At 32.6% G+C, this 71,635-nt stretch overlaps 1 protein-coding gene across 3 annotated transcripts; it reads left to right on the forward strand.

Annotated features, from left to right (window-relative positions):
• The first annotated feature begins 42,062 nt into the window (after positions 1-42,062).
• Positions 42,063-57,738, forward strand: LOC139518995 (EP300-interacting inhibitor of differentiation 3-like). Of its 3 annotated transcripts, none has more exons than XR_011663498.1 (11): positions 42,063-42,286; positions 45,679-45,759; positions 47,485-47,615; positions 48,057-48,184; positions 49,009-49,114; positions 50,471-50,570; positions 51,215-51,306; positions 52,992-53,040; positions 53,200-53,294; positions 55,006-55,502; positions 55,765-57,738. XR_011663498.1 is itself a non-coding variant. In XM_071310705.1 (10 exons), the coding sequence occupies exons 1-10, from the start codon at positions 42,136-42,138 to the stop codon at positions 55,138-55,140; spliced, it is 1,068 nt and encodes a 355-aa protein (XP_071166806.1). In that variant the 5' UTR covers positions 42,063-42,135; the 3' UTR covers positions 55,141-57,738. The 3 variants fall into 3 exon arrangements, 1 of the variants encoding a protein (XP_071166806.1); XR_011663499.1 differs by having other exon boundaries at positions 55,006-55,490; positions 55,755-57,738; XM_071310705.1 differs by having other exon boundaries at positions 55,006-57,738.
• Positions 57,739-71,635: the final 13,897 nt, after the last annotated feature.

A 71,635-nucleotide genomic window follows, 5' to 3' on the forward strand; every position in this document is an offset into this window, starting at 1 on the left:
TCTAAATATACTACCGAAATTTACCAACAGGAACTTAATTATCAAAAGTATCAGGCTTATAATTTGATACGCCAGACGCGCGTATAAAGTATAAAGTAAAACAGCATTGAGGAACAAAAATTCCAAAATGTTTTGCCAAATACGGTTAAGTTAATTTATGCCTAGGATAAGAATTTTACTTCTCACACTAAAATATGTTTCATTCCCTATTGTTCCTTGGCTCCATCATACTGTGTGTATTTGACCCAACTCGCATTTTTGCGCTGTGTGTATCAATGCATCCATATCAAGTCAGGAATATGACAGTTGTTATCTATTAGTTTGATGTGTTTGAGCTTTAGATTTATCATTTCAACGACTGTCAGTACTCTCAAATGTGCTTACATGTTGATTTGACCTGTTGACACAATTCGTAATGCATTTCTGTATTTCAATGTTTACTTATTTTGTTCTGTGTCTCGTTTAGATGTTTCTGTACCACATTTTATGGGTATTTAGAATGACCAAAATACGTGTAATTCATTTGATGTGAAGTGTTTTATTATGGTTTGTGAATTGGTAATGCAATCAGCACCATTTTTGTCTAGCTGTTTGCATTTTTATGATAATAGCGAGTACGTTTTTAACACATTTACATTTCGTAGAGTATCTTTGTTAACTATGACCCGACAATAAATCGGCTACAATAAGGTAATGTCAAGTCCCTTCAATATATATGTTCCTGGGTTAATCCTACATGTTTACCTCAAAAGTCAGCAATATGGCAGTTGTTATCAAATAGATCGTTTCTATGTATGTTGGCTTTTGCTTTTGTTGCAATTCAGTGTTCCTTTTTCCCTTTATTTCCCTCTTATAGTTGATGTGTTTCCCTTGGTTTTAGTTTGTTACTCAGATTTGTTTTCACCCAATCGATTTATGACTTTTGAAGTCCGATATACTACTATTACATTTATTAATCTCCACATTCTTGCTCTTTTCTCCTTTAGAACACATAATTATAATGCTGTTGACATACTAGTTGTTTACATTTGCTTGTAGCAAGCGTATTTCAATCCACAACCATCAAAGAATTTTCAAACACGACCATCTTAATATATCTCGAAAAACAATAGAAGATTTGTTGTTGGGTGAAGCTCGAACTATACTGAAAGAAACAAAAATAAATCTATTTATCGGTATCAACATGAATGTGTTTTACATTGGAAATCTTTTTCTATATCAGAAAATGCATGTACCAAGTCAGCAATATGACATCTGTTTTTCAATTTTGTTTGATGTGTTTCATCTTTTGATTTTGCCATTTGATTTTGGACTTTCGGGTTTAAATTTTCGTCGGAGTTCTGTATCTTTTTTATTTACATTTTTGCATGTTAGGAGGCTGAACCTATATTCTGTAGGGCGCCTTACACATCACTGGTTTAGTTCATTTTGATTGATATTCAAATAAATGTCATGTTGATCTCATACATTTATAGATCAAGATAATTGAATTTTGCTTTTCATGCTCAGTTGAATATTTCTCAAAACAATTTATATTTGGTTGTTTATTGGTCATTATTACTAAAGAAAAACATCTTTAACCGTTAAATGTAAATTTCATTGTTTGTGTAAGACTACTAGACTTTATATGTTTTTAAACAATAATTATACCGCATATAGTGATGACCTTGGGTACAATATCATACTAGATGTCATGGAAAGTAAGATCTTACATTTACGTGCTTCAGTTTCAAATGTCATTGAATCAAGTCGGTCATTGTGTAAACAAAGTACAGTGGGGGATGGTAATGTTCTGTATCTTATAAAAGGTTCTCATTCTGTGTCAGTAAAGCACACAAAATAAAAGTCTTAGTTATGAACTTTTTGTTAACTTTGTAAGTAAACAAATTTTAAATGTATTCGGTGAATATATTCCTTTTGTGATTTCCTTTGAAATCATCGTTAAATTAATCTCGTCCACCAAAAATGTTGCGTGTATTAATTAACCAATTGGTACAAAACATTAAAGACAACTTTTGAAACTTTGGGATCAGGTTGTACGAAATACATCGGAACTTCAATAGTGTGTCTTTTATGAAACAGAATGGTTTTGTACCCAAATAAAAAAAAATTAAAAAAAGTACCGAACTCAGAGTAAAATTACAAACGAAAAGTCGCTAAACTATTAGCAACATCAAAAGCTACAGCCTTTTCTTATGTACAAAAAGGTGGATTAAAAGAGAAAGAAAGCGTTGATTTCATTCGTCGTGCCTCACAAATATTGCGAATGTCTATATGTCTGACAGAGCATGTATATCAAAATTCACTTTGTATCTACAGTATTCTAGAATAAGTCAATGACTATTGTGCAATCAAAGATCCTTACAGATTACTGGATTTAAACTGAAATCAGAAAAAGAGCTTATTTCTGTTTAAAAAATCAACTTGTGTATAACATGTATTTTGGTTGAAATTATTTTGCATGTGTTATATACTCTTTTTTCTTAAATTGTATACAGATGTTTTAGTATGTGTGTCAAAAATGGGGAAAAAAAGTTAACACCAAACACATAAAAGATATTAAAGTTAGAATTTATATAATTCCTTAAGTCTCACAACTAAAACGAATGTCTATATATCGGACAGCGTGTGTAACAAAATTCATTTCCTTATTTACAGGATTCTACGAATTAGTCAATGACTTTTGTGCAAAAGAGACATTTTATACATGCAAAGAAAACTACTTCAATCAATGGAATCCTCAGGTTGAATCGTGTCGCTAAAGATACTGAAATCATAATACGTACATCAAATACAAATGTAATTATACTTACAGATAACATTTAGAGTCCTTTGGATTTTAAGTCGGTCAATTTGTAAGAATACAAATAACCACAACAGTAAACTTAAACCTTGGCGGGATATGCCTTGTGTTCCACTAGGGTTCTACATAAAAGTTAAATATTATGTCTGTGTACACAATATTTTGTAATGTAACTTGCAAAACCCAGAATGTTGTATACATTCTTCAGTGTCGATGTGACATGCAGTATGTTGGCGAGACAGAACAGCCATTCAACAAACGCATGAATGGTCATCGTAGTGACTACACCTGCAAGCCCGACCTCCCCGTAAGTCGTCATTTAAGATCACATGGGCACGCCCGCAGACTTGCTCGGGAAAGTTTTTGGATAAGAAAGCTCAGGACAGTTTCCCCAGAGGCCATTAACGAAAAAACATAGAAGAGTCACTCATTTTCCCTACCATCACTAATTTCCTGCCATCACTTGTGTCCAGTAACTCCGGCTTCCGTACTGGACTCTTACACTTTTCAGGAATTTTTGAATTATACTAGTTTTAATTACAGTTGGCAGGGATGTGTAAATACGCAGCCACGTTCTATTACTTAACCTTAGTAAAAATTGATTACTCATTTTTCTTATCATCTAATTACTATATTTTTGGGATGTTTAAAAACGCAGTCTCTGTTGCAATTGCTCTACCGTTGTCATATTTTAAATATTATACCAGCTTAGATCTGTCAGGACTCTTTATTGGGACTGTATTTCCACTCAGTTGTTTAACATCTCAACTGTCACCACCTTTGGGAATTAAGAGTTGTGCCAGGTCACATCGTAAATAACTATTTTTATTTTGGCATATCTTTGTAGTCTTTGCGCCGTGTTTGGAAATTTTAAAAATTGTTCCAGCGTTCGCTCAAATTTTATAAATTCAAGATTTTGATAGAGTCTTAATTTGAATTGACATGATTCATTTGTCATCGTGCAATTACCGAGGAAGGATATCTGTTATTCGAAATATCCAACATATTGTTCGTTTTATTGTGTTTTTGGTGATGTTGTACCCTTTTAGACTTGTTATATATTATATTTTGTAGTGTACTGGATCGTTTTTATGATCCATCGCCCCGTAATATTTATCGTTGACTATTTATTCAGTCATTTACATATATACAACTCGTCTAAACATCAACCCAACAATGTTAGATCTGTAAATTTGCTTTCGCAAATTTTAGGTTCTTCCCTCGCCGGGATTCGAAACCATGTTACTGTGATATCGTGAAACCAAATCGCCTGCACTGCAGCCGTCCCGCTAGACCATATATAAGTCTGTGTCAGTTAAAGGCATAAAATAAAAGCCTTAGGTATGACCTAATTTATTGACTTTGTAAGAAAACGACCATACAATATCCTTTGAAAACGTCATTGTATGAATCTTGTTCACCAGAATTGATGCGTGTATTAATTAACAAAACAATGAATACAATTTTGAAATTTTGAAATAGTTAATCGTAGAAAATACATCAAGACTTCAGAAGTGAGTCGTTTATGAATCAGTATTGTTTTGTACAAAAAAGGTAACATAACAAAATACCGAACTCCGAGGAAAATCATATAAAGTCGCTTAGCAAACGGTAAAATCAAAAGCTTCAGGCATTTTCGTATGTAGAAAATGGTGGAATAAAAGAGAAATTTAGCATTGAAATGGATAATTGTGCATTACAACTTAAATGAATGTCTGTATACCTGACAGCGTGTATTGCAAAATTCATTTCCTTATTTACAGGATTTTACGAATTAGTCAATGACTTTTGTGCAAAAGAGACATCAATTTATTCATGCAAAGAAAACTACTTCAATCGATGGAATCATCAGGCTGAAACGTGTGGCTTAAGGTATTGAAATCCTACATACGTACACCAATTCATCATACTTAAAGATAATAATTAAAATAATAAATATAAAGTTCAATATACTAAATTCGGTCAAGTTGTATAAATATGAATTTATATAATGTGCTAGTTAAAGCAAATTGTGCTTTTTATCTTAAGCTTGCTTGCTTTGATTTGTGCATATTGCTTGTCTATTATATTATTCATGTGTTTTATACATATGTGTATTCTGTAAAATGTGCTTAATAATATTTTATTTGTTGTTTTTTTTTAAATTACAAGAGCTCTTCAGAACTCATATTTACTACATGCGTTAATTCGAACATATCATGCCTACTCTAAATAAAATGTACTAACTGACAGACTTACTTAATATTTTTTTTAACAATTTTCATATAATTAGCCTAGTAATATTTATTGTCAATGCGTTAGTATATGGCTGCAATTGTGCAACATTTCATAGAACCATATTACGTCAATTAATTCAGATACCGTTTTGTCAAGTTTTCTTTACAGTGAAACCTTAACGCTAATCTTTGTCATTAATTAAAATGCAACTTCATAGTTATTGTGTGGTTCATACATGTTCTTCTTCTGATTAATGGTTAAGTAATGAGATAATTAGTCCTAGTATAAATCCTTTCGTATAATCTTCAGTAATCTTTGTATTTAATCAAACTGCATCCGTTGGGTTTTATAGACTTTTTTACGCACGTCGTTTTTACATAACATACAAATATCTATAGAAATACAATTTATCATAATCCTACCCTCCAACACAAGTTATCAAATGACCTTACATCCATCCATCATATTCGAGTCATTAACGTTTTGAAAACAATTTGTATATAGATAAAGACTTTTTCTATATCATAATCTCTAAGATGTGATCTCCATGATGTCGTGTCAATTATTTGATTAGGGTTCTACTTCGAGGATGCGGGAGCCCTATACTTTTCACTTTGTCCGTCTGTCTGTCGACAATTTTGTTAACGTAAAAACGTAGATGAAAATTCATACAGTTGTTGTACGTTATATTATAAGTAAATTATATCGACGTGAAAAAGTGGAAAATTATTAATAATAATAAAACGAACGGTTTCTTTGAAAATAAATAAACGAATAAAATTAAGAAATATGTTTTGTGAACGCAAAGTTTTAATGAATGTAACATAATAAAAAACAACGGTTGTGTTCAGATTTCTAAGACAATTGATGCAATGTTTAAGGTGTCGCAAATTTACTGGTGATATTGGATTCTCAAGATAAACTCATTACAGCAGACAATTTTAAAACATTGTAACAAAAATACATTTCTCAAATTTGTTTATCTTTTAAATCTGAGATAAGAACAGTGATAATTAGAAAAATATCAAAACAACAGATAACTATGGTGAAATGTTGTATTAAAATCTACACTATACTAGTTGATATGTAATAGAAAGGTTAGATTTAACCTATTGTTAAAAATGCTCTTGATATTGTTTTAATTGACTACATGTTACTGTTTGTTTGTGTCTACAGGTACATTCCTGTCTGGTGATTTTTTGTTGAAGATATTTGAAGAGGATTTTATCATAAGAAAACCTAATTCATCGACTGTACCACTATCCTGTCAACACTGAGGTTGTGATATAGAATCGTCTGACTTCAATACTTATTTGACTAGCCTACCGATGGTTGATGGTTCTTTCCGGACACTCCGCCTCCCTACAACAATAAACACTGACCATATTTCTGACTGTAGGGGTGCTGAACAGCGACAATCAATCTATCAGTTCATTACTACAAAATTATCCGTCGGACGACTTTATCTTAAATGGCAGCGAAAATAAATAATAAATGCTGGTCGAATGCGTATACATTAATAGAGTTCGTATTTATTCAAACATTGGTATCTATAGAAGTAGAATAATATATCCTGAATTGATTTATGGTGTCAAATTATTCGTCGGCCGCTATTTTCAAAATAGATCTCGGCATTGTAGGAAACAACATTTAGCTAAAATAAATAAAATATTCTGATGTTATCTATAGAGGATTGCTCAAATTTGGAAGAATTTTGCCATTACAAATAATTCATAATTATGCACTTTAACTTTGCTTTTACAAGCTATTGCATATTATGCTATGTCAAACGTTTGCATATTATGCTATATCAAGCTTTTGCATTTATTCAATGTCAAGCTTTTGCATATTATGCTATGTCAAAAGAGGGACGAAAGATACCAAAGGGACAGTCAAACTCATAAATCTAAAACAAACTGACAACGCCATGGCTAAAAATGAAAAAGACGAACAGAAAAACAATAGTACACATGACACAACATAGAAAACTAAAGAAAAAACAACACGAACCCCACCAAAAACTAGGGGTGATCTCAGGTGCTCCGGAAGGGTAAGCAGATCCTGCTCCACATGTGGCACCCGTCGTGTTGCTTATGTGATTACAAATCCGGTAAATAGTCTAATTCGGTAGGTCATATTCATGAAAGGGAAGGAGATTGTAGTTACGACGTAAGGAACAGATCCGATATCATTTGTGAAACGGTTATTCCATAACGGTCAACCAACTCGTGAATAGCTTTGCATATTATGCTATATCAAGCTCTTGTATATTATGCTATGTAACACATTCGTGTTTCTAATTATAATAGCAATATACTTAATGTGAATAGCAACTCTTGCCTATCATCAGTAAATGTGGTTAAGGTTTCTGGACCTTGATTAAAATTGGCGAAAAATTAAACATGATGACAACAAAATCACCATGTTTACCATGCTTACTATGAATAAATAGCCCTTATTTTAATTGAAAAGGAATACTTTTTGCATTGGTTTAATTTTTGTATCAATGCATATTAAAATATCATTAAGTTATTGGTTTTAAATGATGGTTTATGCTTATCCTTTTATCAGAAACGGTCAACACCGAATATTTAAATAAAAACCGAAAAGTTGAGGAGCTATAAAACCAAACAAGACCTTAAAAAAAAGGCCAAATTCGTCTGAGGTCAACATTACCTGAGAAGTTAGAAAAGTTTAATATAAATCATGCCAGTACATAAGTACTGACTACTGAGCTGATGATACCCTTTTGGACTGATAGTTCACGGCAACAGTAGCGGTAAAAAAAGAAACAACACTTTATGAATTAATTGCAACTTGAAATCCACAAAAAAGTGATATTACTTTTTTCGCATCAGAATTATTGTTTCTTTCTGTGTCGCACAAAACTATGTGCATTTCGGACCTTGATGACATGTCACATTTCTATTTAATTGATAAATTTAGATAAATAAAGTAACAGATAAAAGTTGTTTTTCAATCCATTCATTTAAACTATTAAATAGATGATTTTGAACGAATAAACATGTGATTCGAGTTATAAAAACAAACGTTGAAAAGGCTAGTATATACTATTTGGTGTTATTGTCTAGTTCCAAGCTCATGTCAGTGTCAGCAATTTCTAAACTATAAAACAATCTTAATTTATGCACTCTTTCTTTATCTTTCTTCCATATATTTATAAAAATATAATCTAAACCCATCATTAAGAATTATAATGTGTTTGAAATCCATATCTACATTCTTCAGAAAGTTGCTTTATCTTAACTTAACATATTCAACAAATATTTGGTCGCTGTTGGCGATAACGATTTAAGTCAATTAATATTCCATTTTTTGTATAAGAACTTTGATCAAGAAGACTTCTTCTCAGTAAAAAAGGATTACACGTGATCTTTTATTGAAGATAGTTTTCTTTGTACATTCAATGTGATACCAGACTATCGGATGGAATAATGATGTGTATTATCATGATTTACTTGTTAACATCAAAATTCATGGAAAAAATGCATTCTTTGATGAATTAATCCCCTTTATAAATTGTAATCAATTTACGGTCTTGTCAACACGGAGGTTTTTTTTCTTCTTTATCTTGCTCATAAATTAAGTCTTTGTAGATGACTTTTATCAAAATTGAATGATAAAAACAATTTACATCTTCTAAGGCATTATCAAAAGTTGATTTAGAAAGCTGATGAATAAGTAAAGTAGACTTTGATTTTACAATAAGCAACATCCACATCTATCATAAAGAACTATTTCTATGATAAAAATTAACTCTCTTTGTCTTTTAATCTGAGATTTGTTTACATCAATAGCTATCAATATCAATGCTTGTAGTCTACAAAAGTATAGATAGCAGCCAGGCGGCAATCATTTTCTTTATAAATGATTGATGTCTAGGAATTAATTTTAAAAAATCATGTATACAACCATTAGGAAAACTAAATATTTTATTTTACTTTTTAAGATGATGTTTTACAAAGTATGAGCTTTAATACTAACTGTGTCAGTTTATTAGGAAGCAAGTCATCCAAAAAGTAGCAATTAAAATTTTCCACCTATAAACAGTACTTTTGGCACATTACAGTGTCTAAACTCACGAGGCGCGAACGACTTGACCTTAGCAAACGACATTCAAGACTACTTTTACTTATGAAATAAAAGGTGATTTTTCACTCAAATCGGGAACAACTTCACATTCCACGCTGATACTGGGGTAAAACCGTTTAGTACTATGAGAGGCCTGCAATTACTGTACTGGTGACACATTAAATGATTAAATTGCTCCTTTCATTTGCAATATATAATTTTGTTTATCCTTTGTTATGTAATGATTTCAACTGATTTAGATGTACTTATTAATGTTTCGATAGTTGGCAACACAACGGCAATATATTGGCGCTAGCAATTTATCGCAATCTAGTGAAGATTCATACAGAAACATATTTATTGTAGTAAGAAAATCTAGAAAAAAAACATATGAATAACTTCCCCATCTGTCATTTTAAAATATAAACAATATGCGTAAATAAACTCGTCATAGATACCAGGACTAAATTTTGTATATACGACAGACGCGCGTTTCGTCTAAAAAAAAAAGACTCATCAGTGACGCTCGAATCCAAAAAGTTAAAAAGGCCAAATAAAGTACGAAGTAGAAGAGCATTCAGAACCAAAATTCCGAAATGTTTTGCAAATTACAGCTAAGGTAACCTATGCCTAAGGTAGAAAAGCCTTAGTATTTCAAAAATTCAAAAAATTTTATAAAAAGTTAATATATTCATATAACCATATCAATGATAATGCATGCCAGCACAAAGCTGACTACTTGGCTGGTGATATCCTCGGGAAAATAAATTGGATAAAATTTAACAGTTCTTGCTTGAAAAATTGTTGACTATCTAATTGTTTCTCAAACTGAATTATACTCTTTTAAGGCTCCTTATTTGGGGTTAGCAGTTACAAACTACGAATAGATCGTTCTGGTGATGACGGATGTTAAACGACCTACATGCGAGCTGACGTACCAGTCAGACTAGACATTGCATGCAAGACTCTCGACTCATTGTTTTTTAGATTACTCTTGATAAAACCAAATGTTGAATTTATGGAATTTATCGTCCACCATCACCGGCGAATAATATATTTAATGACTCAATAAATATCCTTTCAGATAAAGGTTCTCAGTTTATAGAAAAGTCTGTGGTTATATGGAGATCTTAATTGTGATGTTATGAATAAAACAAATCACAAGTGTCGGAGGGTACCTGTTATATTTTTTATCGGTCAATTATATTGTATAGTGAAAAACACTACATTCTGTATATAGGCAACGGTAGTAAACCGGTCTTCACAAGTCATAAATCGATTGAAAACAAATCAGGGTTCCAAACTAAAACCAAGGGAAACACATCAACTATATAAAAAAAAAACAGGTAGCCTCTGGCCTTTGTTAGTCTTGTATTATTTTAATTTTAGTTTCTTGTGTACAATTTGGAAATTAGTATGGCGTTCATTATCACTGGACTAGTATATATTTGTTTAGGGGCCAGCTGAGGGACGCCTCCGGGTGCGGGAATTTCTCGCTACATTGAAGACCTGTTGGTGACCCTCTGCTGTTGTTTTTTATTTGGTCGGGTTGTTGTCTCTTTGACACATTCCCCATTTCCATTCTCAATTTTATACTGAAAACAGTGACGTGCAACATTGAAAAGTAATATTTGATCACAACTGTCATATTCTTGACTTGCTACAGGGCATTTCAAGAATAAATGTTGGGTTGAACCAGGTTTTATGGCTATTCTAATCTCCAGCTTTTATGACAATGTTAAAAGGTTATTACAACCCTACGTGACTGAAATACAGCACAAATAGTTATCAAAGGTATCAGGCTGATAATTTAATAAACCAGGGCGCGTTTCGTCTACATAAGACTCATCATTGACGCTCTGATCAAAATAGTTAGAAAGTCACACATGTACAAAATTGAAGAGCATTGATGACCCAAAATTCCGCAATGTTGTGCCAAATACGGCTACGGTTATTTATGCCTGGAATAAACACAAGCAAGAGCACTCACTACAGAGAAACGCAAAAACAAATAATATAATACTGGACACAACATGCAAACCGCAGAACAACAACAAACATCTTCCATCAACGACAGACAGCACAGGACATCACAAACAGTGACACACCTACGTAACAAACATGCAATTTCGAACTTTATACACTTTTAATAATTATTCTAACAATACCAGTTCAAATAATTATCTTGACAAAGATGGTATTGAAAGGTCATTTCATAATAATTTGGACTACAAACGATAAGACATAACACGTTATGTATGGGTCTATCAATGCCCATGCTACGTCAATCTTTAAAGACCCAAATGTTGCAAAACACTTATCCTACCTCAATGACAAATATGTTGTTGTCCCCGCAGATAACAACATCGTTTTTGAAAACTCATTACATTAACTGTTGATAAACGAATTAGGTATTGACAACTCACTTGGAAACTCAACATATACCCTCACGACACTTACCAAAGAGGTAATCCTGGATAATCATACGTATGTTCTATTGTTCCTTTGGAATTTCAACCAAAGATGAAGAATTTGATCTTCTATCACTGTATTGGATACCTAAACTACATAAAAGAGGGACGAAAGATACCAGAGGGACAACATATTCATTACGTTCGGAGGACGTGTTTTTTAACTGACTGTCGGCATTCCAATGGGAAGAAATTGTGCCCCTCTTCTTGCCGACTTGTTTCTAAATTATTATAAGGCTGACTTCAAATTTTCTGACGTTAGACACGCGAATCTATAAATGTGTTTGTAGATAGATGTTTTTGTGTTCTGTTAAATTGTTCCTTTTAAAATTGTTACACGATGATGACTGCTGTACCCAAATTTTGACTATTTAATTTATTATGTCTGTTTAGTTCACGCATCATTGTAAATATAACGGAATTTGATGAGACTGTCATTAAAGTGAGAGGTTTAGCGCTATAAAACCAGGTCTACATTTGAAAATGTCTGTATTAAGTCAGGAATATGACAGTTCTTATTCATTCGTTTTGTATGTGTTTTGTCATTTGATTTTGCCATGTGATTACGGACTTTCCGATTAGATCCTCCTCTGAGTTCAGTATTTTTGTGATTTTATTTTATACAGGAACTTCTGAGGAAGATAGATAAGGAGTTAGCAATATCCTGTAACTCTACTTTCCGCTATATAGATGATGTTCTTTCACTAAATAATTCAAAATTTGGTGACTATGTTGAACGCATCTATCCCATCGAACAAGATATAAAGGATACTACAGATACAGTTAAGTTGGCCTCATATCTAGACTGTCATCTGGAAATTGACAATGAGGGTTGGTTGAAGAAAAAACTTTACGACAAAAGCGATGAGTTCACAGCTTTCCAATTGTAAACTTTCCATTTCTAAGTAGCAACATTCCAGCAGCAACTGCATACGGGGTATATATCTCCCAATTGATATTCCCGTGCTTGCATTTCTTATCATGATTTTCTTGTTAGAGGATTGCTGCTCACAAGGAAGCTATTAAACCAAGAGTTCCGAATGGTGAAGTTGAATCATCCATTCGTAAATTTTACGGACGCCATTACGAGTTGGTTGTCCGTTATGGAATAACCGTTTCACAGATGATATCGGACATGTTTTGGTGGGGTTCGTGTTGCTTTTTCTTTAGTTTTCTTTGTTGTGTCATGTGTACTATTGTTTGTCGGTTTGTCTTTTTCATTTTTAGCCATGGTGTTGTCAGTTTATTTTCGATTTATGAGTTTGACTGTCCCTCTCGTATCTTTCGTCCCTCTTTTATGTAGCAGAAACCATAACAGAAACATAAAACAATAAATACATAAATGTTGTATCTACAAAATACCGAGACACGTCGTATAGCAATATAAATTCACACTCGGTATAACAGTCATATTCGGGAGTAAGTCGTGTTAGGTACTTAGCAGACATATTATTAGATGTTAAACCACAATCTCAGACGTGATAAAATGAAAGAGTATGAACCACAATTCGTAGCTGTTATTCTTACAAAAAAAAACAATGAGTTACAACACACTGGTGTAAGCGATTTTCATCATATGATAACTACTTTTATCAAAGGTGATTCAACAAATTATGTAAAACTTGAAACGTTTCATGCCGAAACATATTATTAATGTTCTTGATAACATTATTTATTTAGACGATTCGAAGAATGTTTATATGAAATACACATAGTATATAAATGGTTTTAAAAACTAAAGCATCCGAGCGGATAAATCATTAAGCAAATGTGAAGTACAGATTCCCTCTAAAAAGCACAGTGCCATATATGAAAAAAATCTGAGAAAAGCTATATGCCACAGACTAATGTTCAAATATAAAGGAAAATATTAAAAAAAACAAATCTTTGGAAGCATACAGAAAAAAAAGTTAGTGAAAATTTATAAAAAAAAAAATAAAGTCTGTGAATATTGATTTTTCAAAAAGGTGTGCTTTCATGGTACAATTTAACCATTTCTCTCAAAAAAAGTTCACTTAAACCAAAAGAAAATTATTAGTTGAAGATAATAAAATTGTAAACGCCATTAAGATGTTTGTGACAACTTGAACACTTTTTTTGTAAATGTTGCCAATAAAAAAGGTACTATTTTTAAAGAAAACACTCGCCCTAATATTTAGAAAATGAAAGCTAACACATAAAATCATTCACTAGTTTTAATTAAAAACCTATGCATGTTGACACTGTACACTCTGTTGTAAACAGATCAATATAAAAAAGCAAATATCATCCAAGCTGCTGCTCCAGTTTATAAGAAAACTTATGTATAAAACAATATAATGAAGTAAATACCAAAACAGAATAAAAGAAACACAGACTTTACACAAAATTGATGAATAGAACTATACACATATGATAATCTTACCAACAATATACATATAAAAGAATATGAAATGGTTATGTATGACCACTTAACTGAATTTTTCAGGTTTTTTATGTTGTTAGAAAACGTATATATAAATGTCTAAGAATATAACTTAAACACACTAATTAATACATTAAAAAGTTCTATTAGATGTTAAATAGAAATACGCAATATTTCGCTAAACAAATTAGCTTCATCAGGCGTGTGCATCTCTCAAGGTGAAATCGGATGCATGACAAAAAATATTTTTGTAGCTTAATCTATACAAGAGTTGAGGAAAAGTGTAACATATTGATTGATGTTGCATAAAATATGTTTGTAGCTACAACTACATGAAGTTGGAATAAAAGTTTAACACATTTATAGATGTTCGATTAATTGTATGAATTTCTATAAATTAATTTGTTTGATTTCAAGATAATTATGGTTTTGATTTGTTTTTAAATCTTTTTTCGTCTCTCTCATTGAGTCCATCAGGTTCAAGAGTTCGTAACTGGTGCATCCAAAATCTCTCTCTTTTTTGTCTTCCTTGTGTATCCCAATTTTGATTATATATCATACAACTCTGCTGAAAAATTCCTTGAGGATTGGACAATATATTTGATAATTTATATACGTTGCAAAAAACTTATGAATCTGTCGAAAGGTTTTGACTGTCTACCAAATGACATTTAGTAAATTATCCGCTTATGTTCATATTTCAAAATTACCTTACAGACCGAAAGAAACAACTCAAACTTCAGAAAGTACTTAATAGTTAGATATCATTCAGAAAGGTATACTCCAAGGTTTAATCTTCGGACTAATTAATTCATATTTGTTTTATAGATGACATATCTTATTTTATTGAAAATGGAACCCTATAAAGCTATACTGACGATTATACTCTGGAATATGCTGATGATGAATTTGATTTTTTTTAATGTATGCTTGACAAAAGGGATGTGTTCAGGCAAATCCTGGTAAGTCCTAAGTCATTGCAGTTGGAATCAAAACATTTGAAAATGGTCTTTTCATAATATACAGTAAACTAAAATAACATGGGATGAGACTGTTAATATTTTAGGTACTGATATTTAACTTAAATTATCATTAAAATATGTGTCGTAAAGCATCTGAACAAGTGAATAATTCGGATTCCTACAACAACCTATGATAAGAACTCTTATACATATACAGGCGCTATTTTATGAAATGATCTACCTGATGATTTTAGAAAAATTGCTAAATTCGGTCAGTTTGAAAAAATTTAAATTAATGGAATGGAAATAAATGTTGCCTAAATGCACAACTTTTTTGTCTTATTTGCTCTAATTAACCAGTTTCGGTTATATTGCTGATAGCATTATACCAGAAACTGAACGATTCTATATAACAGAAAAGCCAAATAAGTGTAAGTTATACAGAACATCGTTGTTGTTTTAACACCATAAATGAATTTATCAACGCCTTTTGAAAACCCGCAATTTTTCGATGAAATACTGCCGAAAAGAAACAAACAAAAAAAGTCAACTACTTAATTAATGAAACAGCGTGAGATACATTACTTTGTCTAGAGACCGATATTAAACACTTTATATAACTATTATTGTAATAACTCTAAAACATATATGAGATTTAATAAAACACAATTATACAACTATGCCAATGTCAAATGATGACATAATAAATTACTGTTTAACAGCAGACCACTGTCGTGTTTATCAACTTCTCTTTTGTAGCTTCCGTTTCTTATTCTGAAGTAATTTATGTAATTTGTCATTTCCGTGAAGGCAAGCAGTTCCGGATATTGTTATCATTTCTTTTTAGATGTGAACGTCTTCAGTCAAACTTGGGCAGTAAATTGCTGTAAATTTCATTCTGGAATGAGTGCAATGTCGATAGGATTCCGAGGCTGTCTTCCAAAGATCAAATAATATAAAATATGCTGTGTCGACTATGTTTGTTCTGTGCTCGATAAAAGCCACAATAACGCAAAGGTTTCCAAATTATATATATACATACATTCACCAAAGACTAAAAGCCCACATATTCACAATGAATATTAAAAGAGGTTATTAAGGAACAATTATCTTTTTTTTCCAAACTTCCTGTTCATACGGAATTTTAAATTGAATTAACCAGGAACAAACAGATGCTATTAGTATTGCTTTTTCGTTTGGAGTGAAGCTTATGACAGGCTTTTTGGTATGTGGGATGTTATTTGTGACATACAATTTCTTTATAGAATTATGTTGCCTTTTTTCACTGTTGGTTTCATTAATTTATTTGAAACATGGCTGATAAAACAAGAGAGAAAGTGATAAAGGTTTGACACAAATATTTATGAAAGTGCTTTTCCCTAGATTTCAACATAATTGTTCTCTGAGCGTGGCCAGAGTGTATCCTTCTTTTCATTTGACAATTTGTGTATTTGTTTCATGTGTATCTTTATGTAATCACTCATTATTTATGGCCAGGTGTTCGATCACATGATCAGTTTCGAAAACTATATGGTATTTTGTAATAATAATCCTCTGGTTAATCATGGTTTATCATGTATTTCCTTTTATTCATATTTCATATCAAAATGCTATTATATTGGAGTTTGATTGGAAAATCTGTTGCATATCATAGAAAAGGCAATCTCTGACTTTATTTTCTTGAAATGATGTGACCATCTTGTCTGATTATATCACTTGATTCCATATAGTGTGGAGATTTAGAGCTGTTAACAACAATCATTGCTCTGTTATTTAAGGAATGACTGTAATATTTTCCCTGTCTATGAAGAAATAACATACAAAATTTGGTGCACACTGAATAATGCGCGTAGCGGGTTATTTAACAGTGTGCACCACATTTTTTATGTTATTTCGAATAGACAGAAAAAATATTACAGTCATTTCTTATAATTTAATACTAAATTCCATTTTAAACCGTAGAAAACCATGAAAAAAAACCGTCGATGACGTCACGGTCACATGACTAAATTATGTCTATGGGCTGATAACAAAATAACGTCAGCCAATCAGAAGACGCGTTACATCCACAATTATATTATATAATATTAAAAATAGAGAGACAAAAGATACGAAAGGGACAATGTCATAGGAGAAAAGACACACGAACAACAGTATGCATGTCGTCCGAAAAGTTTGGCATACTCTGCGTTACATGAATTGCGTCTTGATAAACCTATATCATTCTACCAATTAATAAAACATTACGTAATAATGAAACGGTTATTGACTATCATCTAACCTAAAGACAACACCAAATTCGTAAACTATTAGTCATGTAAATACTCTTACACCCACCTTAACTGAATGTGAAATTTTGAATAACTAGTAATCGAAGGTTTTCAGGACAAAGGACAGACAAGATAGCTAATGGTACAAACAACACAGACATTAAAAAAAATCAAAAGCACGAGGAAAAAAACAAAAGCAAGAACATAATGAATCCCTTTTAAACAAAACTAGGGTGATCTCGATTTAACGGAAAAGTAAGCAGATCCTGCTTCACATATAAGTACTGACACGATTATAAGTCAAATTTGGTAGGTCACATTCGACGAAAAAAGTTAAATCACAAAAATACTGAACTCCGAAGAAAAGTCAATCGGAAAGTCCCTTATCACATGGCAAACTCAAATGAGAAAACACATCAAACGAATGGACAACAACTGTCATATTCCTGACTTGATACAGGCATTTTCAAATGTAGAAAATGGTGGATTGAACCTGGATTTATACTGTAGTAACGACAATGGTAACATATCCATCGGCATCTGTTAAAAAGTATTCCATAACGTTCAACCAGCTTCCTTTTAAGCAACAACCCTCTATGAAGGAATCATGATAGAGAATGCAAGCTTTCGAATATCGTATCCACTGGGAGATACATACTTCATACGCAGGCGCTGTTGGGATGTTGCCACATAGAAATGAATAATTGTGGAGCTGAAATTATATAGGTTAAAGTAAAATTATGTTCTCCACCTACCTTAATTAAGAACTTCTAGATGCGAGTCAAGATATCAGAAAGACTTAACTGTATTTGTTTTATTCAATATTTCAAAATTTAATGTGTCATTGAAATATGATCACATGCACCTCTCGTGTCCGGCAGATTAGCCTATGCTTCAGAGGGCGTGTTTTCGGTCACGTTTGTTCTGGATGGAGATATCATACCCAATACCTCGTTTAGCATATTTGCAACTATCGTTATGCAAACAAATATCAATTAATCATGTTATGTATTTATCACCCACCATTTTAGTTTAAATTCTCACAATACGAATATATATGTGTCATACTCGGTAACTTTACAGATGAGTGTTTCTTAAGTTCATCAACATCTTAAAATATGCATCTCGTGTTCTGATACGCACTGCATCATTTTGGCTAAACCTCTCACTTGTATGACAGTCGAATCAAATTCCATTATATTGACAGAAATCGTCAATTCACGAGCCCCAAACATTACTTGTTCTCAGTATATTTTTCATTTTGAGGTTTTGTAGAATTCTGTTTCCAAAAAACATCGTTCGCATTTGTACCCATTGGAATAGAAGTTTATACTTTCTATTAGCCAAAGACATTTTCTTATGACGAAAATCACAGTTTATAATAGTATAAAGAAAGAATAAAAAACATTTCTATATCACCAAATATTTGCAAATAAAACGAAAAAATAGAATTTGCGTTACATATAAAAATAAGGAGATGCATTTGAGACAACTTCCAATAAAATACCGTAGGTAATGGATGTAACAACTGTAGGTCATCGTTCGGCCTTCAAGCTTGTATTTACAAATTGTTCACATTCGTCGGAAAAAAAACAAGATTTGTATATTTGAGGTTGATGTACAATCAGTCTCAAACGGAAACAAAATTGTGACAAGTGCTTGTTGAGAGATGAACGAACGCCTTCATTGAGTCTAATTCCCAAAGTAGTAGTGCAGGATTGATCTCCTTATAACTTATGACAAATACGAGCGTATAAATCCTAATTATAAAAAATGGACTGATATATAACTAGAATGATTTTACTTCTTACATAACGACGTTTGATTTAATTGCAAAACACTATGTTTACAACAGAATAAATACAATACCTATATCATTGAAAAATGCTTATTTTTACTATAACAGAAGAGAGGTTTTTTTGGTTTTTTTTTTCTTATCTCATTTGAAAATCAAAAGGGTGAGAATTAATATTCTACATAAATACTGAATTTGCAAAGGTCAAAGCTTTTTTTTAAAGATAAACCTGTAGCATGAACACACATAGGTCATAAGCGACAGAAATTTATACAAAGAAGGAGGAGAGGGTGGGTTGTTTTTTATTTAGCAAGAATTTGTTTCTATCGATCAAATAAAATTTCTTGAGGAATTGCATTTCTTTTTTTTTTTCGAAACAAACTCTATAGTGGTCTTGTGTGCGTTTTTGTTTTATTTTTTGTTCATTTATATGTTTCGGAGTTAAGCGTGTCGTTTATTTCGCTGAACTGGTATATATTATCGCTAAGCGGTTAGCCGAAGCTCGCCTCCGGATATGGGATTTTCTCGCTGCGATAAAGACCTTCGGCTGTTTTTTCGGTTCTTTGGTCGAGTTGTTTTCTCTTTGCCACATTCCCTGTTTTCATTCTCAATTCTATGTAGACGCCAAAACTGTTAACATAAAGGAATGGGTTATTTTAGGGTACTTAATGCGAATGATTTCACATATACAGTGTTTTCATTTATTACAAAAGAAAAGTCGGGATACAACAACATGGTGAAAAACCTTATCGATGGCTTTCTTCAAGATCAAACAAATTATGAAATCTAAAAAACTTAAATTTTAAAAAGCTGTGCTATGTTTTAGCCAAAAGTCCCATTATTGCGTGTATAATTTCATCATTTAAAGAAGAAAACAGAAAATCATCACATCAAATCTTTGACATATCAGCACAGAAGAATTGTTACAAACGATATTTTGTGATATCCTCAGGGACAAACAGTCCACAGCAGTGTTTCGTTGCTTACGTTTTAAGCATAAGAATTCGTGTTTGAATTATTGATTCTCAGGTTTTCGAATTTTTGCATGGTATAGCACTCCATTGTAGAAATGATTTTGTTTCGATATATTTTGAATTGCTTCCTCGTTCAATCATAGTCATAATGGGGTGAGTAGGTTCCAAAACAACATGCCATTTAACACAGCTCCGCGAGAAACTTTGTTTTCATTGTTCTGATGCATGTGACAAAATGAAATAATGTGATTCTGACGTGACAATAATAATCAGTCTTGACAATGTCAAAGGTTTAATTAATTTGACATCTCTATCCTCAGAAGTATTATATATGATGCAACGTTCGTGTTTTGTAAGCCATTAGCCTTTGTTGTCAATAGCTTCGTGCTTTAACCTCTTACAAATAAACACTTTCAAGTCCATAAATCCAACATTTGTTGTGTCGGTTTAATCAATTTTCTTTATAGTTTGTTGTTGCACATATATTTTTATTTGATTGTTTCTTGGGACATTTTACTTAAATGCACAAGTATTTGCGGCCATTTTAAGAAGAGACATGTATTGTCGAAATGCGCATCTGGTGCAAGAAAATTGGTACCGTTAATTTTATTGTAAAGTTTCAGGAAATGTTTACTGCTTTATATGTTTTTCACATGCCACCAAATTAGTAAGTAGCTGTTGCATTCAAGGGAGCTTTTTACAATTGCTGCATTCTCAATTTAACCATTTGTCTTCTGTACTACAACAATTGATGGTTCTGGTTGTGTATTCACGTTCATATAATAGTCTGTTCATGTGATTACTTAGGATTGTTCTCTACCGGGTTTTTTTTATCTCTGTAACTGTAGCATATACTTTAAAGAGTCAAAAATTGAAGAAAAACATTGTTTTTATGATATATTTCTACTTCATTCCAGATCTGTGATTCTGGGAATTCGGGTTGTTGTAGATCGAGCATATTTTCTGAAATATCGAGTATGCAGGGTTAAACATGTACAGTTGTACAAATCGATAAAACAGAAGTAATGACATGGTAGAAAAAAATTACTGGAGAACATCACAAATTGAAATGTACCAGCCAAATCATCTTCTTTATACAAAATCCATTGAATGTGTACGGATTGATACTTTAGTCTTGATACATGTTTGTTGTATTCGTTTTCATTGGCTTGCAGTAGCTTTCAGTAACTGCGAGTTCTCTCAGATCTCCTGTGCCAAGTAAGGAGCCTGAAATTCAAAAGTCAAATAGTGTGGGAATGGGTGTGTCAAAGAGACAACAACCCGACCAAAGAGCAGACAACAGTTGTTGTTTGTTGCTGTATATCATTTTTGGTTTTCCTGTATTGTTTTTCTATACATAAAAAGGGCAACAGTAGTATACCGCTGTTCGAAGTTCATAGATCGATTGAGAAAAAAACAAATCTGGGCTACAAACTGACCTTTAATTTTCTCATGTCGGGCCTTTTATAACTTGATACGTGGTATGGGATGCTGTTCGTAGTCAATGGCAGTACAATGATTTATAGATGTTAATTTCAACGTCATTTGGTCAATGGTGGAAAGTTTTCTTACTGGGAATCATACCATATGTTAGTTTTTTTAACATTTATCAGTATTCCCGCAGCAAATATGATGAAGGCGACAGACTGCATGCTTTATTGGGAAAATTATAACACAAGTGGTACCAGTGAAAAACATGTGAACTACTCGAAAGGAAACAAACCATCTCAAATCTTGTTTTATATTTAATAAAATGAAGTTGTTTTTGTCAAATATAAGAGCATTTGGCTGGAATATTGCTTTCAAAATTAACAGTTAAAGTCCCATAACTCTTGAAAAACAATACCGAAACTTTTTATCTTAATCGACAGGGTGCCTTACTGATTGAAGGAAATGAATCCATGTACAATCGAGTTAGCGCGCGACGTGTTAAAATCGTAATTTTGAAAGTAAAGGGCCAATTACACTTGAATTTCAATAGAACAATATTCGAAAAGTATAATATTACCTTTTATCTGACAATAAGTCTTATAATTCTTAAACTATTTTCCAAATTGAAAGGAAACATTTTCCATCGATTCAAATATTACATACAGATTTCTCTAGTCATTGTACGACGTGTGGATGGGTGGAAAGATTTATTGTAGTACGTCTTGTCTATGACGAGAATATAAAAAGCAGCAAATCAATTCAGATCATTCTAAAGAGAAAACACGTTAAATGTCAAACAAGAAAGGATATGGAGAAAATAAAGATATGGGGTAATAGAGAAAAAAACTTATTTGGAAAATAAAGTTCTTACTTTTTTGTATATTTTGTTTCTATAATTGGTTTATCAAAACACCTCTAGGAGATCACGGGAAGATCTTAAGATGTTGAATAAGAACATTTTTTATAATTGTTTTACTATAAACACAGAAAAAGGCAAAGGGGGAATTTTAAAAATATTATTTTAAGCACATAAAACTATTTGTTAATTTAAAGAAACAGAAATGATTCAAAGTTATCAACTAAATTGCGTTGGCGGCTATAAAGGAATTGAAAGATAGTTTAAAATATGCTATCAAAACTCTATGATCATCAATTTATTTTCTTGTCACAAAACTTCCATCGATTCTATGTAAAAGACAGGAAAGGTTTTGTTTTTATTTTAAGAATCATCAATGATAAAAATACAAACCCACCACCGTGGATGTTTAATAGAATGAATTATAGGCGTCTGCGTGTTTGATGTTCGTTGAGTTCCTGTTTTAATCCTGTGTGCTATAGACAAGATTGTATACATGTCATTCTCCTTGTTATTGTCTATTCATCGACATTTTTTACTAATTAAACGTGTGATCTAAGTGACATTTTTATTTCCGCAGGTCTTAATAGATTCTTACTGTTTTATTTTGTCTGCATGGTGACATTTCTAACGTCATTCAGAACGCTCAAAGCATTTGTTTGTAATGTAGGTAGGGTTGGAATTACAAACAACCGTCTTAAAGGGTTTCGTCTAGTGGGTACTATTAAAGGAATACTCAATCCATGGACATTGAACTTGTTTACGTTGTCTCATTGTATTATTTAGATTGCCGTGAAATGCACTTGTTAAGCAGAATAGAAATCTATTTTACTTTATGTAACAGATAATTCATTAATTCAACTTTTTAAGAAACTGATTAACAATTCCAAAAAAATTTTAGGATTTCCTGGTTAGCTATAATTTAAATCATGAATGAATTTTCTAGAATGTTTTTCTTTTCTTTGAAAGCGATGAAGTCAATAGTCAGTATTAAACATGACCTTAGTTCACTGGGATCTATTATTTGAAGTTAAGAAAGATTTATAAGATTAATACATCCATTGGAATGAGAACGAAGGAGTGACAGCATAAATACAGCTAAATGCAAAATCTAAGATTTAAGTGCAATAAGGGTCCTTTTAAAAAGCGATAATTTGTGTTGACCAACCAAAGCAAACAACCAGGTATGCATAATTATTAGTACATTATTGTTAGAATTTGATCGAATCTAAACAAAATAGATTTTCAACAGTTTTCTAATTTATAGTTTAAAAAAAGACACAAATGTTTCTACGCGGTTATTTTTTATGTTATTTTTAGCTCACCTGGCCCATAGGGCCAAGTGAGCTTTTCTCATCACTTTGCGTCAGTCGTCCGTCGTCGTCGTCGTCGTCGTCGTCCGGCTTCGTCTGTTAACTTTTACAAAACTCTTCTCCTCTGAAACTACAAGGTCAAATTAATCCAAACTTTGACACAATTATTATTGGGGTATCTAGTTTGAAAAATATGTCCGGTGACCCGGCCAACCAACCAAGATGGCCGCCATGGCTAAAAATAGAACAATGGGGTAAAATGCAGTTTTTGGCTTATAACTCAAAAACCAAAGCATTTAGATCAAATCTGACGTGGGGTAAAATTGTTTATCAGGTCAAGATCTATCTGCCCTGAAATTTTTAGATGAATCGGACATCCTGTTGTTGGGTTGCTTCCCCTTAATTGGTAATTTTAAGGAAATTTTGCTGTTTTTGTTATCTTGAATATTTTTATAGATAGAGATAAACTGTAAACAGCAATAATGTACAGCAAAGTAAGACCTAAAATTAAGTCAACATAACCAAAATGGTCAATTGTCCTTTATAGTCAATTTTTTTCTTCTTCATAAAATTGTAAATTTTTACTAACATTTTGCACTGAAACTACTGAGCCAAGTTCATTATAGATAGAGATAATTGTAAGCAGCAAGAATGTTCAGTAAAGTAAGATGTACAAACACATCACCATCACCAAAACACAATTTTGTCATGAATCCATCTACTTCCTTTGTTTAATATTCACATAGACCAAGGTGAGCGACACAGGCTCTTTAGAGCCTCTAGTTGTATTTTGCAATGAAATTCTGTACATTGATTATATTCTCCAATATTAGATTGCAAAACGATGATTCCATATTAGCATTTAAGTATGTGGAGCTTTTCAGAGTAAGTGTCAACAGAGGGGCGAAAGATACCAGAGGGGCATGGTGACGTCTGTTTCGGACATTTTTATACTGGGCGACGTCCGAGCCAGTGTCCTGTTAGATCTTCGAAATAAAAGCAATTTTGCTACTGGGCGGATAATAAACTCGGAAACAGATTGTCCACTAGCAGAAACATCGACCCAGTGATAATATAAGAAAGACCAAAGACTCAAGACAGTACACAAGACACAACATAGAATACAAAGGACTAAAGACTAAGCAACACAGACCCAACAAAACACTGGGGTGATCTCAGGTGTTGCAGAAGGTTGAGCAGATCCTGCTGCATGTTTGTCAACCGTCGTGTGGCTCGTTTTATTACAAACCCGGTAAATAGTCTAATTTGGTAGGTCACATTCATGAAAATGGAATGGGATTGTAGTTACGACGTAAGGAATATATCCGATATCATCTGTGAAACGGTTATTCCATAACGGACAATCAACTCGTGATGACGTCCATAAAATTTACGAAGGGATGATTTCAACCTCACTATTTGAAACTCTTGGTTTAATAGCTTCCTTGTGAGCAGCAATCCGCTGTCAAGGATATCATGATAGGAAATACAAGTCCAGGAATATCTTATCAATTGGGAGATATATACTCCGTATGCAGGCACTGATGGAAAGTTGCTACATAGAAATGGAAAGTTCACAATTGGGAAGCTGAAATCATCTCGTTTGTCGTTAGTTTTCAACCAACCCTAATTGTCAACTTCTAGATGTAGGTCAAGAAATGAGGCAGACTTAACTATATCTGTTGTATGCTTTTTCTCTAGTACAAAGGGACAAATGCGTTCAACATAGTTAGCAGATTGAGAACATCATCTATAGAGCGGAAAGTAAAGTTAAAGGATACTGCTAACTCCTAAAATTTTCTATATGAATTCAGCCTCATAATAATAGAGAAACAAGACGGCTAGGAGAAGGTTACAATTGGTTTCCATTGGAATGCCGACAGTCTGTTGAAAAACGTGTCCTCCAAACGTAACAAATATGTTGTCAATCAAGAAATAAAACATGCATTCGTTCATTGAAACACAATGAATAGATATGGTGCCTTTTTAATTTCGAGTTTTCTGCTCAGCATTTGCTCAAATTTTCATTTGTTTATTCTATGTTTTATCTACTTGTGCTACTAATGCATGTAACTCTGTGTAACAAACCATCAAATGTTCTGCATGTATTTATTTTGATTTTCCGTCAAGATAAATTAATTCTTGTTCTGTCTGTTTTCTCTCAGTAGTATCTACATCTCAACAACAATTACAAGTTCATTTTCCGATCGACGGTTTGCGTGCGTTAGTTTAGACATTTGACTTATAGTTCAATAGTTCAAATAGTTCACATCTTACATTAAACAAAATCTTCAGAAGATATCATAACCTTGCCGATATTGGTAAGGAATTGTGTTTTTTGTAAAAGTCAATAACAAAAATAAAAAACTCCATTGACAATTCAAATGGAAAGTCCCTTATCAAATGGCAAAATCAAAAGCTAAAACACATCATAGGAAGGAAAAGCAACGTATTGTAGAAAATGGTGACTGAAACCTGGTATTCAATGCTAGACTTTTAAGGTAATTATAAACTAATATTCGCGTTTTGTTTTGTTTTGTCTACCATTTTTTGAATTCGATTGCTCCAGTTGAGTCTTGTGTAGACGAAGCGTACATCCAGGGTAAGAAAAACCATAAGCCTTGTATCTTATGGAATGCCCGTAGGACAGTACATATATCACGATAATGACCAGTTTTTCAAGAACTGTTATATAATTATAGCTAGCTTAATATACCACTGATATAGCAGTTGTGTATAGTTCCATTATATTGACTGATATATTCCTTGATTTTAAATCATTTCAAAACATTTATAACAGCAAATCCAATCAAATAATACCCACATGTTCATTGCAGTACCGAAGTAAAAACATAAAGTGATTCCTGACACTGCTACCCAGATTAATAGATCATACATTTACGTTAATGTGTTTGCCAAATTTCCCCATTGCACGTATATTGTTCTATCCTATAAAAAAGTATGCGAATTGTAATGTATGGTCAGTAATTTAAAAACACAAATGTAAAGTATAACAAAAATACATACCAGTGTGTTCATTTTCAATGTCTTTCGAAACATCAGATATAGATAGCCAGGGCCGTATTTGGTATGACTTTTCGAAATGATACGATTTAAAGATCATCAGATGAAATATATTTTTTCAATATTATTTGGATTTCAAACTGCTTCGATTCAAGCACCACTGATGAGTCTAATGACGACTAAACTCAAGTCTACTAAATTATAAGCCTGTCATCTTTGATGAGTATTTACAACCACTCAGTAGATACCACTGTTGCATCACGTCAGCATTTTTTGGGTTTTGACAATATTTTGTTTTAATTGAATTTAAATTGTAAAAAAGTATGAAATGTTCTTTTTTTTAAGACTTGTCTACACCAATAAATAGTAATATACAGTGACCCCTGTATGCCATTATGATGCGAGGAACATTCAGAAAGAAGGTTTGCTATGCATAGGGGAGCAATACAACTAGTAATGATGACCTTCCAAACAAAACACTGTTTACAAATTACAAATACAAAGTAAATATCTATCACAACCTTTCTGCCACATCTCATCCCTGTTCATCTCAGATCGAACATAAAGATATGTCAATACAATGTTTATGATTACGGAAAACATCTTCCTTAAGAATAATTCCTTAAATCTCAACGGGCACTTGTTTCACAATTAATTATTTCTCTCTTAATTCAATAAGGACGAACTCAGATCTAGATTTATTTCCCAAATTGACTTGTTGATACCAAGATGTAATTTGTATAACTTGAGGTATAAAGATATCATTTTTCACACAGATTTCCAGACCATTTCATTACGGAATGAGACTATATAGTCAGTTCGGCAATTAATTTACTATTGATTAGGGAAAACAAAAACAATTAATTTGGTGCGTTTGATGAAAAGACAAATTTACTGAAATAATGTAAAGATCACTTTTGAATGATGTATATAAGCAAGAACATCCGTTTCGAATCAAGTAATTACTAGCTATAGCATGTTGTCATAATTAAGAACAAAATTGAAATAAAAATCAAATGTGATGTGCCATGTCTAGCTTCATAAATAGGAAAATAATGAGAAAAAACATATACTATGAAAACTCGTTGTAATTTGTTTTAATGGTTAAACACTTAAACACGCAATTTGATATACTAGTATATAAAGAGAAAAATGCCCCTTTGGCAAAGAGAGACGAAAGATACCAAAAGGACAATCAAACTCGTAATTGGAAAATAAACTGACCAACAGAAAAACCATAGTACACAAAACACAACACAGAAAACTAAAAACTGAGCAACACTCAGATGACGCGGAAGTGTAAGCAGATCCTGCTCCACATGTGGCACCCGTCGGGTTGCTCCTGTGAGTTCAAACCCGGTAATAAGTCCAATTCGATAGGTCACATTCAGGAAAAGGAGACGGGATTGTGATTTCGACAATGGGGACATATCCGTTATCATATTCAATAGTGAATAACAGTCAACTACCAAGTAAGCACAAATAGGAAAAGAGGAGATCGCATATACCATCAAATTTCTATCTAAAGACTTCTCTAAACTATCTTCGTCATTCATTAAATGTTCATAAAAATACAAATATTTTTTGATATACGTAGAAATGTAAGTAATATGCAACGATAGATGAAAGTGTTTACACTTTTGCCCAATGAGACGTAATGAGAAACACAACAGAAGAAAGAGGAAAAGTAGAACCCATGTATCAATTATGGAATAAGTATAAGGACACCAGCCAACAATAAAGAAACAAGATATAAATATAGGAACGAAAATAAATGTATATTACACTAGAAACCATGTTATGGAAAAGAGAGCATTTTAAACTAGTTCTGTGAGAAACTCATATTCACATTAAAGGCGGTGATGGGGTTGTGTGCTTCGGTGGTTAAGCATATTCTGTTTTGTGTCCGACACGCGTATTGGTCGGAACCAAGTATGTTGTTCAAGGTTAAAAGAACACGGGACACTTGTAAAATATTTCTGCGATCATTGGGAAATATTCATCTAATAACTGTAAACTAATACGTGAAGGTGACTTTTTAAGTTTTGTTGTGATTTTTTAATGTGTATCGTATGCTACCCACAATAGTTTATGTTGAAGTCGGGGCCGTTTTCTCTACCAGGAAATGAGAACGTGTGAAATAAGGTTTCTGGGTAAAGTTGCTCTTTGGTATTTATCAATGAATATATTTAAGTCTAGTTACGAAGAATGTCTTGTTGTTTTTTTTAGTTCTACTTACTTTTACTCCATTGCAATGCTGAGACGTAGACTTTTCGCTTAGTATTATTTCCAAGATGCAAATACTTTACATAGTGGAAGCTGAAAGTTTTTTGGTGTTTCCGACTTATGATGTGTTTTAATGCCTTTTAATCTTCTGCCTTGTTTTCTTTAAAAGTCATCTGTTTCAAGACCTTTCAACTTATTTCAACCTTTGAAATCACAAACACTGCTATAACATCAACCACTAACCCTAGCAGAAAGAATAATAAGGCTTTAATTGTGTATCTAGTTATTGGGTTCATGGTATAATAATTTCCGTCTTTTGAAAGGAATACTTCAAGCTTTATCATGTCATCACAATGATTAATGTCTTGATGTCTTACACGTGAACTTGTTGTTTTTGAAATGGATGGTTTCAGCTGTTTTAGCGCTATTGTATGGATTTAAGGGTCGTTTGATTTTAAGAAAAAGATGACGGAAATATATAAACTCATAGATACCAGAGTTGTATATTGTGTACGCAAGACGTGCATTTCGTATACGAAAGATTCACCAGAGGCGCTTGAATCACATACGTTAAAAAAGGAAAAAGAAAGTACGAGGTAAAAGAGCATACGATTAAAAAAATTCGTGATCAGTAAAATCTGTGATAACCAATACAAGTGCCTAGTACCTACATTGTTTTTCTTTCAATCTCAACAAAAAGCAAAGTTAAATTCCTAATCCTCGCCTTAAAAGGTATTTTTATTGCAGTTATTTTGTATTTTGTATATTCCAATGCTGCAGTGGGATCGAGCATTTCTTTTTGTTAATGTTTTTGTCACGGCATTTTATATTTAATTTGTCAGCAAATTGATATAATTATGTGTATTTAATGATCACAGTTGGGGAGTATGCCATTATCTTTATTTTATGACGAATCTAGAGATCAAAAGATAGGGAAAAGTTTCCATACGAAGGATCAAGAATTTATTTAACGAAAAAAAATAAAAAGAAACGTTACATTTAAGTAATCAAATATAATAAAGAATGCAAAACATGCACCGAAAGAAAACCTTTTAATATTGTTTATCAATTATTCCAACATAAGGATTGAGTTTTGATTATAAACTTATCATAGATATCAGGACTAAATTTTATATATACGCCAGACGCGCGTTTCGTTTACAAAAGACTCTTCAGTGTCGCTCGAATCCAAAAAAGTTATAAAAAGCCAAATAAAGTACGAAGTTGAAGAGCACGATTGTAACTCTTAAAATGCGGTTATCAAACAATTATGAAAATAGAGACATGTTATCTGACTGCTAGTGTGACAACCAGCCACAGACGATGAAAGGTATAAAAAGTGTAAAACACAGCAAAAACGTTTGAGACCTCGATTAAGAGCTTGGCATACTCTGTAGACTCGTGGCTATTGTTACAGTATCATTGGCTAGAGGTATAGGGGGAGGATTGAGATCTCATAAACATGTTTAACCCCGCCGCATATGTGTGCCTGTCCCAAGTCAGGAGCCTCTGGCCTTTGTTAGTCTTGTATTATTTTTAATTTTAGTTTCGTATGTACAATTTAGAGTTTAGTATGGCGTTCATTATCACTGAACTAGTATATATATTTGTTACGGGGCCAGCTGAAGGTCGCCTCCGGGTTCGGGAATTTCTCGCTGCATTGAAGACCTGTTGGTGACCGTCTGTTGTTGTCTTCTATATGGTCGGGTTGTTGTCTCTTTGACACATTCCGCCCCATTTCCCTTCTCAATTTTATATGTGTTGTTTATTGTGCCTTTATGTGACTATCTATTGGTGTATACTCCACATCTCTTCAAGATCTTTCAAAAATGTAAAAACGTAACATAACCCTTACCAATAAGTTTATCTTAAGGTTCTTTGTCATGTAACCCATCAACTTTCCAATCAAAAACGGATTGCGATATCCTTTGCTAGATATCTTTTCGGTTATAGATAGACGAACTTCATTATTTTCGAACACGAAACTGGACCGAACGCAACACCATGAAAAGGGTAAAAGGAATGAAATATCACCGTCTGACAATATAAATGGAAAGTTGTGAACGAGAAATCAGCTCTAAATAGTGACATTACTTTTATTTTGATAAAACAAGAGGGACTATATAAAACAAATGTGTAAGGATTGAAACAAGTGCAATAGCTCTGATACAAATTCATTTCTAACTCATCATAGATATCAGGAATAACTTACGTTCAGGATAACATTTTCTTGTACAACAAAGATGTCAAAATCCAAAACGATCAACTTAAAATTGTTTGTTATTTTAACTCTTAATTATGATTTCAAACACAAAGCTTTTCCAATTAGAAAAGTATGATTTTTTTTAATGTAACATCAGGTTTTAGCATGGAAATTCTATTTTAGAACTTACAAGGTGTAACAATCTCCTTCTCATAGATACCTGAAATATAATACTTTAAAGAGTGTTATTTTCTTGTTAAAAAGAGATATAAAATTCAAAACGGTCCACTTGCCTGATTTTTTTTTTTATTAAATTATGATTCCAAAAACCAAATTTTTCTGGAGTAAATTTATTAAGGTTACAGTAGTTGTCATCATAGATATAGTGTATAAGAGCTTCCATTGTGTCACAAACGTCTTTCAAATAAATAATATTTTGAAAATCCTGAATACACACATTTTATTGCACCATAAAGATGTCTGATTGGGGATGCAAAATCTTTGTATTGTGCTACCGTAAAATAGATTTTAACACACCAAGTTTACTTTACAATAAATATATATTTAAATTCTCGAAAGACAATGTTCAGATCCGTGCCAAAGTTTCTTTTCATAAATTGTTTGTTCAAAAAAAGAAAAAAAACCGGGTGATATATATAGACGAAACCGGGTGATTGTGTAGAAACAACATTGACGAAACCGGTTTATTTTAATTTGACATGACCTTTTTCTTTCGTTCATTACACAGAAATACAATTATTGAGATGCTCATAATAACTAAATTTGCAATCTCCGTGTCAATATCTATCTTCCCGTACCTTTCTTTCCGTACAATGTGAACAATTTAACGAGAAATTAAACAATTGCGAGGCAAGGTTCACTCAATTCGTCATTTTGACATGCATTTTGACTTATTCCTCCGTTAATATAGAACGGTTGTAGAAAATATTGCATCTCACAATAGAAAATAGTTGTATATGTATATTTATTGTTCGATATCATAAAAAAAATAAAAAAATAAGGAGAAACCTACCTTTCTTTTGTCTATTGGTGTTCCGTCATTGTGCCGGATGTTAGATACCATCGAGTCCGAGCAAATTTTGCCGGTGTGGTTTAGACACAGTGAATTAGGTATTGACAATTCACTGAGAAACTCAACACATACTCTAACGACACTTACCAAAGGGGAAATCCTGGATAATCATAGGTCTGTTCTATGTCTCTTTGGAATATCAACCAAAGATGAAGAAATGGATCTTCCATCACTGTATTGGATACCTAAACTACATAAGTGTCCTTATAAACAACGGTATATTGCTGGGTCTTCCGAGTGCTCAACGAAACCTTTTTCTAAATTATTAACGTCAATTTTATCTGCAATCAAAGCAGGGCTTCAAAGTTAGTTAGAAACTGACTGTTCTATGGGTGGCGTGAATCAGATGTGGATACTAAACAATTTCAAACATCCCTTAGAGTACAGACAATCTTAGACTCTTGTACCTTGCATTAGTATTTAAACAGTTGACGTTTCTACACAAGTTTTCCCCATTCCAAACTAAAGGATATATTGAAAGAGTTTGTATTACTGTGTTTCATAAAAAAAAATGACCAACGTAGATACAAAAAAGTAAAATCACAAAAATACTGAACTTAGAGGAAGATCAATTGGGAAAGTCCATAATCACATGGCAAAATCAAATAACAAAACGCATCAAAAACGAATGGACAAGAACTGTCATATTCCTGACTTGGTACAGGCATTTTCAAATGTAGAAAATGGTGGATTAAACCTGGTTCTATAGCGCTAACCCTCTCACTTTTGTAATGACAGTCTCGTCAATTTCCGATATTTTTACATTGATGCGTTAAATAAACAGACACAATAAATATAATAGTCAAAATATGGGTACATCAGTCATCATCGTTTAACAATTTTAAAAGGAACAATTTAACAGAACACAAAAACATCTACTATCTACGAACACATTTATTGAGTGTCTGACGTCAGAAAATTTTATACGTCACATAAATTTGTCGTTCAATGTGCGTACAAACAATTTTAAAATTTTCATGGGAATGTTAGCATACAGGGTTAAAAAATCAAAAGTATGTAAGAATAAATTTAAGAATTAGACCGAGATTTAAACTAGTCCAAAAGTTATATATAGAATTTATAAGAATCCAAAAATAGTTAATACCACTACGCGATTGAATGATTTTGACGTTTGTGGTTCAACGTATATTGTAATTCATAATAGAAATATATCATAATGACATATAATAGAACAATATCATACTGACGGGATCTTTTAAAGTACAGAGTCACGTTATAAGAACAAAAGAAATACAAAAAGTCGCAAATACAAAACAAACCACAAAAAAATGAAAGCCAATACAAACACATTGACGAGATGTATAAGTACCGAGCCACGTGAAACGAATATCACATGAAACCATTTAACAGTAAAAGTAATATTAATAATAGAACAAAGACAAATGAAAGAACTATAAAACACGTTGTTAAGATGATAAACAACATCAGTACGCAGAATCTATACATCAAGACCATCGTGTATTATTTGAGAAGTTGATACGGAATATTTATCAACAAGGTCTTGGTACCTTCCGATGAACTTTTTTAGAAAAAGAACGAGACGTTCTTTGACATACCCCTGTTTCATCAACTTTCTACTCAGACACTGATGACGTATTACAAAGTCTGAGTAGGAGCTGCAAGCTCTTGAATATCGAATAAGTTGGGAAATATATATCCCATATGCAGGTGAAGTTGGTATATTGCTACTAAGGTGGGGGAAATTTATGATTTCAAAATTAAAATCGTCTCGTTTGTCATAGATTCTGGTACTGAGATGACTGTGTAAGTCAAATTCGAGATATAAGTCTAAAAATGAGGCGGAGGAAGCCGTGTCTGTTGTTTCTTTAATCTCTAGTTCTGGGGGATATATTAATGGAACCCAATCAGAAAAGTTCGGATTGTTTATGGAAAGAACATCATCAATATATCTGAAAGTGAAATTAAATAATCTGGCTTCTTTGATTCTCTTGTTTTTTACAAGTGTCTGGAGGAACTCCGATTCATATGAAAATAAGAAGAGGTCGGCAAGAAGAGGCGCACAGTTTGTTCCCATAGGAATGCCGACAATTTGTTGGAAAAGTCTACAAGTATCTATTCTTAGGGAGGGGTAAATCCTGGTTTGTAAAGGATCACTCTGATTTAAAAAAAAAAGTCTCTGAAAGTTACATTATCAAGATGGTTGAATTCTTGATTGACAACACATTTGTTACGTTTGGAGGACGTGATTTTCATCTACTTATCGGCTTTCCCATTGGGCTTGTTCGTTTATTCTAATGAGGCTGACTGCATACAGGAACATCTTAGGAAGAAAGAAAAGAAGTTAGCAATTTTCATTAACTTTACTTTCTGCTATATAGGTGATGTTGACGTCTCTCACTAAATAATTCAAAATTTGGTGACTATGTTAAACTATCCCATCGAACTAGAGGTAAAACAGATACAGTTAAGTCTGCCTTATATCTTGACTTACATTTAGAAATTGACAGTGGGTAGGTTGAAAACAAAACTTTACGACAAACAAGATGATTTCAGCTTCCCTATTGTAAACTTTCAATTTCTATGTAGCAACATTCTAGCTGCACCTGCATACGGAGTTTATATCTCCCCAATTGATATGATATTCCCCGGCTTGTATTTCCTATCACGATTTCCTTGATAGAGGGTTGTTGCTCACATGGAATCTATTAAACAAATAGTTTCAAATGATGAAGTTGAAATCATTCCCTCGTAAATTTAACGGACGCCATCATGAGTTGGTTGACCGTTATGGAATATCTGTTTCATTGATGATATCGGACATGTTCCGTATGTCGTAACTACAATCCCGTTCCCTTTTCACGAATGTGACCTACCGAATTAGACTAGTTAACGGTTTTGTTATACCATGAACAACACGTTCAGTGCCACATGTGAAAAAGGATCTGTTTACCCTTCCGGAGCACCCGATATCACCCCAAGTTTTTGGTGGGTTTGTGTTGCTTAGTCTTTAGTTTGATATGATGTGTCATGTGTACTATAATATTATTTGTTTGGGTTTTTTTTCTTTTTTTGGTCATGGCGTTTTTTATTTTTAAGTTTGACAGTCCCTCTGGTATCTTTCGCCCCTCTTTTTCAAGAGCTGATACAACCAAAAAGTACGCAAAGTATAATCAAATACCGACAAGGAATCAGAGCTATGCATGAGGGACTGAGATACATTTCTAGATAAAAAAAAAAATCAAAAATTTCAAACAGTGAATTCCAAAAGAACAAAATCGTGCTTTTTTTATGCCACTACTAAAGTACTGGCTACTGAGCAGGTGAAATAAGTTTCGTTAACATCATACAGATTATGTATTTTCAGTCGAAAGTAAAACCCATTTCAAACAACTTTATTCGTTTTTCAGTTGCTGTTGATCATTTTACGATGTTGACTTCTTTTACAGTCTCAACATAACGAAAAATGAAATTTAGCTTATATATATCGTCAAGAGAAATAAAATTGAAGAATCCATAAAGCGTTTAATTCAGTTATATATCTCAAGCTAATGTCTTTACTTGGAGTAAGTTATAGAAAATCTATTTCATTTATAAAAACACTCAAGGGAAGCGAAAAAAATTATTCTGACCCAACGGCAATTTATTTTAATGATACTTTTTACCTTTGAAACGACACTATAATATAATTGTCCAGTAGGAGACAATTGAATGACGTTTGTACTGATCATTTCTCCGTGTTCGGGTGATTCCAATACTCTTAGGACAGTTGTACTTTCTGCCATCATTGATACTTTATGGAGGTCATGGAGTCAACAGTTAACATCATACTTTAAGTTGTTTTAAATTTGATTAAACGCAGACATTGAACTGAGCACCATGTAAAACAAAGTTTAAACTTTCTAAAATGGTATTGAGTGCTACACTTATCATCACATTACGTCAGCTGTTGTATGTGTGTTGGGGTTTTTTTGGGGTTTTTTTTTTTTTTTTTGTTCTGTTTATTTGTATTATTTAAGACGAATTTACTAGTTTTGTCTGTTCATTTTCGGATACTTTTATTTTGGGTTTAGTTACATTATTTACATGATATAAAGTGCAAACTAAAAAGGAACATGTTTGTCAAGCAAATATTCGCGCCTTTTTATATTGTTGTAAAATGTCAATCTTAATAACAATGCTTGAGCAAACTTTAATACAAACAAAGCAAGCAAACCAAACCAAACCTTTAACTTGTAAGAATTGAATGCTTCTTATTGTAAATGTATTGGGAGTATAAAAGCGTTGACTGAAGTACGATTTGTATAAAGCGCGTGAAAATATATATTTATAAATTGTGTCTTTTTACACTTTTTTGTTTTCTTTTCAAAAAAAAGAATTTATTCATTTTACAAAATTAATATGTTTTTATTTACTTAATTAGTTTTCAGGGCATACGAAACAGTTGCAGGTGGGGAAATGAATGACATTAATTTGCTAACGTAAAATGTTATTTTCGCGACGTCAAATGGAAAAGATGTATGATTAGACTGGGGTTTTTTTTTTTTATGATTTAAACTGATTTAACTTGATAACGAGTCAAAACCCTTCTTTTTTTAAAATGGCATTATGTTTTATAACGTATGAAGGTTATTTGTGTCAATTTAAATGAAAAAGTCAACATTGAAATATGTTTAAATTAAATAAATATACCGCAAAAAAGGCCTTTTTATTCTAAAATCCTGACACTTTGTTAAAAATGATTTGAATAATTATTACCAAAGAACAAATTAGGAGCATATTTATGTAATGAAGATTTTCTTAATGTTTCTACAAAAATCCGCGTGTGCATATCTATTGAAGTAAAAAAAAATATGCATGTCCATCCAAAGGATAAAAATGTTTAAAAAAAAACCACGAATTTCAAATTTTTAGTAAATGTTTCAAATTCCGACCCCTTTTATCTCTGAAAGTAGCACATGAAGGTATGTTTTTTATTTCATATTTGAAATGCTTAGTTAAAATTATATTGTATGCAAATGTTCGTAAAAATTCATCATGGGATCGCAACTTTATCGTATGCCCTTTTAGAAGAACGTTACCATTTGTGTAGATATTCGGTAGACAATGAATAGAACAGAATAAGGTTAGCTTCTTTGTGCCCTGTAGCTACACAGATAAATGTAACCAATATATGCATCTCCCCATATAATGTTATCATACAAAATGTGAAATATAAATGAATTTTATAAGAACTTTATAAAGGTCTGTGTTAGTTCATTTTCTGTGATCGATGTGGTCGTAATGAAAGGAGCATGGTCCGTTCTGAACTCAATGGTCAGAAAAAACATTTAACAAACTTGACAAACAATATGTCACGCATCAATGATGTATTATTTAGTAATGTGAATGGTTGCAGAGGGATGAATTAATTGGAAGTGAACACTCTCGAATTAATTTTCTGGTAACAATATCTTGGCCTTATGGCTATCGATTTAGATTGCATCATGGACATAAAATGTTTAGTTCAACCATATGATATATGTCTACAAATACTTAGTTTAAACAACATTTTATTCAGATAAATCAACATTAAACATATTATACAATGAAATAATATTAAGGATACAAATACTTATTAATCGTTAGTTCAAAAACCTAGCCTATTTTGACCGTATCAGATGTTTTTCTATTTAATTTGGTTTGACAGACATATTACCTGTCCACCGACTTTATATACTTTTATAAATTGTTATTTGGATGGAGAGTTTTCTCATTGGCACTCACACCACATCTTCCTATATCTATTTACGCGAGACGTTTAACTTACACTTTAAACAGCCAGGCAAACGGGTCAGGTTTGCCATTAACTTAAAAGTTCTCGTAGAGTAAAAGTTCAGTTATATTGTAATTTCTTTGTTTCGTTTGGGTAAAAGGGAGGTGGAAAAACAGTGGCAAAAGAAAAACGATGAAAACAACCAACAGCCTACAAAACACAATTATAAACTACGCAACACGAATCTTACCAAATAGAAAGAGTTATTCTGCCCCAGCTGGTATACGTCGTTTTGCTCATGGTAATTAGTTTAAATTCTGTGATGGCACGATACAAAAAAAAGATGACGGGATTGTGGCTACGACAATAAAAACGGTGGTGCCATTTGTGTCGTAGATATTCCATAATCATACGTAAGACTCGTTTTAGGGATCCTTTATTTTGACATATTAAATAATTGTCGTGGAACTTCGGACAATTATCGTGCATGCAACGACACTTATTAAATTGGATTTTTCTTGAGATATATTTAGGATTTCGGGACGTACGATAGGTTAGAATATGATTATTTATACCACCATGTCGAAGGAGATAACACTACAAAATATTCTATAGACATACTGTAGTCAGACGAAAAAAATGCCCCTAAACGACTAAAAATCGGCCCCTCCCCCACTCTTCAATATTACAATGTTGCACTGTTTAGCCTAAGAAAATGTCTAAGCAAATACATTGTCTTCCCTAACAGAAACACAAATACTTCCTTGATTCAAAATTTGCAACGCTCAAAATAATAAAATGAAAATGAAATAAAGAAAAGATGATCTTCCTACTATGCCATATGCTGGTGCTCGTTTCATAACTTTTGAATCATCGCCTCTCCCCTGGTAATATTCATTGCCCTCTATCCTAAATGTGTATATACGATACACCGGAGCAATGGAACGGTTATTTTAGCGTATAACTGCGTTTTGCCTATAGTCCTTAACATTCATGAAATATTAGCCACTGGACGATAAGTGACAATTTCGCGTCTATCTTCCAAACATGTGTACTGTTAAATCGTCATGGTGCAAAATTGTAGATTTATTTTCTTTATATACAAAGTCTTTTTTCTAGATTTATTCAACATTACTTTTTAAAAACATTGTAGCATCATTTTTAGCTAATCTCGATATTCCATTTTAACAATTTGCTGAAAGTGTACTGTAACAAATAAAAATAAATGTGAATCTTGTCGTTAAATTTAGACTAACGTACATTTTGTACTCCAATAATGTCATTGAAATGTTAATCGTGAAACTCGTGCTTTAAAAAAATCCCGCGGAAATGTGTGTACTCGTGGTTTACGTAAGTAACGTATCGGACGTAAGTGTATTTGACACTATTTTTCTCTGTTTGATTATATTAAAAACGTGTATTATTTGCGATATTATTATTTTTTTAAATAAACTTGATTTAGAAAAGAATGCTGTTTTACTGGATAAAACAAAGACTCTTTTGACTGTTATTGTAGAAATGAAATACGTGCTCCCTTTACGTTCGTTCGTACCTTTCGTCCATTTGTAAGAAAGCTCTAGTTAGACTATTTCAAAACACCCGTTCTCGTTTATTTCGGTGTTTATGTGATTCCCTCGGTCACAGTCAACGATATATAAACACAATAACGGTAAAGGTTTTCGCCATATAAACACAATAACAGAAAAGGTTTTTGACCATATAAACATTTAAAAAACAAGGTTTGTATAAAAAAAATATATCAATATATATTGTTTTATTTTCAGTTTATCGGATAATTCCTCGACAATAGCTAGGACTATTATTATTAACTATAGTATAATGATAGTCCCAGGCAATAGATACAAACTATTTATATGACTCTCTTCTTAAACATTTTTTTTCATTCTCTAAATCCTAAATCAAACAATAAAATGTAATTGCATTTACAAAAAAGCACGATGCATGGTCGATCGGTGTCTTCCTGTCTTAACTACCTTGAATCATACTCTGAGTAGCGCAACAAAAATGAAATTGGTAAAAATACTCTTTCGGAGGGACTTGAATACTTTATTAAATGTTTTATGATAAATCCTTCATGTAATGAGATACGAATCTTAGTTGAGTTGTTAATATACCCCCCCCCCAACCCCCACCCCCCTTAAAATATGTCTCGATGAATTATACCCTTCAAATTTCCCGCGCTTTATCCCAGTCCATCACGCGGCAGGACCTATTAAAAAAGTATCACTTATTTTCGTCCTGAACATAGCATGACATAATAGGCACTAGACGTTATGATAACAATCAATCAATATTGATTGACAATATCAATATATATGAATACGTGTAAAAATTAAAAGGTGTTCCAAGACATGGAGGATTGTCCACAGAAGATATTTTTTTCGCGGGATGATGACGTAGATTAGGTATCAGGTGTAAAAACGTCCGAACATTTATTCCGCCCAGACTAATTTCTTTAGTCAATTTTTTTATTAATTTTGTTGACACAATATCCACTTCAAAACTAAGATGCTACAAATGAAAAGATTGATTTTTTAGCGATACGGTCTCATGTTTTTGTAAATTAGAAGAGTAAAATTGTCGATACGTAATTTTCGTCAGCTAGTTTTGATTTTATCAATAGATCTATAACTCCGCTTTTTTGGGTTTCAGTTATATTGTTTATATTTAACTTTTATGACACAAAGTGATACACGAGAGTATAAACGGGGATTCGTCAGTGGTATATTCCTTAAAAAAACATTTTTTTTTTTCTATTCAGTTTATAAGTTTTTCCAATTACACTTTCTTTCTTATATTTTATCGCTCAATTATTCTGTATTCTTTATTTTTTAGCTGCTTTTATTCTGCACTATTTGCCCATTATTCTGTTTTCTTTAAACCCCATACAGACCCTCATACGGCGTATTAGGAACAGTGTCGTAAATCAAAGATGTGCGCCATACGTTCGAAGGGTTTAGAAAAATGTTACAGTGCCAATAAAATGAAATATATGTAGTATTTGAACTTGAAAAAAAGAAAATCTAAGGCTTTATTCATCAGATTTTAAACTTCTTGGACCGTCATTAAACGGACACGCAATACCGTTTCTTATGACAATATATACTCTTTCTAATTGGTCAAATTAAATTGTTTCAATGTTTTCGACTGCTTGGTCAACTTAAGCACAAAACGTGAGTAACATATAAATTAATGACTCTTTTAATTAACTTTCTTACAAGGATTAGAAAAACATTGTTGAAGTAATATACTTCCGTGTTGATTTGTCGCACGTTCTTTAGATCCATACTTACTTCTAAATAGCCAGTGTCATGATACAGGGTTCTCACTATTAAAGGCGAGTTCTCACTAAGGCGACTTCATGAGTCCTGAAAATCTTTCTAGACTCACCATTTTCAAAACTGATGAGTCCAAAGAAGCATCGCGATTTCATAGTTTTGTATTGACTATAAACACACTAATCATCATTTAATACCAAAAGCTTTAAAAAATCTGAATTTAATGTTATTTCATTGCTCTATTAGTTCAAGGGGGCAAAAAATATTAAATCATATTGCAATAAAATATCTTCAAAGAGAAGACCGTCTTTTTACTGTTGTACTCACCATGGCAAAACAAAACATGGAAGTCCTTGGACTCGCCTTCAACAATCATTAGTGAGAACCCTTGTATACTAGTAAACAAAAAGCCGGCTATAGAATATTTCACCGGGTATCCTCATGGGTATCTTCTCCCATAGGTTTAACATAGCAAAAAGTCGCCAGAACCTCCGCTACCACTAATACTCAGGATATTAAAGCGGTTTGATAATTAACAAACTATGATTTCAAGGTTCCTCGCTAGACTCACACTAGGTTTCCCTTATACTGTAGGTTCGGTGTTTCTATTGGCATTTTTTTCTGTATTATTGATTTGTTACTAGGACAAATAACCCTAACTTTGCCGCAGAATTCATGATGCAATAAAATCAGTTTTGTGATTGTATGATTGAATATATGAGATTAATTACTAGTTTATCTGTTCTTAAAAATCATTTTCAATATGACAGAAGTTTTTTTATCCTCTTTATGTATATGAATAATTATCGCTTGTTTGACAACCTAAAAAAAATAAAATGCGTAATATTAAGCATTAATTTAGCTACACTCTCAAAAATCTTCCGGGTAAAAAAGTGGAAAATCCGGAACAAAATTCTGGATGATATTTACACCTTACACCATGTAAATATTGTGGAAAATACAAAATAATGTCGAAGCGGGCAAATAAGAATACAAACAACCAGGCGGAAGATGAAGATGATGGAGAAATCCCCCAGGAATACTTACGGAATACCCAAGATAAGGGCGAAAGGCTTAGGATACGAACTGGCTACCGAACACTCATAGAAGATTTGAATAGTTCGTGTTTAAATGAATGAAAAAAATTTAAAGAAAATATTTGTTTCTATGAAAACTGTATCTCTATATAAATCTTTGACACTATACAACACAGGACGGATCCAGCCATTTTTAAAATTCATCAATGGGGTCACTAACCAGGATGAAAAAGGGGGGAAGGGGGTCCAACCTTAACCCTCTTGCTGCCGACCGTTTTTCAAGGTTGCATTTCATATGCCGGAAAATACGACAGAACAACGTCTGTGACGTAACATGCCAAACAACGACGTCATTCGATATATGACGTCACGACATAATGACCAATACATTTGGGACCCACTGGAGAAAACATAACTCTGTTTTATCTTCGGTATTTTAATTGAAAGAGATACAGCATTGATGAGAAGCTTGCATAAATTTATCCATGGACATATGTGTCCCTCCGGCACTGCCGGTTTGGACATATGTGTCCCTCCGGCAGCAAGAGGGTTAAGTCCCCCTTCAAATGCATTGATCGCCCTTTAGTGTGGTTTCAACCTCCTGAACTCCCCATCCCCCTGAATTCCCAACTGCAGCAGAACTACATTTGCTTGCAAGTTTTGGTGTAAAGGTTAAAAATTTAATACTCAATGCAGGTGTAACCGTAGTCCAAATAATTATGACGTCTGGCTTGCAAGGCTATTTTAAAAAAAAATCTGGGACACCTTTCTATGATGTCATAACGCTGAAGCCATTTTTTACGTCTGGACTTTGAAGGCAAATTTTGGGGGGAACTTTGCGACCTAATTTTTACATGATATGACATCGTAGGAAGGCATCCCAGAAAAAAATTAAAATAGCCTTGCCAGACGTCATAATTATTTGGACTAGTGTAACCGGAGAGCATAAATTTCTTTACAAAATTGCTTGTCTCTACTGAGATTCAAACCCAAAAAGTCTGTGTTACAGGGCAGCACATTTACAGACTGAGCTAAATAAGTACTTCCTAAGCTCAACGACTTACAGCTGACTAAGTATCTACTACATTTTTTAAGGGAAGCAATTCTGTCACACTTCCCAGTTTCCGCACCAGAGAGTTATATTCTATAATGATGATTTCTTAATTTTTTTTTGTATATAAAAATTTCCCTGGATAGGTTTTTCTTCTAACCATGGATTTTTATTGTTGGGCCCCAATTAACGATCACGAGCGAGCATGATTCTACATTCAAAATCATCTGTTTCTCCTCTGGAATCTGATCCTGTAACCTAAGTGTCACAAGGCAGCACATTATTCGACTGAGCTAAAGAAGTGCTTCCTTAGCTCAACCGCGTACGGCTAACTAAGTATCTACTATATTTTCTAAGGGAAGCAATCCCGTCACACTGGCAAAGACAGGGCTTTCCATTGAAGCCGGTAGCCGGCGGAAATCCGCCGCTTACGGTGGTTTCAAGTGCCGGCTACTTCACTGCCAAAAATATAAATTCAAAAAGAAAAAAATATCTTTTTCAAATGTTTACAGGCAGCCGAGAGACGTATATTGTCGCAAAGTCGCGGTCACGATAAACAAGGATGAGAAGTCAATGTTTACCTTGGTCTAAATATAGTTCACATGAATTCAGGTCACTGATTGGTTGTCTATTTAAAGTCAGAATGCATCGTTTCTTTTCAAAGATAACAAGAGAGACGTTCCGGTGGTCATTGAAGGATAACAATAGAGACGTTCCGATTGTCATTAACTCGTTGGCTTTTTTTGGCTTTTAAAACGTGAAGACAATCAGATAGGATGACAATCTTATGCTATGGAATAATATTTAGTCAAATTAAAGAAAGTGTAGTAGTCTGGAAAACAGTATCTTTTGAAGTTCATTTTTTCAAAGCCCATGTGGTGTTCATAGAATCAAGGTCAAAAACGAAAGTAGAATATTGTCGACTCGACCTCAAATAAATAAAATTTCCAAATGATTTAATATGTATCCGACTTATTGAACAGTTTACAAAAAAAGAGAAAATCAGAGGATATATCAATTTTCTGTCAATGCTTGAGAAATAATTGTATGATTTAAATACGCGTAACAGTCTTTAGAGAGAAAAGGGGGTCATTTAATTGTTTACAAATGCACGTAGTTATGCAAAATAAATCGATCAAGATTTCTAACAAACCGGATGATTATTTAAATAAAACTCCTTTAAAAGTAAATGAATTTTAAGCATAAGGTAATGAAAATAAAAAACTGACATAAAAAAAAAATGAAATTTCTTTGAGTTTTTTTTTTTTCTTTCTTTAATTTCCTACATAAAACAATGGTCATTTGAAAGATTAAATTAGGTGCCAGGAGATTGCGAGAATGCAGGATTTTGCTCTATTTATGCCCAGACCCCCTGCCGTAAGGCACCAAGCTTACAGCTTGGTGGGCGTCCGGCTTCGCCAAACGCATGTTATAGCCACCTATAATTTTAATTCAGCCTTCTACTTCCATTTCAATGGAAAGCCCTGCAAAGACTTATATACACATGATGCAGGCAACTAAAAAATATCAAAATCATGTACATTGTATACCCAAGGCGTCCAGGTCTGTTTGCACAAATAACATTTAATCCAATATTCACCTCTGTTCCCATTCTCTTTTGCATCCCACACATTTGCACCCTTTTGAAAGTTTCTGTGTTGAAAATTTTAAATCATGGTTTTGTTTAGAATACTGTATTGCTATAGACATGATAGAATATAAAAGAGAATACTTTTTATGTTGTGTCAAAATAAAAAAACATTTTAAAACAAAAATGCGTTTTTTTTTAGAGCTTTGAGAATTGTTTTTGACAAATTAAAAAGTGTTAACAAGATTGATGTATATGAACTAATGCTTTTTTGATGGTCTATGCCAAATCTGAATAAAGCTGGGTTTTTTTTTTTAAATAACTACAAAAGCACGAATGGCACAGCTGACAGAAGAGTAACAATCCTAAAAGTGAGCGAACATGCACTTCTTTAGAGTCTTACTACTTCTTTCTGTCACTTTCAAAAACAGAAGTAATTTCTTCCTATGATTCTCAAGAAGTGAGAGCCCTGAGATCCCAAAATTTGAGCAAACAATCAAATGAATTATTATACATTAGATCAAAGTGAATCGTTAGGTTGATTGAAGTTTATTTAAAAATAAACATGCACATTTTGTCAAATTAACGTAAACAATGTCATTGACAAAACATTAAAGTATTTTGGATATATATGAAATGAAACTAGTATACATTTTTGTGTACAGGCCAGCTGGAGCATGCCTCTGGTTGCTGGAGTTTTTCACTGCATTGAAGACCCATTGGTGGCCTTTGGCTGTTGTCGGCTCTTTGGTCGTGTTGTCATGGGTGTCATTTTTGGCACATTCCCCATTTCCATTCTCAATTTTATTTTAATATTATATCTTATTTTTTTCAGACAAAAAGCATGAATTAGTGAATCCAGAAAATAACACTTTAACTGAGGCATTAGAAGTAGCCAATACTCTGAATAAAGATGGTATGTATAAATTGTTTGTTTTGTACGTGTCAGTAAAACAAGGGATATGCACCTGAGATGACATCAGATGCATCATGCATGTACTTTGCCATAACAATATTGATTCCTTGCATTAATTATTTGTTAAAAGGGAAATTTAAATGTTTTATACGACCGCAAAAAAACATGTTGTCGTCGTCCGACACACATTTAGTTTCCGGACAATAACTTTAGTTTTGTGTGAATGAATCTTTATTAATTTTTACCAGAAGGTTCAATACCACTAAAGTCAGGTTGGGATTGATTTTGGGGGTTATGGTTCCAATAGTTTTGGAATTGGGGACAAAAAAAGGGCCCAAAATAAGCATTTTTGTAGTTTTCAAACAAATAACTTGTGTTTAGGTGTATAAATCTCTCTAAAATTATACCACAAGTTTCCATACTATGATGGGATAGTTAGTATTGATTTTGGAGGTTAAGGTCCCAATAGTTTCGGAATTAGGGGCCAAAAAGGGGGCCCAAAATAAGCATTTTTGTAGTTTTCAAACAATTACTTGTGTTTAAGTGTATGAATCTCTCTGAAATGATACCACAAGTTTCCAAACAATGAAGGGATATTAAGTATTGACTTTGGGGTTATCACTTAAAATGTTTCGGAATAAGGGGCAAAAAAGGGGGGTAGTAGTTTCAATTTTTTTTCTCCAAATTTCTCATTTTTAAAAAGTTGGAAGGATAAATCTTTAATTGCACAATGTTGTGCAATAGATTTGTAAGATCTTGACATTTGTTTTGTGTAAGAAACCCATAGTATGTCAAAAATTTGATCACATCCAAATTCAGAGCTGTATCAAGCTTGAATATTGTGTCCATACTTGCCCCAACTGTTCAGGGTTTGACCTCTGTGGTCGTACAAAGCTGTGCCCTGCACCTGGTTTTAAAATGGACTGCTTGATCATCTAACTGCCCCAGCAAGTCTGTTAGTGCTGGCATATATTCAAACAATCTTGAACTATTGAGCATTAAGTTTTTACAGCCACATTTAAAAAAATTAATTCACTTTTTGTTAGTCACCAGTCAAATGATAATCCTTCTTATCCTAATAAGGACTTAGTTAAGAGACTTTCTTAAAATGATTTATTTAAATTCTTCTAATATTTGAGCACTTGCACATGATTCTTTCTTCAAAAAGTATGTTTATCCTGGACTAAAAAAAAACATTTACTTATCAATTATATATTTTTTTTATCAGAAATTAAAGCTGCTACGGATTTAATATACATATAGATTCTACCACTGCATCAAGTGTAATACGATATTTATCCACTTGAGACATTTAAATTTTCAAATTTAAAGCGCTAGGCTTGCCCGAGCGTTTTAAATATTTAAATTTAACTGTCGACACTGGATAAATAACGTATAGACGAGATTTGGTGGTGGAATCTGTTTCTCTAATGATTTTCTAACATTATGCAGGCAAATTTATTCCTTCTTTTCGAATGATCTGCAAAAAGATGTGTTTTTTCTATGTGACGTCATCAGGCATGGTCGCCTTTTTTCATGCCGTCACAATAGAAGGAAAGCAAGAAAATTCAACGTCATAATCGGATTTTAACCAATGAAGTACTGAGATCAAACGAACCACACGACCACAAGTTGATTAATTTTTTTTATACAATGGGTGTAGAAAGGGATAAATTGACTAAGAATTAGAGAAATGTAAATATAGCTGAACTTTTTAATTTTCAGTCAGGACACCTAGAGAAGGGGCTCTTGATTCAACAGCTATACTCACAATATCCAGTTTAGCCAGACAACAGGCAGACAACTTAAACACAGATTTTGTTAGATTTGAACCAATAGAATTTGCTGAGAAACTGGTTTGTAGAATAAATGTGCTTTTGATTGTTTTAATGTTATACGTCTGCTATAAGAGATGGGGTTTACCATTTAAAAATGAGGTGAAGTATGATACATGTGATAAGAATTGAGTCGAACTATCCACCAAAGACCAAATGACAAAGACATATATGTAAGATAGGAACAACTACAAGTAACAGCCTTAACAATTACCAAAATCAAAAGTGTATAGTAATATTTAAAAAAAAAAGGCAGGGAGCGGGTGACAAATATCCACAATTCAAAAGAGAAAACCAATGGAATGATTTATGCTAAAAGCAATAGTATGAAAAAATTATTATCAAGATCCTGGCTTTGTGACGGGCGTATAAGAAATATTGCTGGGAAAAAAAACTCCATCAAAGTAAATGATTAATATTAAAATATGCAGCCAGTATTTTATTGTTATTTGTTTTTTTCAGGTAGCATTTATACAGAGAGAGAACAATGCTCCTTCAGATTCACATAGCAGGATTTCACCTGACGGATGGAAAAACCTTGGTGCCGCAGGTCAGAAGCTGTTTAGTAAAAACCCACCGTTTCATTTCATGTATGTTATTAATATCAAAAAAAGAAGATATAGTATGATATAAATCATGATGTATTGTTCTATATGTACATGTTATGCTGCCCATCAAGGGCCCTTGATTGGAATAATAAAATATTCTTATTCTTATTCTTATTCTTATGATTGCAAGTAAATCAACTCGTCACCAAAGACGAAATGACTTAGTAGTTAACAATTATACTAATGGGTCACGAAACAGCCTTCAATAATGGGCAATTATTATAATTAATGTCTTGCTTGATGTTTTAAAAGCATATCATCATATTGCACAAAATTGTAAGATTAACTTTCATCGGTTACCTGTACAAATGTATTTAAAGTTATTCAACCTATGGGTACATATTTAGATTAAGTAAGGTAATTCTGAAAAAAAACACTTGAATCAAAAGCTGACTATAAATATACAAAATGACAATACTTTGAACTGCACCAAATGTTAAATTACCAATTAATTACAACAAACTTACAATGTATACCTGATGTATGAACAACAGTATCAACAAAAGGTAGAACATAAAGTTATAAAAAACATATTCATTGTTGAGAAAGAATACAAATTCTACAATTATTTATAAGAGCTTGTGTTGACCATGATGCAACCAAACATATTTCTTAAATATGTTCTGATCTTAAATACGTTCTGATCTTAAATATATTCTGATCTTAAATATGTTCTGATCTTAAATATGTTCTATCTTAAATATTTTCTGATCTTAAATATGTTCTGATCTTAAATATGTTCTGATCTTAAATATGTTCTGATCTTAAATATGTTCTAATATGGTACTGTTTTCATTGTTTTACAGGGCAGGGTCTTTTGACAGAGATGTGAAAGAAAGACCACAAAGAAATCCTAATGTAAAAAAAGGTACTGAAAAGGAAACTATTGACAAAGAGACGATTCCTAAAAAGGTAATACTCCTTATATTATATTGAGTATTGGCTACATCTAAAATTAGTGTATAGAAAGATTGTAAGGGGTACTTGACTATCTGACATTGACTAAAACTGACTCTTTTTTTCAATGTTAAGTTTTCTTGATAATAGTCTATCTGGCCTTGACTTGGTCTGACACTTGTTCAAGGTTAAGTTTTCTTGATAATAGTCTATCTGGCCTTGACTTGGTCTGACACTTGTTCAAGGTTAAGTTTTCTTGATAATAGTCTATCTGGCCTTGACTTGGTCTGACACTTGTTCAAGGTTAAGTTTTCTTGATAATAGTCTATCTGGCCTTGACTTGGTCTGACACTTGTTCAAGGTTAAGTTTTCTTGATAATAGTCTATCTGGCCTTGACTTGGTCTGACACTTGTTCAAGGTTAAGTTTTCTTGATAATAGTCTATCTGGCCTTGACTTGGTCTGACACTTGGTCAAGGTTAAGTTTTCTTGATAATAGTCTATCTGGCCTTGACTTGGTCTGACACTTGTTCAAGGTTAAGTTTTCTTGATAATAGTCTATCTGGCCTTGACTTGGTCTGACACTTGTTCAAGGTTAAGTTTTCTTGATAATAGTCTATCTGGCCTTGACTTGGTCTGACACTTGTTCAAGGTTAAGTTTTCTTGATAACAGTCTATCTGGCCTTGACTTGGTCTGACACTTGTTCAAGGTTAAGTTTTTGTATTAAGATCAGCTTCTCCAATAAGTAAGAGTGGTTTAAACTTTTTGCTGTATATAATGATGGTTCAGTGTAAGTCTCCATCACTCAAGGTTCATTTTACATTGACCTTGTTTTCACAGATCATAGAAGTTAAGTTTTTGTGATATCAGACTTTGATCTCAAAGCCTGACACATAATTCAACATTAATCAAAAAGTCAGCCAAGATGATAATCAGTTTGTGCACAACTCTTGTTAGTTTACGATGATTTGCAATGAATGCTCATCTTAAAAAGGTCTAAAAGGGGGATTTGTTTATTGTAACTTATCAAGAAAGTAACATTTAAGTATCAAATTTGTTTATGTGGTTTCAAACAAGAATTAGTATTATAAAGTGTACGCATCTGTTTTTCAAATGAACAATAAAGAAGCAACTGATTCATTATTGGATCTGACACTAAATGAATCACAAACTTCTAAACAAATTTCAGATTTTGAAATACAGTGTACTTTTAAACTGTCAGCACCTTATCATATTGTGCAATTCCTACTTTATAACTTTTGTTGTTTAAATTAAGAATGTATAGCAAAACAAAGTCTTGTTTATATCAATAGGAAGAGAGGGGGTACTTTTTACTGAACTGCTCTCAGTTTTTCTATACTTTATTTTCAGATGCAATCTTTTGATGGCAGTGGTGGTAAAAATGAAGCCACAACTGCAGAAGTAGAAAGAGTGTTGGATATTTTACAGAAACTTTATAAACAAACAGATGGTACTAATTTTCTCTCTGTTTTGCTTTCTCCATACACATGCTATAATGAGTTTGCTTAAAGACAAATTGATATATAGTTAATTTTAAAAAAAATAACAGTAACCAACTTGTGATAAAACTTTGAGAGCTGAATTGATGAATGACTTTTATCTATCAAACTTTTCAAACATCATTAGAGTAATATTATCCCATATTTGGCGAAGTGACCATATGATGAGTAACCTTTAGAACAATAATTCTTTCAGATTGATTTATCTGTAGCCATATGTCAATCTAATACATGTACAGAGGCAACGCTTATATTAAATGAATAGCTGAAAACAAAAAATCTCCACACTGAATGTCACAGGAGCAACTAATATGAATGTATGGGAGTATTCAACAGTCCAGATATGTGGACAGCTCTAGTTTCAATATTGCCTGCAATTCTTAGACAAAATTAAATTGAGTGTGGTCTGAAATTCAAAAAAGAGGAGGTAGTGCTAACATAGACCTATACTTTAGCTGAAGCATGTCTCTGGGTGCAGGATTTTCTCACTGTGTTGCAGACCCATTGGTAGCCTTAGTATGTTTTCTGCTCTTTGTTCAGGTCGTTGTCTCTTTCACACATTCCCATTTTCATTCTCAATTTTATTTTATTTCAGAGAATCCAATTTGCTTCTTCGAATTTGTTTTAAATCCAGAATCATTTGGTCAGACCATAGAGAATATATTTTACACCTCATTTTTGATAAAGGTAAGTGACTTATTTACTTAGTACTGTGTATTGTTGAGTTGCATTAATCCTATCATGCTAAATAAATAAAGGTTGTAATAGGCCACATTTCATATGATTAGACCAACAGGCGTGAATGTTAAAATATATTGAATCATGGCTGAAAACATCTTATCTTCTATTAAGGACAGTCGGATATTCAAAATTTGTAAAGTGCATTATTCATTGAAATTTGTTTTCATTTGTATGTGGGTACAGGTATACCACCAAAATAAATAAAATAAATCCACGGTACAAGAATAATGTGTATATATGTAGGACTCTAAAGTGCGATGGTACTCTAAAGTGCGATGGTCACGCTAAAGTACGATGGTCTACGCTAAAGTGCGATGGTGTCAGACGCTAAAGTGCGATGGTTGTTTGTTTTTTTAAGTGCGATCAGAAATCACGCTAAAGTGCGATGCTATGGCACGCTAAAGTCCGATGGTGTAACGGGAATGTGGTTCAGGCAATGGTTTTCGTTTGTTGCTGAGTTCATATTACATTTTCGTTTATTGTTTTGATTATGTGTCAACCGTAGTCTTTATCTTTTGAATTGTTTTACACTGGTCATTGTATAACCCTATATAGCTTGTAGCGGCATGGACCCATGCTAAAACGTTGACGGCCGTATGATTATGAGCCGCATACATGAACGGCATTTGGGATTGAATGGATAGTTTATTCTACATCTTCTTATGTTTATCTAAAGTACGATAGTTGTTCAAAAGGTGTAATGGTTACACTGAAGTATTGTTAGTACATCTGGAATGTAGTGGAAGTCGTTTTTTAATATAATAATATGTTATAAGACAATGCCCCGTGTTAAAGGTCATAATTAAAGTTGCATATTTCAATGACATTAGGTCGAAGATAGATAGTTGTCGTATTGGCAATCATATAGTATGATGATACTACACATCTGTTTGTTAGGTTGCTGTCTAATTGACATATGCTAGTATTTATTATTTAACAGAAATAACAAACCGAATAGTATTTTTTTTGTATTGAATAATTCAATTAATAAGTAAATGTTTAGATTAAAGTTATTTCTACAATTTCTCAAATTAAGTTAACCTATTCCAGCAACGACCGAAAATTCCAGATTGGAATCATTTGTTTTTCTTTTCTCTTCTTTCTTTTCTCGTGTAATAATTTTTTTTTAATCTGGACAAACATTCTCGTCATAATGCTGTCGTACGTTTATAACGTAAATGTATTTGCAGAAAAACGCACTTTAGCGTATCAAACCATCGTACTTTAGCGTAGGCCATCGCACTTTAGCGTGACCATCGCATTTTAGCGTCCCCATCGCACTTTAGAGTCTTACATATATATGAAAGAAAAATTAAGCGGGAGGAAAATTTTGGTGTTACCAAGGTCTACCCCCTTAAGTACCCACCAAAATAAATAAAGTCAATCCACAGTACAAGCATAATGTGTATATATATTAAAACACAAATATAAAAATACAAATATTAAAATACAAATATTAAAACACAATATATATTAAAGTTTGATTTGGTGACTACATTTTAAATATTAAAAAAAAGAAAAACTGAAACTTAATTATGACCACATGTAGTAAATGTATTTAAAAATAAGCTGACTATTCAGTTTTAGTTTAAATAACCTAACATTTGCACAGCCTCTTTATTTTTTCACAGGATGGTTTAGCAAAGACAACACTTGATGAAGATAATTTACCATTAATAGGTAATTATCATTAAAAAGTTGTAATGAAGAAAGCCCAAGAAACATATGCATGTACTGGTAAAAAAAATTGAAGAAAGGAGTATTGGGTGAACATCAATGAGACAGCAACCAAACAATAAACAAGTGAATGTTTTCAAAGTATATGGTTTTATTTTTCAGAGCCTGTAGAGAACAATGAAGGTGAAAGAAATAAGCAACTAAGCAAAACTAGGAATCACCAAACAATTCTGTCTATAACTCCAGCTGAATGGAAGGTAAGTAGTGCATTTTAAGGAACATTGTTTTTCATGTTCTTATTTCAGAAACTATAAGCCAGGTAAACTTCATTTAGTGAACGTCTGGCTGTGTTCATCTGACCTTTTTGGGAGTAGATTTTGATTCCTCCTTAGCTGTAAATGTTTGTCTCTGCTGGCTCCTGCTTATGGCCTGTTGATTTCTGATATTTTTCTATAAACACATAAAATGCAGAGATTTCTCAGATTTCACTAACAATTTTGTATATTGAATTACAACAGAACTATAAATATCTTTGTTAACCCTTCACCGATTGCTGCCCAGACAGAAGCTACCCTTGAGACGATGGCTTCCCTGGCTACTTTTACTCAAGTGGGAGATTTTCATAATAAATGTCAATAAAAACTTGTTTGTAGTTATTTGTGTATTTATTTCATTCACTAACACCATGTCCACAGTTTTGTTCATGTTTTGATAATTTTTTCTTCATTAAATATTCAAATTTTCAAATTTTCAGCATTATCTAGGTGAAATTCTCGAAATTCTGCTCTTTTACCCCAAATTAAAAATTTTTAACACAAAACGGCAAAATTTTGAAAAATTTTATGAGGCTGTACAAATGGTACAAATTCCTCACACTGAAACGATGTCCATTTCAAGTGTTTTGTGCATAAAACGACATTTTGTGTCAGAAAAGTATACTAGTTTGGCTTCAATTCTTCCATATTCTTTCAAAAAAAATGTTCCCTCATTTCAAATTCTCGTAAATTCCGTAAATTTCCTCTGATTTTGACATGGTTTTCAACAAACATATTTACACTTTCATCCGGGTATTATCAAAGAAAGAAACTCATGTTTGTACTGTTTTGAGTGGGAAATATAAAAGAGGTATTCCGATCCCGGTAAAACGGGACTCATCGTCAGCTGTGTGAAGCATGAATCCTGGTAAACTGGGACTCATCGGCGAAAAGGTTAAAACCAAGATATACAGGTGTAATACCACAGTTGATTTTCCCCTTTTTGTCTCTGTTAAATTGCAGTTTTCAAATTAAAAAAAACTGTACAGAATTTATCTTAGTGTCTAATAAAGAAATACTTGGCACGAGTCAAGTTTTATCCTTCCCAGACAAAATTTCAATTACATTTCTTTTCATATAAGAAAATAAACATCACTGGAAGTTAAGCAATCAATTTTTTCCGGTATACAAACTTTTATATGTTTATGACTCAGAAATATTCTACTGCAATGAAATGTAGGAATATTTTCATACTACTGTCAAATTTAAGGGAATATTTTTTTCAACCCTTTTTGTATGCAATCAGATATTATATACTATGATTTGGTGGTATTGCACCTAAAAAGACTGGTCTTACATTTCTATGAATGTCACTAGATAAAGAGGGCATTTAGTAGTACCCTTGACATCCCTTGTTCCATCCCAAAAATATTTTTATAAACAACCTTGAGCTGTGGCATTCTTGTCCTCAGACACGTTTTTTTTTAATACTTTCTTTTGTTTTTATGCCTCATTTATTGGCATTATGTTTTCTCGTTCGTCCATCTGAACTGCCTCAGGTTAAAGGTAAACTATGAACACATTCTTGTTCCATATGAGTTTGTCTAGTGTATTGTAGAAAACTTTCAATGAAGATGATAAATATTTCATGATGTTCCTTCTGTTGTAATGAAATGATCAGATTTGATCTAGAATTTCATTTTTTTGATTTTAGGAATTGATACGTGTCTATCAAATAGAAGAACCACTTATACCAACCAGAGATCATACAAAACCTCCAGCTAAAAAACCATTAATAGAATCAAAAACACAGAATAGTGCAACTCCACGTGTAAAAGGAAAGAAATGATTTACATAAACAGAAGATTAAATACTGAATGGTAAGCCACCATCTTGGAAAGGAAAGAAATGAAGCACATAAAGAAGAAGTTGGGAAAAACTACAGAACAAGCTAGATTAGACACGATAGATACTGACTTTCTTTTCAATGTGCCTTAACTTATTCATATTCCTAACCAACAGTTAATACTCATAAACCACCACTTTTTTCAGTGTTTTTTAAGGACATATAGAATAATGTGCAAATAAGACTCATGTAAAACCAAATTTCAGTGAAACACATTTAACATTTATTAGGTATTATTATTTCTATTATTTTGTTGTTTTATTGTTATCTAGTCATGTAAAAAATTAGGAGATGCTTTTTCACTGATGACTTTCCATTTTGAAATTTTGTAAACTTAAAAGATGTGTCTAAATATTCAGTTCTTACCTTGCATCATAGAAAAAACCCGTTTTGGATGTAGATGTAGGGTTTTGGAAAATATATTGAACAATTTTATTTTTTTGCTGTGTAACATTTTCTTTTTAATTGTGAAATATTTATTGTTGGAAAATATGATATGTAATTGTATTATTTGTGCAAAAAAACATACTGAAGATTCTTTTCAAATTTGAATTAAGGTTTCCACACATCAATACCTTGGATAAGTAAGATAATTTGAAAAATCATAAATGGGGGATCATTTAGAAGGAAGGGGGTGAATTAAAAAAATCAAATTTACTCAGGGATTGTGCCTTATTGTTTTTTAATCAGATCCTCTTCAAACTTAGATAAGGATTTCCACTTTTCAGACCCTCAAATAAGTTTATTATCTTTAAAATCTTGAAGGAAGGCCATTTATTAGAAGGTTACTTGTACAAAAGAGCATTGTGTTCGTGAAATTATTCATGAAAGATTCTTTCATTATATTTCAAATTGGTAGCAGCCAGAAATAGTGCATTCCTATTTCCATACTCGTACATGTTTTGTTTTCAACATTGTAGATATTTAAGTCACCTTTACTTTCAGCATTTGTTTTACTTTTTAACCTGTAGGCCATGCAATTTTAGAATTATATGATACTTTTGAAAACGACCACTAGTGTTTATTGCACACACAAAATGATAAAAATACCTGGTTTTTTTTTTAACCAGTCTCTTACAAGTGCAATGCTACAGCATCTTTTAAAACTGACAGCTTTTGAAAATCAGACACTTCTGGCATAGCTTACTGTTATACTGAAATGAAGTCATGGAGAGCCAACTAACTTCCTCAAGTTTAAATTCTACAGATGAAGCAACATTTATAAAGCAAAGCAACATTTATAAAGCAATAAGTTAGCAATAATTCTAATCATTAGATTTTATAACGGGCAGCAAACTATTTAAATAGATCATGTGAAAGTTTTGTGTTCAATTTTTGATGTCACTTATAATCAAAGGTATATGTATTTCATCTTACATTAATACAATTAGTTTTTTATTACATGTTTTCTTCATTTACTTCATTCTAATTTACTGAACAAAGATGTACATTTTATTTTGTGATAACATTTTTAGTTTTAAGTTTTTAATGTATCAATTGTTTTTAAACTAATGTGTGAGAAATGTTTCCTAGATTAAGGTAAACATGCTGTAAATATTATACATGTTTTTAGTCTGTTAGTGGTCTGGTTCAATGGAAAATCAGTTTTAAACCATCCACCCTAGATGATTTATGCATGATGTCAACCGAATGCATTAGTATATGCCTTTATCTTTCAAAAAATTATATCTGTCTTTGTGTACATAGACGCTTTCATTCAAAATTCATGATTTTTCCTTTCAGTCAACCCCACCCCATATAAAATACAAAATTGTAATAATTTCTAGGGAAAACACTGTATTAAGTTCTTAGATACTTTCTTTTTATTTGATCTGCATCTTCTTCCTTATTGGATTATTAATATTTGACCAAATATTTTTTGGTATTAAAATCAGTATACCTCACAGCTATGTATAAATCAGATCACTGATGTTAAAAACTTGAAGGAATTTAAAGTGTACTGTACATGTATGTAATTGTTAATGACAATCAATAAATGTGTTTCTTATTATTAAAATTACTTCCCTTTGTTTCAAATGTTTCTTGTGAAAACAAATGTTTAATATGTATTAAGAATAGTACTGATGTCAATCTTCTTGGATGGTTTCCTAAACACTAGACACTGAATGAGTTTTGTTTTATAGGTCTAAAAGATATTCCTATAAAATTATTTTGATGTATTTTGAAAAATATAAACATCTTCTATTCATCAGACAGGTAAATACTCTTTATCAAGTCTCCCGTATGATTTATTTATTCATTTCCTACCATCTTAAAGAAAAGTTCAGAATTTTGGTAAAATAGTCAATCCACTTAAACTAAAAATCTGCAGATAGTAATGCCTTTTTGGAAAAGATGAGGGGAAATTTTGTTGATTTATCCATTTCCTTAAATACTTGATTTGGGAGACTTGAAATCACCATATTTATCAGGTTGTTAGTTTCATAGAACTCATTTCATAACATATTGTTGTTTTATTATTTTTATAGTGCCAATTGTTTTTATTGAATTATTAAAAATGAAATAAAATGTGAATAAAAACATCTTTCTGTTTCATTACTGATATAACCATTGAAATACACAATCCTTTTTTTTTGTAACTGGAGAACATACATAAAATTGAGAATTGAAATGGGAAATATGTGAAAGAGACAACCCGACCAAACAGCAGATAACAGCCTAAGTCCACCTATGGGTCTTCAACACAGCAAGAAAATCCCACACCAAACATATAAATGAACTAAAATTAACAAGAATGTGTCCCCAGTTCAATTTGTAAAAGGAATAAAATGAATTACACAAAGCCCTGGACACCTTCAAAAGAGTACATATACAAACAAAAACAACAATACAAACACAGTACAGACGTAACAAGAAGTTGTCCTAAGTACATGGATGCATTAAGGTACAGTATTCGACAATCGATTGATTCGACAAGAGTTGATTTTTCCTTCAGGTTTTAATTCAATTCAATTAAAAAGAATGAATTGAATAGACACATTAACGATCGATTTATTCCACAAAACTTTAATGATAGATACGATCGATAACGATTGAACATTGTTTGTCGATTCAATCAACTCAATGTATTAATGATGGATACTCGATTGTAACGATTGATACGATCGATAACGATTGAACATCGTTTGTCGATTCAATCAACTCAATGCATACGTGTTATGACGAAGACTCGATCGTAACGATCGATACGATCGATAACGATTGAACGTCATATGTCGAATCAATCAACTCAATGTATTTTGATGAAGACGTCACTCGATCGTAACGATCGATACGATCGATATCGATTGAACGTCAAATGTCGAATCAATCAACTCAATGTATTTTGATGAAGACGTCACTCGATCGTAACGATCGATACGATCGATATCGATTGAACGTTATATGTCGAATCAATCAACTCAATGTGTTTCATGAAGACTCGATTGAACGCCATATATGGAATCGATCGACTTAATTTGTTAATGGTATAAACTACTTAATAAATTTTATTAATAAAGATTTAACAAAATAAGTTGTATTACTGTATTTCCCACTTCAGCACTGATGGAGATAAACTCTATGAAAATAATATATGTCAGATTGGGTACGGAGATATTAGTATAGTGAACATTAAATGTACACACAATTGAAACAGATACAAAAGTTGAAGCATAGGAATTTGCTGTTTCAAAGACATTTTACACTGATAAAACATTTTTAACATTAATTCAAGTTTGAAGAGGGTTCATAGCAACAGTTTCAGGAGAGAAAAATACGAATGTCACAAAAATGTGTATTGTAGTAGCCAGTTTATGAGTAGTATATATAGATCATTAAAATGAAGAAACTGAAGTGAGTAAACAAACATGAAAATTATTATCAAATGAATATTAGAGGAAAGATCGTTCAATGTGCCTGCTTGTGCTGTAGTATGTAGATATATGCTGGCTTAATTGCGCATATACAATTTTTTTTTATAGCTATATTAAATATAAGCCATCTAGAGTCGTAGACTGTGTTTATGTGCCTTTTAGCGCAGTAGGCTGTGTCAATTTGTCGCTTAGCACCGAAGTCTATGTTGTTGTGTCAGACTCCGGTTAGGGTTGGAGCAAGAACATATATATTACTGTATACTGTTCCCAGGTTGAAGTTCGGGTGACAGTAAGACTGCATACGACTACTAGCGCCGTAGGCTGTGTCAATTAGGAGATAACTGTATTGTATTTTAAGCTCCGACGGCATCAATTGGGGATTTGATGGTCGCAAATTAAGTTTACTGGCGACGCGTTAGCGGAGACAGTAAACGGGTATTTGCGACCATCAAATCCAAAATTGATGCCGTCGGAGCTTAAAATACAATATTGTTATCTCCATTCTAATGAAACTGACAGAAAACAACGTTAAAACACGTATTTAAAATCCGTCATATGCCGTCTGCGCTTGCGCGTACGTCCCATAGCATCAATTGTCAATTGATGCCATGTAAGAAAGTGACGTTATCCAATCAAAATGAACGTTACAAACGTTGTTGCATTAGAATATGCCTATTAGCGCCGTAGGCTATGTTATTGTATCAGACGTAGGTTATGGTTAAAGTTAGAGTAATAGTAAGACTGTATTAAATATACTTCTACCGCCATAGACTGTGTCTATATGTCACCGAGTGCTACCGTAGGCTATTTTATTGTGTTATACATAGGTTAGGGTTAGATTTAGGGTTATATTAAGACTGTAATGAATATGCCTTCTAGCGACGTAGGCTGTGTAAATAAAACACTTAGGAGCGTATACTATTTTATTGTATCATACTTAGGTTAGGGTTAGAGTTGGTGTAATATTAAGAATGTATCAAATATAAGCTGTCTAGCGTCGTAGACTGTGTTGATGTGCCTTAATTGTAGCACCGTAGGCTGTGTCAATGTATCGCCCAGCACCGAAGTCTATGTTATTGTGTCAGACTAAGTTAAGGGTTAGAGTTAGGGTGACAGTAAGACTGTAATATATACGGATTCTAGAGCCGAAGGTTGTGTCAATATGATATACTGTAGGCTATGTTCTTGTATCAGACTTAGGTTAGGGTTAAACTGTTAAGGTTAGAGTAATAGTAAGACTGGATTAAATATGCATTCTAACGCCGTAGGCTGTGTCAATACGCCGCCAGCGCCGTATGTTTATGACAATCCGTCCTCGTCAAAACTATGTTTAAACTATTTTTCGAAAAATTCACATACTGAGAATTACAACAAAGCACACTAAGATTTAAAAAATAAAAAAAAAACACACCGAGAATTAAAAATTACACACTGAGAATTAAAAATTACACACTGAGAATTGAAAATTACACACTGAGAACAAAAAATTACACACTGAGATTTCCTAAAGAGGCACTGAGATTACAAAAATGAAAAACACACACTGAGAATTGAAAATTACACAATATCACGCCATAGACTTTTTTTATTGTGTCATACTTATGTTAGGGTTATATGCCTTCTAGTACCGTAGGCTATGTATATATGTCGCCGAGCGGCACCATAGGCTATGTTATTGTATCAGACTAAGGTTAGGGTTTAGGTCAGAGTAATAGTAAGACTGTATTAAATATGCCTTCTAGCGCAGAAAGCTGTGTTAATATGCCTTATAGCGCCGTATGTTGTGTCAATATACGCTGCCTAGCGCCTTATGCGTATGTTATTGTATTAGACTAAGGTTATAAGAATATCTATTAAAATACAGAGTTCACTTAGGCAGCAACCATTTGATTTCCTGGGGGGGGGCTATGGTTTTTTTTGGAAAAAAAAGTTTGTTTCCAGGTTTTGGTGAAAAAAATAATTTGATTTGGACCCTGAGTAAAAAAAAATGTTTGTTTCACCCTCAGCTGCCACTATATGTAATGCTAAAATTGAAAGAAAAAAATTGTCTTTGGTTTGTCGCTAAAAAAAATAGATTGTTCTTCGCCGAAGGCGGAAAAAAAAGTTTGCACAGAAAAAAAAACCATAGCCCCCCCAGAAAATCAAATGGTTGCTGCCTTAGTTGACCATATTTATCAGCATTCATAATGAGTTTGTAATTTTAATGAAGAGTTGACTGAGTTGATTAAATTTATCAACTGTGGAACAATCGTAACGATTCAATACGATCGATACGATCGTGCAACGTTTAAAATATAAAAAAAATAGAGTTGACTGAGTTGAATAAATTGTTCAACTGTGGCACAATCGTAATGATTGAATACGATCGATACGATCGTGCAACGTTTTAAATACCGTATATAAAAAAATAGAGTTGACTGAGTTGATTAGATTGATCAACTGTGGCACAATCGTCACGATTGAATACGATCGATACGATCGTGCAACGTTTAAAAAAAAATAGAGTTGACTCGGCAGAGTTGATTCAATTGATCAACTGTGGCACAATCGTCACGATTGAATACGATCGATACGATCGTGCAACGTTTAAAAAAATAGAGTTGACTCGGCAGAGTTGATTCAATTGATCAACTGTGGCACAATCGTAATGATTGAATACGATCGATACGATCCTGCAACGTTTAAAATATAAAAAAAATAGAGTTGACTGAGTTGAATAAATTGTTCAACTGTGGCACAATCGTAACGATTGAATACGATCGATATGATCGTGCAACGTTTAAAATATAAAAAAATAGAGTTGACTGAGTTGAATAAATTGTTCAACTGTGGCACAATCGTAACGATTGAATACGATCGATACGATCGTGCAACGTTTAAAATATAAAAAAGAATAGAGTTGACTGAGTTGATTAAATTGATCAACTGTGGCACAATCGTAACAATTGAATACGATCGATACGATCGTGCAACGTTAAAAAAAAATAGAGTTGACTTAGTTGATTCAATCGATCAACTGTGACACAATCGTAACGATTGAATACGATCGATACGATCGTGCAACGTTTAAAATATAAAAAAAAATTGAGTTGACTGAGTTGATTCAATTGATCAACTGTGGCACAATCGTAACGATTGAATACGATCGATACGATCGTGCAACGTTTAAAATAGGAATATACAGTTGACTGAGTTGATTATATTGATCGTACAGTTGACTGAGTTGATTATTTCAGACACTAAGAAAGTTTGTAAATTTGGTACAACAATTGATTGAATCGACACATTGACACGATCGAATACAGTTGACAAGATAATTATACTATAAAAAAAATATTGTCGAATCAATCGATTGTCGAATACTGTACCATACTCCATGGATGCCCCATCCGCACTATCATTTTCTATGTTCAGTGGACAGTGAAAATGGTATATAAAAAAATAGAGTTGACTGAGTTGATTAGATTGATCAACTGTGGCACAATCGTCACGATTGAATACGATCGATACGATCGTGCAACGTTTAAAAAAAAATAGAGTTGACTCGGCAGAGTTGATTCAATTGATCAACTGTGGCACAATCGTCACGATTGAATACGATCGATACGATCGTGCAACGTTTAAAAAAATAGAGTTGACTCGGCAGAGTTGATTCAATTGATCAACTGTGGCACAATCGTAATGATTGAATACGATCGATACGATCCTGCAACGTTTAAAATATAAAAAAAATAGAGTTGACTGAGTTGAATAAATTGTTCAACTGTGGCACAATCGTAACGATTGAATACGATCGATATGATTGTGCAACGTTTAAAATATAAAAAAATAGAGTTGACTGAGTTGAATAAATTGTTCAACTGTGGCACAATCGTAACGATTGAATACGATCGATACGATCGTGCAACGTTTAAAATATAAAAAAAAATAGAGTTGACTGAGTTGATTAAATTGATCAACTGTGGCACAATCGTAACAATTGAATACGATCGATACGATCGTGCAACGTTAAAAAAAAATAGAGTTGACTTAGTTGATTCAATCGATCAACTGTGACACAATCGTAACGATTGAATACGATCGATACGATCGTGCAACGTTTAAAATATAAAAAAAAATTGAGTTGACTGAGTTGATTCAATTGATCAACTGTGGCACAATCGTAACGATTGAATACGATCGATACGATCGTGCAACGTTTAAAATAGGAATATACAGTTGACTGAGTTGATTATATTGATCGTACAGTTGACTGAGTTGATTATTTCAGACACTAAGAAAGTTTGTAAATTTGGTACAACAATTGATTGAATCGACACATTGACACGATCGAATACAGTTGACAAGATAATTATACTATAAAAAAAATATTGTCGAATCAATCGATTGTCGAATACTGTACCATACTCCATGGATGCCCCATCCGCACTATCATTTTCTATGTTCAGTGGACAGTGAAAATGGGGTAAAATCTATAAAGATCATATCATAAGGAACATGTGTACTAATTTCAAGTTGAACTTCATAAAAAACTACCTCGACCAAAAACTTTAACCTGAAGCGGGACGAATGGCGGGACGAATGGCTGGACAAACGGACGAAGGAATGACAAACAGATGCACAGACCAGAAAAGATAATCCCATAAATGGGGCATAAAAAAGGAGCCCTTTATAGCTTGCTGTTCAGTGTGATCCAAGGCCCCATGTTGAAGACAGTACTTTGACCTATAATGGTTTACTTTTACAAATTGTGACTTGGATGGAGAGTTGTCTCATTGGCACTCATACTACATCTTCTTTTATTTTTAAAAAAAAACCAGGTTGGGATTAAATTCTTTCCAGAGATTTGCTTTTCAACCTAAAATACCAGAATATGAAATACTACGAGATTTCCTCATTAATGAGTATCATTTGGGCTCAGGGGATAGGCGTCTCAATGGCAATCCCCATATTTATATAAATAATCAGCAAACTGATAAGCATACCTATATATAAGACAATAAATAAAGACATTTACAGGTCTATCAATAACAGAACATTGTCATTTCCAGAAATCATGCTCCAAGTCTAGACAAAGTATTGATAAAGAATTTTACAGACAGCCAAAGATCTGACACTAGCTTGAACACATGAACTCTTGACTATAGAATTAGTTTATAACTTTTTTCTTATAAACCTATTGATATACTATAATTCTATTCTGAGCTGGAAAATGAAATCAACAGTAAGAAATGTTTAAACATTTATTAAAAAGACAAAAAATATTGAATAACAAATATTTCAAACAAATACAAATATCACAAATCAAATATCATTTTTGTTAATTATAAACCATCATTTAACTTACAAACTTCCAAATAGAGATTTTCAATATCACACCCTAATCAACCTAAGACGTCAGTATATTTCCAAGAGCTTTGATAAAGAGATAACATTGGTAAAGGGTTGATACAGTGTGTGATATTGAAAGTTGTATTGTATATATGTAACAGCCACTATGTTCCATCAGTTACTTTGTTCCGGCGGAACTTTTCAATAGTTATTTTGTTTCCATTGAACTTTCCAACTAGTTGTTTTATTCCAAGTGCAGTCGAAAACTTCCGGAAAAAAGGAGCTAGTTGAAAAGTCCCAGAACAATGTAGCTAGTTGAAAAGTTCTGTTATAGATAATGCATATTTTTAGGTTTTTCTTGTCGTAGAACACACCGAGGGGTGACAGGATTGATCAAATGAAAGATCGACCGTAGGGAGGTCTTTCTTTGAGCAATCCTGACACCCCGAGGTGTGTTCTATGACAAGAAAAACCTTAAAATATGCATTATCTGACTTATATACCGTCAAAAGAATATTATTTTTGATAAAGATTTGCAAAATTTAGTATCCATTTTTACCAACAACACTAAAGGGGTAATATTCCTTTCTAATGTGTTCAGGTTTTAATACGCCCTACTGCTCATGTAGAATGTGAAATACAACTCACTAATTAATCTAGATATAAACCTTTTAAAATTTATTATCCATACACAATAAAAATATTACTGTAACTGCATGAAGTAAGACACAAATGTATTGTAACCATTCGATAACGGTGTTTGACAAATACAAGACACATTGTAAGTAATTTATTGTACCACTTAGATTATGGAAAAAGGGGGATGGCGTATGTTTTTTATGTTTTTTTTTTCTATTTGTAATGTCATTTCTATCGCGGAAAAGTGGTTATTTTTTTAACAATTTTCTAATTGAATCGAATGAAAAATTCAAAAGATTGTCTTTTGAATAGCAATACATTTTTATTAATAAATAATCAAGATATAATGATATACCCTCCACACCCGACCTTTTTGTGAGTTACGTTTATGTTATTTGATAGAAAATAAGATTATCTTATTAGTTGAACATTTGATAGAGTAAAAGGTATACATAAATTTAAAAAAGTTAAGAACTGACACGAAGACGAATATAAATACATGTAGGTCAAAGTATGATATCCTATTCAGTGTGTATCGTCCTGAACATGCATGAAATATTTGCCACTAGACGTTAAGCAAGCAACCAAAAATCAATCAACCTATTCAGTGTGACTCAATAAGTTTTTCAAAATCTTACACACGAATATGTTAAATCTGGCTTTCTTTTATGAAAGTCTACATTAAAATTCATCTCACATATATGATAATGTTTCTTTATTGTAGCGATAAATTAACAAAACTTCACGTTATTTAAAATTAAAATAAGGGCAATGACGGTTTCTTTTACACCTATCATCGATTGAACTCAAAAAAATAAATTTCCAAATCGGCAACAAAAAACTATCAGACGAATAAAATTTTGAAGTAAATTAAAGATTGCATTTTTATCAAGGAAAATAATGACCTCACACAGGTCATTATTTTATGCCTTGGAGCATATTTCATTGAAACGTTGGTATCGTCCGGGTTGATTCTGAAAAAGAATGACCTGTCGTTCTGAAAGAAAATAACTCTATATAGGTATATAAGGTGGAACAGAACAACTAGTTAATTCGGTCAGAATGTTGCTTTCATAACGGAATAAGTTCTAATTTATTGTTATACATTAATCTGAAATTGATATTTTTAAAAGTACCCACATGAGGAGGAACTTTTGGGCTAGTTTGTTAGTTCCAGTTTTGACTTATTTGCCAAAGAGGAACTGTGTGACTAGTTGATAAGTTCCTCTTGACTTTTGTAATCAGTATCTTGGTTCCCCTTTGAAAGGTTAAAATATAATATGTTGCGCTTTTACTTTGAATCAATTCTCCAAATGGAACTTTGTGACTGGTTGATAAGTTCTGTAGCAACTTTTGGGCTAGTTTGTTAGTTCCTGTTTTGACTAATTTGGCAAAAAGGAACTTTCTTACTAGTTGATATGTTCCGTTGGAACTTTTTAACTAGTCACTTTGTTCCGGAGGAACTTTTAAACCAGGGAAAAAACAAAGTAACTAGTTATTAAGTTCCTCCGGAACTTTTCGGCTAGTAAGTTCTTTCCACCCGGAACTTTCCAACGTCGGAACAAAAGAGCATTTACATATATACTTTATAATATACCTGAAATAAAAGCTTTTCTATTGACATAATGTAAAATCAAGCCTTCAACAATGACTTGTATCAATATCATCATTAATTGTTGTACAAAGTAATAGACTAATTGCCATTTATTGTATTACATCAAAAAGTGTACTTGCATTCACCACTTAATATAAAATAAATACAACTAGAGGCTCTAAAGAGCCTGTGTCGCTCACCTTGGTCTATGTGACTATTAAACAAAAGAAGCAGATGGATTCATGACAAAATTGTATTTTGGTGATGTTGGTGTGTTTGTACATCTTACTTTACTGAACATCCTTGCTGCTTACAATTATCTCTATCTATAATGAACTTGGCCCAGTAGTTTCAGTGGAAAATGTTAGTAAAAATTTACAAATTTTATAAAAATTGTTGAAAATTGACTATAAAGGACAATAACTCCTTAGGGGGTCAATTGACCATTTCGGTCATGTTGACTTATTTGTAAATCTTACTTTGCTGAACATTATTGCTGTTTACAGTTTATCTCTATCTATAATAATATTCAAGACAATAACCAAAAACAGCAAAATTTCCTTAAAATTACCAATTCAGGGGCAGCAACCCAACAACGGAATGTCCGATTCATCTGAAAATTTCGGGGCAGATAGATCTTGACCTGATAAACAATTTAACCCCATGTCAGATTTGCTCTAAACGCTTTGGTTTTGGAGTTATAAGCCAAAAACTGCATTTTACCCCTATGTTCTATTTTTAGACATGGCGGCCATCTTGGTTGGATGGCCGGGTCATCGAACACATTTTTTAAACTAGATACCCCAAAGATGATTGTAGATAAGTTTGGATTAATTTGGCCCAGTAGTTTCAGAGGAGAAGATTTTTGTAAAAGATTACTAAGATTTACGAAAAATGGTTAAAAATTGACTATAAAGGGCAATAACTCCTAAAGGGGTCAACTGACCATTTCGGTCATGTTGACTTATTTGTAAATCTTACTTTGCTGAACATAATGGCAGTTTATCTCTATCTATAATAATATACAAGATAATAACCAAAAACAGCAAAATTTCCTTAAAATTACTAATTCAGGGGCAGCAACCCAACAACAGGTTGTCAGATTCATCTGAAAATTTCAGGGTAGATAGATCTTCACCTGATAAACAATTTTACCAATGTCAGATTTGCTCTAAATGCTTTGGTTTTTAAGTTATAAGCAAAAAACTGCATTTTACCCTTATGTTCTATTTTTAGCTGTGGCGGCCATCTTGGTTGGTTGGCCGGGTCACCGGACACATTTTTTAAACTAGATACCCCAAAGATAATTGTGGCCAAGTTTGGATAAATATGGCCCAGTAGTTTCAGAGGAGAAGATTTTTGTAAAAGATTACTAAGATTTACGAAAAATGGTTAAAAATTGACTATAAAGGGCAATAACTCCTATATCGGTCAACTGACCATTTCGGTCATGTTGACTTATTTGTAAATCTTACTTTGCTGAACATTATTGCTGTTTACAGTTTATCTCTATCTATAATAATATTCAAGATAATAACCATATAACGGCAAAATTTCCTTAAAATTGCCAATTCAGGGGCAGCAACCCAACAACGGGTTGTCCGATTCGTCTAAAAATTTCAGGGCAGATAGATCTTGACTTAATAAACAATTTAACCCCATGTCAGATTTGCTCTAAATGCTTCGGTTTCAGAGTTATAAGCCAAAAACTGCATTTGACCCCTATGTTCTATTTTTAGCCATGGCGGCCATCTTGGTTGGTTGGCCGGGTAACCGAACACATTTTTTAAACTAGATACCCCAATGATTATTGTGACCAAGTTTGGTTAAATTTGGCCCAGTAGTTTCAGAGGAGAAGATTTTTGTAAAAGTTAACGACGACGGACGACGGACGACGCCGGACGACGGACGCCAAGTGATGAGAAAAGCTCACTTGGCCCTTCGGGCCAGGTGAGCTAATAAAACCATTAAAACAAATATGTTAATAACTGATCAGCCTTTCTTCAAATCAAAATCTAGACAATAATTTCATTTAAAGAGTTCACAAGAGAGTGTAAGTTGCAGGTCTGTAGCTAAGAATTTCCAGGGGACATGGGTGTTACATGGACCTGTGAAGCCTGAATTTTACAGTTACAATTCAAACAAATCATCGACTGTAACCGTGTTTATTTGTTTTCAAGGCGGGTTTTTACAAACCCCTCAAACCCAGCTGGCTACAGGTGTGGGTTGAAATGTCTCACCTACTTTACTGACCAAGATTAATTTTATGTTTTAAGATTAAAAAACAGAGGATTTACTACAAGTATCACATACACTTAATATTATCAATGATCAATGAACATAAAGTCAAGGTCAGATACATTCTCCCAAACAGACATGTACACCTGAATAAATCCTACACCACATACACATATAATTGATCTTTTACCTATAGTATCCAAGAAACAGGCCAAACCATGAAAACTTTATATTAACCAATTCAATGAAACATGATAATGAGAACAACAACAGATGATACCTGCCAGAAATTTTTTTATTGTTAACACAAAAATACTAAAGGAGTAGGTTCAGTATGACCCCTTTTTGGCCCCAAAATATAGCAGCTTTACAAAATTGTTAAAATGTAAACTTTTAGTTATTTATTGGACAGTAGAATGCTTCTGCTACATAAATATGGGCTGTTTTTGACAATACAATGCACATATATCGGGTACTAGCACCATTAAGTCATGCTAAATTACTGAAATCTTCACAATTCTAGCATTTTAGTTAAATTTTAGACAGTTTTCGTGTGAAACGAAAGTGGCCGCATTCGTGTTCATCCTTAATATTGAAATGTAAGTTGTATTTTATGATAATACATAACATATATAAAGGTTGAGGATGAACACGGATGCGGCCACTTTCATTTTTGACAAAAATCATCTGAAAAGTGACATTTTTCGGCATATTTGGTAGATTTTTCATATTTGAGCTTGAATCGGGTTGTTTTTAATGACTATATCAGTTAAAATCTTTCACATAAATTAATTGATTCAAATGAAATAGACACTTAAGTGTTTAAAAAGTGGTCAAAATCTTTCGTAAGATAAACTTGAAATTTGAGGCCAAAATCGGTCCTTACCGGACCTACTCCTTTTGAAAAAGAATTTGTCACTTGTTCACTGAAAAAAATGTATTTTATTTTTATATCAGATTGGTTCTGTTCAACTTAAACTGAATATAAATTCTACTTTTTGTAGCTATTGAAAGATGTCAAAATATAAATTTCATATTCTTTATATGTATATGTAAATATTTAATTGTATATTTTAGAAATAAGGTATAACCTGCCAACACTGTCAACAGGAACAAACTTAACATCTATATATAGAATTGAGGTTTTTTTTGGTTTCTTGTTTTTGCCGTCTTTTGGTAAAAACCACTTATAATAACATTTATGAATTATGAATAAATGTTACTGTATGAATGAAGTTAAACATTTAAAAATGACTATGTATAATAGACAGATTTTTATGTTAGCTCCACAGTAAGCAATCTAATGTGTAATTTTAGAAACAATATGGGAAACAACAATAATTTAAAGTCTATGAGGACTAATGTCTTGTTTTTTGCATCATAAGCTATCAAATTCGTTGGGATAAACTAACATTGTATTACAGTGAGTTGTATATAATTAGTTTTTATATTCTTACCCATAAATTCAGATTTTTTTTAACTCACTTCCCACTATACATTTTTAAGTACATACTGACATTTATTTCTACAATATGAAATCATTTTGATATTCAACAACATACATACACTAGACACCCAATGAAGGCACTATGGAAATAAATCAATGGGTAGTTTTATTTAAAAGTTGAAATTACTAATTCTGGCATATATTCAATTTACAAAGTGCCTTTAACAATCAATGTAAGTTAAAATGAAACAGTCCACAAGGGATGATAACAAATAAACAAAAGCTATGATTAAGTCATCATAATATAAGCAAATAAATATATTATAGCAACAAATTTATCATCAGCAAGTTAATCAAAATATATATAAAATGCTATGAAAAAAAAGTTATATTTAAAAAAAGTTGCCATTTTTTGTGTCACTCCATTTTTCTCATATCATCATGGCTTTTACACAAACTTTCATTTTTAATAACAACTAAGATAATAATGGATGGGAACTTTTTTTTGTCCTTTTTTTCCCTTACCACCCCCAAAATAAATCCCTTTGCACTCAGGATGGACAAATCTTTGAAATCGAAGGTACACATTTCTGTGTTCTGTGAAAATATGGTTTGTTGGGGAAATGGCTATAAACTGGTTTTATAAAAAACACAATGGGACTTAGTAGCAAATGTGGGTTGAATGTGAAATATTCCTATTCATAAACAAATACCCTGAAGTAAAAATATAAAACAAAAAAATGCCTTATCCGATATTATGTTTGTTGAGTCAGTGGGACTAGAAATACATGCAGATTATAAAACTAGAGGCTCTAAAGAGCCTGTGTAGCTCACCTTGGTCTATGTGAATATTAAACAATGGACACAGATGGATTCATGACAAAATTGTGTTTTGGTGATGGTGATGTGTTTGTAGATCTTACTTTACTAAACATTCTTGCTGCTTACAATTATCTCTATCTATAACAGTATTTTCTGTGGAAAATGTTATTGAAAATCTTCAAATTTTAAGAAAATTGTAAAAAATTGACTATGAAGGGCAATAACTCCTTAGGAGGTCAATTGACTATTTTGGTCATACTGACTTAATTTAAGTTCTTACTTTGCTGTACATTATTGCGGTTTACAGTTTATCTCTATCTATAATAATATTCAAGATAATAACAAAAAAACAGCAAAATTTCCTCAAAATTACCAATTCAGGGGCAGCAACCTAACAACCGATTATCTGATTCATCTGAAAATTCCAGGGCAGATAGATCGTGACCTGATCAACAATTTTACTTCCTGTCAGATTTGCTCTAAATGCTTTGG

The sequence above is a fragment of the Mytilus edulis genome, chromosome 4 (assembly GCF_963676685.1).
Source record: "Mytilus edulis chromosome 4, xbMytEdul2.2, whole genome shotgun sequence".
Lineage (NCBI taxonomy): Eukaryota > Metazoa > Mollusca > Bivalvia > Mytilida > Mytilidae > Mytilus > Mytilus edulis.

Bases quoted from the DNA above. Each gene is read 5' to 3' on its own strand.
- LOC139518995 (XM_071310705.1), top strand. From the start codon at position 42,136: ATGTCGAAGCGGGCAAATAAGAATACAAACAACCAGGCGGAAGATGAA. The intron at 42,287-45,678 runs GTTCGTGTTTAA...TATTTTTTTCAG, and splicing joins ACTCATAGAAGATTTGAATA to ACAAAAAGCATGAATTAGTG. The intron at 49,115-50,470 runs GTAATACTCCTT...CTTTATTTTCAG, and splicing joins AAGAGACGATTCCTAAAAAG to ATGCAATCTTTTGATGGCAG.